The 72089-nt window shown below is 31.9% G+C and overlaps 1 protein-coding gene, 2 long non-coding RNA genes and 1 pseudogene across 3 annotated transcripts in view; 3 read left to right on the plus strand and 1 right to left on the minus strand.

Annotated features, from left to right (window-relative positions):
- The window catches only part of LOC129289979 (uncharacterized), a 12923-nt gene extending 2415 nt beyond the window's left edge, over positions 1–10508 (plus strand). The window contains 9 exon segments of the mRNA XM_054926715.1: positions 153–281; positions 910–1747; positions 1749–1843; positions 2267–2385; positions 8212–8411; positions 8530–8774; positions 8876–9004; positions 9117–10073; positions 10177–10508. Of these exon segments, the coding sequence (XP_054782690.1) occupies positions 153–281; positions 910–1747; positions 1749–1843; positions 2267–2385; positions 8212–8411; positions 8530–8774; positions 8876–9004; positions 9117–10073; positions 10177–10307 (2843 nt within the window). The 3' untranslated portion in view covers positions 10308–10508.
- A 2977-nt stretch (positions 10509–13485) lies between these two features.
- Positions 13486–15698, plus strand: LOC129290191 (uncharacterized). The gene is made up of 2 exons (XR_008588280.1): positions 13486–13749; positions 13893–15698. It is a non-coding gene; the product is annotated as an uncharacterized LOC129290191 (long non-coding RNA).
- A 19069-nt stretch (positions 15699–34767) lies between these two features.
- Positions 34768–54461, plus strand: LOC129313363 (uncharacterized; annotated as a pseudogene).
- LOC129290184 (uncharacterized) lies at positions 41624–44445 on the minus strand. Its single transcript, XR_008588272.1, has 3 exons — positions 43776–44445; positions 43007–43072; positions 41624–42077 (listed from the first exon to the last, which is right to left on the minus strand). It is a non-coding gene; the product is annotated as an uncharacterized LOC129290184 (long non-coding RNA).
- Positions 54462–72089: the final 17628 nt, after the last annotated feature.

Consider the following 72089-nt stretch of genomic DNA (forward strand, 5'->3'; position numbering starts at 1 on the left):
AATTACACCTTGAAATACTAGAAATGTACATTTTTGGACCTCTAACCCTTAAAAAAATGCATTATATTTATAAACAAAAGGAGTGTATTGATGATTCAGGAGGTATTTTTATAAGAAAAGTGCTGACTATTAAGTGTGAGTTGTGAATGTAGGGGAATGGTGGAAGAGTGATATTTCTGAGGTTTACAATGAATTTCTATCAAATGGGCAAGATCCCAATAATTCGGATGCTTATACTATCAATGGCAAGCCTGGAGATCTTTATCCTTGTTCCAAGTCTGGTAAGAAAAGTATAATACATATATTAGATTTTATAGTTTTTGTGTGTGTAGTATATTTCCTTAGAATTATGTGGAACAACGAAAAATACTTATGGTGCATATGGATTAATAGAGATTTAGATTTGAATTTGAATCAAATTCCTCACTTGGATATACAAAAATTTATGAAATTCCATTTCTTCTTATATATAATTTACTTGTAAATTTTAAATTCTCCCTACATCCTACTCATTTAAAATTCTAGCTACTTCAAATATCTTGTTCTCTTCATATTGTTACTATTGATACTGTTATGATTCTTATATCTTTTCTTATCTTTTGTGGATTAAAAAATAGAGATAAACTTATCGTTCTCAAATTTTCATTTTCATTTCAAATCCCAACTCATCTATCTTCATTTGAAGTTTTTAAAACTAGCCAAACGAAGGATTTTAAATATATGGATTTTATATGTGAGATCTGAAATATAAGATTTCAAGTCTAAAATCCCAATTCATCAAATGCATCAGTCCAAATGCTACCTCTTAAAAAGTTTTCTTCATCATCCATTCATTCTATGAGACAAATAGTATGTTTTTCAAAATATATATAATGGAATCACACATTTGAATGTATTCAATGTATACAGGAACTTTCAAGCTCATGGTAGAGTATGGCAAAACCTATCTTCTCCGAATAGTCAATGCTGCTGTTGAAAACAATCAATTCTTCGCCATTGCAAATCACAAAATCACAGTGGTAGGAACAGATGGAAGCTACACAAAACCAGTGACAGTAGATTACCTCACAATCTATCCGGGCCAAACCATGGACGTCTTACTCGAAGCGAACCAGCCATTAGATCGCTATTACATGGCTTCTTCACCTTATTCCAGTGCCTCTGGTGTTTCATTTGATTCCACCATGACCACTGCTATTCTTCAGTACAAGGGAAAAAGCCATATTCCATCTTCATTACCTTCACTTTCCTTACGTTTCCTTCCAGCCTCCAATGACACCAATGCCTCCATCAACCTCATAAGCCAACTCAGAAGTTTAGCAGATCAAAACCACCCTATTGATGTGCCATTAGAGATAAGTACAAGTTTTTTCTTCACGGAATCTGTTAATTCTTTGCCATGTTTGACTTGTGAAAACGCGACACGTCTCTCTTCCAGCATGAACAATATAAGCTTCAAGTTGCCTTCAAGCAGTAATATTTTGCAGGCTTACTACAACAACATTACTGGTGTTTATGAGGAAAATTTCCCAGATGTGCCTCCATTGTTTTTCAATTTTACTGCTGAAAATTTACCTACGTTCTTGGAGACTCCAAGTGTGGCTACAGAAGTGAAGGTTCTTGAGTATAACTCTACAGTGGAAATTGTTCTTCAAGGGACTAACTTGAGAGCTGGGACAGAACACCCCATGCATCTCCATGGACATAGTTTCTATGTGGTCGGATGGGGATTTGGGAACTTTAACAAATTCAAACTATAATCTTGCGGATCCTCCTTATCAAAATACCATAGCTATTCCCAAAAATGGTTGGCTCACCATAAGATTCAGGGCCAACAACCCGGGTATGTATATGTTGCATTCTTAAATTTAATGCCTTAATTTTCTAGTGGTTTATTTTTTTGGTAGATTATACACATTTCTCTTTAATATTGTTGAAATTATTTGGATCATTTTTTAATTTTTCTAATTTTCATAGGCCTCCCTTTTTATTTTCAAAAATCATACAAAGCTATCCTGAAAATGAGGACATTACACAGGTGTACCTGAGTTTCTTTCAAATAATTGTATCAAATTTGTCACATCTATTGAGGAAAAAAAAATTGAGTACCACTAAAAAGAGAAAGAAATAGATGATAGTTCTATGTAATATTGGTAAAATTAATATATATATATATATATATATTTTGATAGCATAAGATAGATCTCTTATAATTATAATAAAATTCAAGAAAAATTATATAATTTACTCTAATTTTTTTTGGCAGGTGTATGGTATATGCATTGCCATTTAGAACGTCATGTGACATGGGGAATGGCTATGACTTTCATTGTGAAGAATGGTAAAAATTCACATGAGCAGATGTTACCGCCACCATTAGACATGCCAAAATGCTATTAAAACAAGCACCACCAATTTTTGTTTCTATCCCCAAAGTTTGCATTTTTCTTATTGTGTATTTGTTTGTTGTAATATTTTTTTTTCTTGATTAGTTTTTCAATAAAAAGGTAATTATTTAATCGTTGGGAATAGGAATGAAAGCGAAAGAAATATATTTGATGAACAACTGCTATGTTATGGTCGAAATGTCAATGATAAGGATAAACTGGTGTTTTTTGCCAATCAGTTACAGTAACGCTATTCAAATTGTCTTTGGTGTGTTTTTTGTTTTTTTACCATTTGACTCTGTATTTGACAATTTTGGATTTCATCATTTATTAATTATTGTTATTATTATCATAAGCCTTGATCCATAATCAAAATGTTGTCTTAATTTGGGGTGGGAATCACGCCGGGAATCACGTAAAGTTATGATGCATCTATCGTAAAGTCTTCGATAATAATTTGTAATCCGTTCTGAAAAACCGTGGGTATTTTACACCTAATAGAAACAAAAAGTTAACTTTCAAGGAATTGACTTTTTTTATGTTATTTGAACACTATGAACTTGTTCTTATCCAAAGAAACTTCCACATTGATCGAATACTTCTTCAACTTTGCTTTGTCATACATAAGTTCTAATTGCAATTCGACCTTTTCCAGCACCAACCGCACATCGAAAGGAATAATAAGCTATAGGCTAAAATAATACTTCTTTCATCCTAATTTATAAGATACTTTGGATGAAAATTCAATGTTTCTAAGCATAAGATATTTTGAGAAAATAACGTTCTATTAATAATATTTTCTTAATATCATCCTTCCTATTATATTCTCTTTCTAATATTCTTTCCCAAATAGAGTATTCAATAAAGAGACATTTTTAGATGTTTATATTTTTGTCATAAAAAAATAATATCATAAAGTGTATTTGATGAGCTTTATTAATTTGTGTGATTTTAACTAAAAATATCTTATAAATTGGGGTGAAAGGAGTACTCTAATTTAATTATATTTGTCATTTAATATTATTGTTCACTACTTATTCATTATAGTTTTAAACCAAGCAAGGCAATAATTGGAGAGATCAATAATCAGACCATGATTGAATCGTGGTTGAACTAGTTAGGATTAACTTGAGATATTATTTTTAATTTTATATCTTATATATCATTATACGTGACAATTTGTAAAATATTATTTGAAGATTAAAGTTATAAAATGAAAATAAATAATTTTTTTATTTTTGAAATATCATTTTATTAATATATAATAGGGAAAATTTAAAAAATATCATTAGTTGTTTATGATAATTTTTTTAAAAAATATGATAGGGTTTGTTGAGAAATGGAATTGGATAGCTAGAAGCAAAGAAGTTACTATAGATCTTAATAATCATTCTAAATTTGCAGTTGGCAAGATCTTATCATTATTTCTCTCCACTCCTTATTCATTATATAAGAAAACAACAAAATATTAGACACTTTTAAGAGGCTTGCAAAATCTGAAGTAAAAAAAAATAAAGTTTTTTTTTTGAAAAATGTAGATAAATAAATAGTAGTATAAAAATTTGCAAAAATTAAAAATCTATATTTACATTAAAAAAATAGTTGAAGAAAAAAGGGAGGGGGGGGATAAAGAAGGCCTGATCTAGATACCATTTCAATCCCTATCAAAGGTTGGATAAGGTGTGTCTTTTCTATAAAAGCCACACAAGAAATGTAGATTGTATGTAGAACTGTCAATTAAGGCCAGCTTGACCCTAAAGAGTCAGCCCTTGAAGGGCCAGGGTTTAAGCGGGTTGGCCTTAATAAGCCCAATTATATTTCAGGGCTCCTTTTTATAAAGCCCGACCTTAGCCCTTAGGGTCTCAGTCTTATTTTTTTTACTTTTTTAATTTAAAATTATAAAAATATATCTATATCAATTCTAAAAAATTTATTATACATAAAATTAAGTTTAAGAAAATAAATTTAAATCAATTTACACCACAACAAATAAAGAAAATTTAAACATTCAAGTCTAATATAAAAATTAATACTAATAAAAATTATACTTGGCTAACATTATTAGCTAAATCTTAATGAATGAATGAAGGACGGATGAATGAGTCTAATATGTTCATTTCTTTTAGTTATATATTTAACCTTCTATTTTTCATATTATAATTTAAAAAAAATAAAAGGGCTTAAAAGGGCCGATACTAGCGTTAAAGGGCCAACTCTTTTATTTTTAGGCTTAAAGAGGGCAAGCCTTTTAAGGCTAAATTATTATTTTTCCTTCCAAAGTAGAGGTCCAACTCTAGTTATTTTCAGGCTTAAAAGGGCCAGCCCGACAGCTCTAATCATACGTGTAGCGTGCGTGGGTGGGGAACCTTTTTATTTGTTTATCATCTTTTTCCCTTAGATTTTCCTAATCATAATCTTTTTATTAAATATATTATTAAAACATATTCATCTAATGCAGAAATATTAAGAAAAAATAACAATAAAATCCCTTTGAAATATATAAATGATAATTTAGTTTCTCGAAATGCCATAATTCGACTGAAGTCCCTAAGAACTTTTTTATCGTTAATGAATTTATATAAATTATCAAATTGCCCTTGTTGAAAATAAATGATTCGCAAGTTTTTTTTAAATATTTACAATTTTCATTCTTATATTCATAATAATGCAACAGCAGATAAGGAATTTAACATACAAAGTTGTGATTTGCCGTTCCATTATTGCAAATATAAGAAGAAAATTTGTGAATATTTAAAAAGAACTTGTGAATCATTTATTTTCAACAAGGGCAATTTGATAATTTATGTAAATTCATTAATAACAGAAAAGTCCCTAAAGACTTCGGAGAATTATGACATTTCGTGGGACCAAATTATCATTTATATATTTTAGAGGGATTTTATTGTTATTTTCTCAAATATTAATGGTTTTGATTTATAGGTGGTGGAGAGAAAATAATGATAAAAAAAATGGAGAGGTTTCTCTGCTTGCAGTAGAGTGTTGAACTGCATAGGTAAAATTACAGTTTTTTTGCAAGTTTGATTAATGGTTATGCTTTTTTATTTCAAGTATACATTTCTATTTTTTTAAAAAAATTAATCTATAGTTCTTTTGATTGGATCGAACATGTCTAGTTTTGGCCAATTTTACCGATATTTGACCAGTTTTCTCGGTGTTTAGTTGTAAGGATTATAATGGATTAGACCACGAACTAGGGAATAATCGACATGCTTCGGTTTTTAATAAATTGGTGTTGTTCGTAAATAATTTTATTGTGTTTATTTCTCACTTCACTTAATTAATTAACTTTAATCGATATTTATCACACACATACATACTGTTATATATGAATAGATTATTTAGCTGATCAACACTTAGGTCTTGAAAGAATATTCAATATAATATAGCTTTAACGACCAAGTATTTAGTTCATGGCAAATTAAAGCCGCAAAACACAAAGGCAACCAAAAATATTGAATATTATTATATTCTTGCGCGTAATCATGCATTCACGCTGATCTCAAAACCTCTCAAACTACACACAAACCGCTCTCATTTAAGCATTTTTATTTTGAAAACATCCTAGCCTACAAATAAAATATCATTTAAAATATTGATTTTATCATTGAAAATGCAACTCATTAAAAAAAAATTCAGAAATATAATTTCTATTTTGAACCTAACAATTGCGTTAAACCAGTAAGTATTCAATTTATTGTAGGCTTCGTTGAAATATGACGGTTCCATTTTTATTATAAACATTTAATATAAATGTTTGTCTTCAAGATAAGTAGTATAACCAAGGTTGTTAAACTTGCAAGTTTAGGTAAACTCGTGACAGAAATGTAAACTCGTATCGCAAACTCAGATTATAAACTCGTAAGAATTTACTTCTATTAACAAATAACCATTAAAATATGACTATAATTTAATTTAACTATTTTAAAAATATAAATCATTAAAATTAAACTCATCTTCATTAATAAATTATCTACAAGACATAAAAATTTTAAAATGGGAGAACTTATTTTTGGTATTTGTATTCCTTTTTTATTAATATTAGTTTCTTCATTACAATTTTTTCTTTGAATCAGGTCCTATAACTTTTATAAATTGAATTCTTCATAGTATATACTTTACTCGCTCAATTAAAAAAAAAAATTGACGAGCTTAATTAATAAGTTTAATCAAGTTTGTATCTAGTTTGAGTTTATGAATTAATTAACATAATTTTGTAAGTTAGAAACGTAAAAAATGATAAACTCGAAGATAAACTCACAAGTTTAATCGAGTTTGTATTTAGTCTGAGTTTATGAACGAATTGATACGATTTTATAAGCTAAAAACATAAAAACATTAAACTTTTGAGTTAACTTTAGAGTTTGACAATTATGGGTGTAACTTTGTATGTGTGCGTTGCTATTGAAGGTTTATGAATAACTTGACACTTTAATTAATTATATATAATAAATATTATATTAATATTGATCATTAAAACATTATTTTGGAATTTCTCGTACAGATGAACCTATAAAAATAAGGCGAAAATAAAAGGTGGCAAGTGACATATACCTCTGGTAATCAACACATAATACACTTGATTAAAGCGAAAGATGAACAATTATAATTAATATATGACCTTTACTTTTAATTATTAAATTTAACTTACGAATCGATAATTCTAAACTAATTGGTATATTTGTACCCAAAATTCTTAATTCAAATTGGAATGTGTAGCGAGATAAGTTTAATGATTGAAAAGAATCTTAGCTGTTGCTATCTTTGAAATATCAAAGAAATCAATGACCTTTTTTTTTAAGGAAAAAAAAAGTTGACCGTATCGCAATTTCAAGGCTTTGGTATATTTATTTAGCCTTTGACTCTCTACATGTGTTGGTTTTGGATTTTCATAATTTATTATGTGAGTATATATATTCTCACAAACTTTTTTCTTCTCTACAGCTGATGCAAAAAAAAAAAAAAAACGGTGTGTTAACGAAGAAATGAATGAATTTAGCAGCTGGCTTCCCATCATCAGCCCATAAAGGAAGAAACATTCAAAATAATTGACCAGCTTTTTATATTTGAAGCCAAACCATGAACTTCTTCTTATCCATTAAGAAATATCCACCCTACGCGTGCTTCTTCAACTTTTTGTCTCGTAATCCATAAGTATATTGCTGTTTCCGACAACCTGAAACAAAAAACTATTTGATACAGCAGCTAGTTTCTGATGACCAAGTAACATGTTTGTCAGAAAGAATATTTTGATAACGACCTGGCAACATATAATATAATTCAAAGACTTGGACAAAATAATAAAGGCGAAAAGAACAAGCCACACAAATTGAAAAAGTAGTCTTACGCGTAATCATGTTCATGCCAAAGCCTTTCGCAAAACTATATATATATACCAGCATGTATGGCCACCATCTTCAAACATCTCAATCATTCGCAGAACAATATATCCACTTATATCAAGCCTTTCTTCAAGAAACAAATATATATCAAGTTTTTCTCTTCAATCTCCCAACACAAGCATTGATCAGCCGGACGAGAACAATTTCTGGAAGCAACAAACAGCATCAGAAAAATTACTGATCTGTGGAGACCAACTCTTCAAGATTTTCCATGAAAATCTCAGTAATATTCATCTTACAAATATTAGGAGTTTTGTTCCTCAACAACCTCCTCGTTTCTCATGCACTAAGGCATTATACTTTTGAGGTATGTTTCATTACGGTAGTAATTCAGTTTAACTATATATTTTGAAATATTTCTAACTCTCAAAAACATAATGAGATTATATAGACATACAATATGTACATGTTATAACTTGCATCACATGACCCTTGCGTTTGATTCAATGCAGGTCAAAGAAGCATCGTACACAAGACTGTGTAGCTCCAAGAACATATTGACAGTAAATGGGCAATTTCCAGGACCACCCTTGTACGTCACCAAAGGTGAAACCATAATTGTTGATGTCTACAACCGAGCCAACGAGAGCATCACCATCCACTGGTACGTTAATCAGAAACAAACCAACGAATCCCACATTTTTTTAATTCTCTATCAGTTAACGTAAAGCTAAGCTTCAAGTAATTTGTTTAAAAATATTTAATTTATCAATCTTTCACAGGCATGGAGTGAACCAACCAAGATATCCATGGTCAGATGGTCCCGAATTTATCACTCAATGTCCCATAAAACCAGGTCACAAGTTTAGTCAGAGGGTCATATTCTCAGAAGAGGAAGGCACTCTGTGGTGGCATGCTCACAGTGACTATTCTCGAGCCACAGTTCATGGCGCTATTGTCATCAAACCTAAGCCAGGAACTACCTATCCATTCCCAAAACCGCACGCAGAAGTTCCCATTATATTAGGTATTTATTTGAGAACTGGACTTTAGACTCATGTATTCGCTCTCAAGTTTTTCAAGACATACATGTGATGTTAATTATATACGTGACTTGTAAAAATGCAGGAGAATGGTGGAAACAAGATATTGTTCAGGTTTACAATGACTTTCGCAGAAGTGGAGGAGACCCCGTGTTGTCTGATGCTTACACCATTAATGGCCAACCTGGTGATCTTTACCCATGCTCAAATTCAGGTAAATATTATATATAATTGCTCGTTGATTAACTTTATATCTATGTGTTGATTCTCTTCTAATGCCAGTTACAGTTTTTAATATAATAATTATTACTTTCTATTCATGTCAGAAACATTCAAGCTGAACGTTCGACATGGCAAAACCTACCTCCTTCGAATTGTCAATGCTGCACTGGAACAAGTCCTATTCTTTGGCATTGCAAACCATAAACTGACAGTGGTGGGGACAGATGGAAGCTACATCAAGCCAGTGAAAGTAGATTACATCACTATCTCACCTGGTCAAACTATGGATGTCTTGCTTGAAGCAAACCAACCAATAGGTCGCTACTACATGGCTGCTAAGGCTTATTCCAGTTCTGCTAGTGTCCCATTTAACCCCTCAAGCACCACTGCGATCCTTCAATACAAACGAAGCAGATACATTTCCACTTCACCAGTCCCTTCCATGCCTTTGCTTCCAAACTCAAACGACACTGTTGCCTCCACCAAGCACTTGAGCCAATTTAGAAGCTTAGCAGACAAGATTCACCCCATTGATGTGCCATTAGAAATAAGCACCGAGCTTTTCTACACAGTCTCCGTCAACACATTGCCATGTCACAACGGTACAACGTGTGTTGGCCCAAATCTAGATCGTCTCGCCGCTAGTATGAACAATATAAGCTTCAAATTACCTCCTGGGGCTAACATTTTGCAGGCCTACTATAACAACGCTAGTGGTGTTTACGGAGACAAGTTTCCGGACACACCGCCATTGAAGTTTGATTTTACTGGCAATGACCTGCCCCAATTCTTGTGGACTCCATCGGTGGACACGGAGGTGAAGGTGCTAGAGTTTGGATCCACGGTGGAGCTTGTTCTTCAGGGAACTAATGTGCTTGCCGGAACAGAACATCCTATTCACTTGCATGGACACAGTTTCTATGTGGTGGGTTGGGGATTTGGGAACTTTGACAAAGACAAGGATCCTTTGAATTACAATCTTGTTGATCCTCCCTATCAAAACACTGTGACCATACCCAAAAATGGCTGGGTCACCGTAAGATTCACCGCTAAAAATCCAGGTATAAATATTTTACGTACATTCACTCCACAAGAAATATTTGAAGTCCTAAAGATTATATTTTTAGATCTTATACATTGATTCAATTTGGTCTGGATATGCAGGTGTATGGTTCATGCATTGTCATTTAGAGCGTCATGTGACGTGGGGAATGGCTATGACTTTCATCGTGAAGAATGGTAACAATCCTGACGAGCAGATGCTACCCCCACCACTGGACATGCCCAAATGTTGATTTCAATTTCCCAAGGATAAAGACCATGGAAATTGGTTTAACATATTCTTGTATTCTTTTTATTTTTTCATAAAATTCTTGTATTCTTTTAATTCTTAATGTCTTCATTCATTCTTTGGTTGATCTTTATTAATTGTGTACTTTTCAAAGTCTTGTATGATGCTTGTCTTTTTTAAATACTTTGAAATAAAATCATTGTTTTGATTTTCTTTTGGTTAAAAAAGAAAGCAGAATGTACAATTTTTCTTTCGTCATGTGCTTAATTTGCAAATGGTTTATATAAATTGAATTACAAGAATTGTTACAACTATTAGATACGGCAACACCAAAAAAGAAATGAATTAGGTGTTAGTCAAATTTTTTGATACTTTACACTTTTTTTTTCTCAATAAAACAAAGTACAGGAGTAAGTTTGACCAAATTCAAGCTCTAAATTTCATTTGCAAATATGCTAATCAAATTTTTACAAGCTTAATATGTATAAAAATGATTAAAATCAATATTTTAAATTGAAGTTTGACTAAGAACTTGTAAATATTTCGAATTCAAATTTTAACATAAAACTAGAGCATAAACTATAATAGCTGAAAATATAAAGATTTGAGGGAAGAGATAATACAAATTATGATTTATCTTAGTTCAGCTCTACCACTTGAGCACATATCTAGTCCCCATGCAAAGCATTTGAGATTTCTCCATCATCTTTCATAGTTTGAATCATGCACTTGTGAGCTACTGCAATTGTCAAACCCTGAAAATGAAGGCCGATCAGTATGGGATAAATTTTAAAGAATAAAAATAATAATATAAAGAATAAATTTTAAATTGTAATAACGGGTTTAAAAAAATTAAGGAAATAGAAGATATTGTTGTAATAACTTAAAAAATAATAAAATAAAATAAAATAAATAGTGAATAATAACGAATTTTTTTAATTGTATTTTTTATATAAATTCTAGAGTAACTATAATGAGGTGAAAGGGGGGTTTAATGGAATGGGTGTTGGGATTACATTTACGCGGTCCGATGTTCAAACCATCTTAGCGCAAAGAGGCGATTTTCTTTTGCTGAAGCCTTGATAAATTTACCAAAATGTCCCTTTAATAATAAAATAACGATCAGATTTTTCCCATGGCCTTTCATTTTGTGATTCACCGCCAATAGAGAGATCGGGAAGCTTCTCCCCTGTTCCTTCTTCGTTTTCAGCCGTCGCCAGTACTGGGAAGTCCAGAGTGTAGTTTGAGTCGCGAGTTCTCCGTGGTGCACCATCGATCGTTTTCCCATCCCTTGCTGCGACGTCGTCCGGTGTGCTTGTGGACCTGGAATTTCAGTTCTCTCCACTCTGTTTCCAGTCTGAGTCCCTGTCTTTTCACACATCGTCGGCGTGCTGATGGGGGTGCTTCATATTTTCTGCTCCTTCTCCTCCTTCACGGTTGCTGAGTTACACCTTCTTCTTCCTCTCTTTGCTTCTGTCAATGTGATTCAGGTGACGAGTTTGGAACCCTTCTTCTTGACTGATCTGCTCGTGTTTGTATGAATTAATAATCAAATCATAATTCTTCTCGTGCTGTGTTGTCCATGGGTGTGGGGATGGGGAACTGGAATCTAGTTGAAAAAAAAAAAAATTGTTGTACTGAAAAAGGTTGCTGTTGGTCCCTTCATTTTCTTTCTATGTTGCTGTAATAACTGAAAATCTCCCTTCCCCTGTTTAGCATGAGTTCAAATTCTCCTTCCCTTCTCTATCTCTGGTTGGTAATATGAGGTATAGAAGTTTAAATTCCCTTCCGTTTTGCTGTTCTGTGCGTGTGTTTGGCAAATTAGAGCCGTAAAACATCAAAACACAAAAGCAACACAAAAATTGAATACCATTGTTTTTTAACGCGTAACTATGATGATCTCAAAGCCTCGCAAGCTACACACACGCCGCTCTCATTTTCATTTTGAAAATGTCCTTGCCTACAACTAAAATATTATTAAAATATTGATTTTATTATTGGCAACGTAAGTCATTAAAAAAATTTTCTGAAATATAATTTATATTTTGAACTTAACAATTGCGTTAAAATAGTAATTATTCTATTTATTATGTAGGCTTCATTGAAATATGATGTTTGTCTTCAAGTGTAACTTTGTATATGCGTGTTAATATACATTCAAGGTTGGTTGATGGATAGCTTGATTCTTACTTATAATAAATTTTATATTTTGCATGGATTATATTGAAAGATTATTTTAAGGTTTGTCGTACTGATGAATCTACAAGAATGAGGCGAAAAATATCAGTTACAAGTGACGTATATCTCTGGTAATCAACACATAACAATATAATATCATTGACTTGACAAAAGCGAACGACGAACAATTATATACGTGCATGGTAACATTGGACCTTCGCTTTAATATTATTAAATTTATCTCACTAATCTATAATAATTCTATGATAATTGGAAGTTCAAATTTCTCAAGATAAGTTCAATGATTGAAAAGAATATTGGCTGTTGCTGTCTTTGAAATATCAAAGAAATAAGTAGTCGGTTTTTAATTAAAAAAATAGTTGACCGTATCGCAATTTCAAATTGGCTTTAGTATATTTATTTATTTAGCCTTTGACTTTATATGTTAGTGGGTTTTGGATTTTCAACATTTATTATGTAAGTATAGATATTCTTAATTACAAACTTTTTTCTGTTATGCAGCTGATGCCAAAGAAAAAAGGTGAGTGCTCACCAAGAAATGAATGAATTTTGCAGCAGGCTTCCCATCATCAGCCCATAAATGAAGAAACATTCAAGGGGATTGACCAGCTTTTTATATTTAAAGCCAAACCGTGAACTTGTTCTTATCCATTAAGAAACATCCACACTACGTATGCTTCTTCAACTTTGTCTCGTAATCCATAAGTATATTGCAATTTCCACAATAAGCTAACCTGAACCAACAAACTATTTGATACAGCAGCTAGTTTCTGATGACCGACTAACGTGTTTGTCAAAAACAATATTTCGATAACGACCTGGCAACACATAATATAATTCAAAGACTTGGACAAAATAAGAAGCCGCACAAATTGAAAAGTAGTCTTACGCGTAATCATGTTCATGTCAAGGCCTCTCGCAAAACTATATATACCAGCATGTATGGCCACCATCTTCAAACATCTCAATCATTCGCAGAACAATATATCCACTTATATCAAGCCTTTCTTCAAGAAACAAATATATATCAAGTTTTTCTCTTCAATCTCCCAACGCAAGCATTGATCAGCAGGACGAGAGCAATTTCTTGAAGCAACAAACAGCGTCAGAAAAATTACTGATCTGTGGAGACCAACTCTTCAAGAGTTTTCATGAAAATCTCAGTAATATTCATCTTACAAATATTTGGAATTTTGTTCCTCAGCAACCTCCTCGTTTCTTATGCACTGAGGCATTATACTTTTGAGGTATGTTTCATTATGATAATAATTCAGTTTAACTATATATTTTGAAATACTTCTAACTCTCAAAAACATAATGAGATCATATAGACATATAATATCTACATGTTAACTTGCATGTCATGACCCTTGTGTTTCATTCAATGCAGGTCAAAGAAGCATCATACACAACACTTTGTAGATCCAAGATCATATTGACAGTAAATGGACAATTTCCGGGACCAACCTTGTACGTGACCAAAGGCGAAACAATAATTGTTGATGTCTATAACCGAGCGAACGAGAGCATCACCATCCACTGATACGTTGATCAAAAATAAACCAACGAATCCCACATTTTTAATTTAATTCTCTATCAATTAACGTAAAGCTAAGCTTCAAGTAATTTGTTTAAAAGTTGATTTTAAAATTTAATTTATCAATATATCACAGGCATGGAGTGAACCAACCAAGATATCCATGATCAGACGGTCCCGAATTTATCACTCAATGTCCCATAAAACCAGGTCATAAGTTTAGTCAGAGGGTCATATTCTCTGAAGAGGAAGGCACTCTTTGGCGGCATGCTCACAGTGACTATTCTCGAGCCACAGTTCATGGCGCTGTTGTCATCAAACCTAGGCCAGGAACTACCTATCCAATCTCAAAACCGCATGCAGAATTTCCCATTATATTAGGTATTTATTTGAGAACTAGATTTAAAATTCATCTATTCGCTCTCAATTTTTTGAAGACATACATATGATGTTAATTATATATGTGACTAGTGGTAATGGTTTAGTAGGAGGAGTAGGAAGCACAGGTATAGATAATGGCTTTGGTAGACTACTCGATGCACTGGTGCTTAGAGTAGGAATCAAATTGGGTTTGTTGCTTGTACTTCCCTTAGTTGACCATGGTGGTACTCCTTGCATACTATTGCTCATCTTTCCCTTGCTTCCCTACGGCTGTTGCTCAGTTTTATTATGGAATAGCTTGGTGTAACTCACCTCCTTCGGAAGGGTCTCAGGGGACCTTGCTATCACTTCCCAACGTAACTCAGGTTTTAACCCACCCACATAATAGTCAAGCAAAGCATCATCGGATATGCCCTCAGTACGATTGGCCAGAGTCATGAATTATTGATGATAAACATCTAGAGATGCTTCTTAAGTCTGCCTAAACAACCGGACCTGAGGCGGTTCAAATTGAGTAGGGCCAAAATGCTCTCCAATGGCTCTAGTTAAACTCCTCTAAGTGATGATGAGATTGGTTTTGAGCATCATCTGTAGCCATAGAACAGCTACCCCATCCATGTGTACGGAAGCCATGATGATACGTTGAGATAGCGTCGTAGGATAGAATGCGAAATATTGCTTAGCATGAAAAATCCACCCATGTGGGTCAGTACTATCGAATCTCAGGAAGTCAATTTTTACCTAACACTGCGAGTTCTGGTTGAGCGTGCCGCCACTGTCATAACCCCCAGGTTGAAACACCTTAGTCGACTCACTCTCTCGATACATCTTCTCAACCATGCGGAGTAAAGAATCAACTCTTAATTCAAATTTGTCAACCCGAACATTTGATTTGCTAACCAGAACATCTAACACGGTCTCCATCTTTGTCAATCTGGGATCTGGATTCCTTATGAAATCCCTAATGCAGTCTCTAGACGTTCTATCCAAGAATTGCTAGCATCTTCGAACTTGTCGGCAAATTCTCTAACGCTCTGCAAATCATCTTGAAGTGTCCTCCCATCGTTGGTGAATTCCTTCAAACGTGCGTTTTCATTCATGTTCAAGTCTAAATGAAAGTGCCTTTTGATGCGTTTTAAAAAAATAGTTTTAAAAGAATGTACTTGATACGTTTTAAAAAAATAGTTTACATTGAAAATTAATAAATTAAATTTATGTTTGATGGCAAAAATGTACAAAATAATTTGAAAAATGAGAATTTTTATTTTCCCAACTGAAGATTAATGTTATTATTATTTCTCTAAAAGCACGAAGAAGGACCGATACAAACTTTAATGGTCCGACAGAAAATAATAGACATTTAAATTTGGATTATAATTGTTACTCACTCCTTCCCATCAAAATATGCCATTTTTCTCATAGATTTTTTTCCCCCTTGCATTCACACGAATCTAAAATAGGAAATTATTCCCACAAAAATTTAATGCTAGCAGATTTTCTACCAATTACTCTGGAAGTAGGTTCTGTAAGAATAAATTTTAAAGACATGTGCATTGAATTTTTTAGATTTAAAAGAATGGAATGAAACAAAATAATAAGAAATAAAAAAGAAATTTATAGTCTGGTCCATATTTATTAGAGAATGAAAAGGAATATAAATATTAGAACCTAATATGTAATATTGCAATTTTTTATTAAAAATGCTGCCAAAAAATTTAAAAATAGGATTAAATGACAATTTGAACTATAAACTAAAGGCCCAAAAGTGGTTTGAATCATGAACTAATATTTGACATATTTTTAACCCTAAACAATTAAATTTAGAATAACCTCACTCTCACCATTAATTCCAAATTAACGTCGATCACTTTAGGTGTCACGCCCTATAAATAGAGTGTGACTAACACAGGGATGTGAACCATATCATGCATCCCTTAAGTTTTAAATTAAAAATCTTTTCATTTTAAAACATAATTTAATTTGTATTGAAAATTATAACATACTTAATGAAAATTATGGTAATAAAAGCTTCAAAATTTTTGTAGAAATTTCAGCAAAACTTTTCCTGTAAATAGGATTTCTTAAAAATTTTATAATACAATATTTTACAAAAAAATATAGTATCAATTAGGAGTTTAACTCCTTTCAGCCAGCAGACAACATATATCAAAATAGAAACTTAGCTATAAGTTACGTGGAGCATCTAACTTTATTTTCAAAATAAGATACATCAGTTCAAATATTTACATTAAAAAAAATAATGCTAGGCAAAATTCTACCCAGATCGGTTGTATGCCCTTCAGATGTCAGTAGTAGGATCAGTGTCAACTAATGAATCTGAGACCAAAATAAATTTCTAGTGAATGGTATCGCAACAACAAATAGTTATGTAGGAAAGAAAAGTTTAAAATGATTATGTGTGCTGAATATGACAATTTTTGCAAAAAAAAAATCAATAAATTTCAGCATATGAAAAGGGCTCTATGTAACTTTAAATAAAATCTTGATTCATTAAAGTATCATATCAAATGTTATTATTATTTAATTTCAATAAAGCAAATAACTACATCAAATAATTATAAATATGTCACTAATCATAAAATCAATCAAAAGTAAATTCATCAAATAATTAAAAACTCATAATTATAGGGACTCATTAGAACAAGTAACAAACATGGATATATAGTCCTTGAGGGTAAATAACCAAACGTGGCTTATGCCAAGAAGATAAATGTGGACACATAGTTTATGATGGTAAGTAACTAAACACAACCTAAGTTATAAAACAAATGTGGACACACGATTCACGAGGGTAATACTAACCAAACGTAGCTCGGAGCCACGAAATCAAATACAGGTTTTAGACCTATGAACAACAAAAGTGAAAATAGAGCTCACAAAATTCAAACTAGCTAGTCATTAGCCAAGGTGCCAAGAGCTAATGAAACTATCATTAGCAACCAGTGTTTGTATAAAGTCTTTTTCAAACTCAATTTCAAACACGCGAGAAAATATTCACCATTAGAATAAAATTTTTATTTTCAATATCGAACTCACATGAATCATTTTTTTTTCATAGCAATTCAATAATTTTCAAAATGAAGTCCCAAAATTAGAATTGAAACTTGTATTGACTGATTAAATATGGTAAAATAATTTCACAAAATAAAGTAATTTAATAACAAAATATCTAATAATCACATTGTTATTGTAAAAAGAATTTGCATAAAAATGTAATATTTTAATAAAATAAATTTTTATTGAAATATTAGTTGGGACGCTATCCACGTATATGAAATTCCCCAAAATTCAAGGATTCACCTTTCCGTATCAATTAAATTTCTTCCCCCTGCAAATACCTTATAAATTAAATTAAAATTTTTAAACAAACTTTCAATAAGTTCAATAATTTCTTCCAACACCACTATCAAAAGTATCAACTATGAGCAAGACTTTATCACAAGACTTTATAATAAATTTAAAATTTTATGAGCAAGACTTTATATATAGAAATTCTTCAAACACTGTAGCTCAATACTTCATTAAAATACCATCTCTCTTAATCTTTTTATCAAAGTATCAACTATGCATCATTTTCAACCTACTTATAAGAGCTTTTAGTATTCCAATCCTTTATCACAAACTTCATCCACAACCATTTATTTCTCAAAATTTAAATAGTTTGATACTAATTTTATACTCAAATTTCTTTTGAAATCCTCAGCTTAACTTCATAGAACAATAGAACTCAATTTGATATATTATTGACAAGGATCAATGAATTTTCAAAATCAAGTTCAATTCTTATATATAACAAACGTTTTAACAAATATCTTATAAACACTAATTTCCAAGTATCTCATGTAAGCTCCTATCTTCTAATTTTATTCTAACAATTGCTTCAACATCAACCATTTCAAACAAATTAATTTAACTCAACCATAAATATATATATCATTATCAAGCTTTGAAGATAAATTTCCAGCTTAATATTTGAGTTGTCCCTTCCCTGTAACAGCATGGCAACAACAGAGCATGCACTAACATTATGTAATTTCACGCACACACAAACAAATGACACCCTCTCGCACAGCAACAGCAGACCACACTCACAAGCACAACAGAATCGAGAAGAAGAGACCCAAATCTCCTACCTCTGTTCGGTGAAGTTAGGGCAGAGAAGAAATTGAAGCAACAACTGAACAAAAGAGGAAGAATTCAAGAGCAGAATCGTTCAGCTTCAGCAACTTAACTCTTCACTCAAACCAACAGCACACAAAGAAACGGACCCACGGCCAACACCTCAACATGGTAGTTCACGGTGAGCTTAAAAATGGGAGGAATAGAGAGATCTTAGCTGATACACAGTAGCAATCAACGAGCTCCAGCACCTGTCAATGGGGAACGGACGGAGCAGCGACAGTATGACCCACTGGCGATGGTTGAAAGTAGAAGGAAAGAAGGAAAGAAAAAAAAAATTGGAGCCTGTCTCTCTCTGGACCAATTTGGAACAATCGAAAAAGAGAAGGAAATGTTTATCAGCTTTGAAGGGGGCAATGTCGTAATTTTGGAAAACAAAAGCAGAAAATAAGACTCAGTCCTTTTTTGCCTCATTCAAGTTCAAACTTTGAACCAAATAAATAAATAGGTCATTTGTGCAACTTCCAATATACCAACACTCTTTCTTGTTATAATTATTCTAAATATTAATAAAATATTCCTTAAAACAAATTATTATATACAAATATTTATTTTATTTATCAAGACTTTTACATTAGGCATTGTAGGGCCGTCATTTTTTTTGCTTTTACTTTCTCTAGTCCCTATGTCTCTATCTTTGCCCTCTCCTCCCTCTTCCTTCTCAATCTCTCTCGTTGAGGAGGAGGGAGGAGAAGGCACAGAGAGAGAGAGAGGAGGAGGGAGGAGAAGGTGCAGAGAGAGAGAGAGACATGAGGTAGAGAAGGTAAAAGTAGAAAATGATGGGTCTCACAATGCATAGTGATGGATGTCAATTTAGAATTATTGGTGGGGTGAGATTGCCTCAAGTTTAATTATTTAGGATTCAAAATGTATTAAATACAAGTTCAGGATTGCTAACTGTAATTGAATTAAGCCCACTCTCTAATTGTCAGAGGTTACTTGGCCAATGTTTTCGCTCCACACTTTCAGACCATGAATCCTCCCTTCTCAAATTAGAGGGAAATGTTATTTCTCTAAGGGCACAAAAGATACCAGTACAAACAATAATACAAAGATCTATGTACTTTTATAAGTTCATTATCAAAACAAAATTATAATGACTAAGGGAAAAATTAATAAATAAAAAATTTTGGTTAGATAATTTACATGCATTTTGATTAATTTTGGAATGGTTTTATCAAGAATGAGTTGATGGCTTAGTGGAAATGAATATGGGTGTTCATATTTAGGCCTTGAGTTCAAGTCTCCTAGAGCTTAAAGATGGGTTTTATTTTTGTTTCAGCCTAAGTGAAATTGCTACAATGCTTTTCACTTAACCCATTAGATTTTTTTTCCTCCTTCCCTGATCTGATTTTACATTTTGGTCCATTGAGAGAGCAAGAAAAGTTTCATGCCTAGAAACCTTGAACCCACCATTTCGCCTCCTCCGTTAACAGCTTGTCGCAGACATGGCTGTTCAATTTTGCAATGCTAGTGGCTTGACTCGCGAGTTCTTCCTCTCCCTTGCCTTGCCATTGATTCCTCTTTTCTTCCTCTGTCTGTGCAATTATTTTGGGTGCGTGAGAATCTTCTTCCTTCCTTGGTTGTGCGTTGCGTCGCCGAAGCTCCTTTTCCTCTTCTATTCTTGCTATGGTATGGGTTGCATTGGGTCTCCTTCTCTCTATTTCTACTTGCCGACCGAAGGTGAGCTGTCATATTTGAAAATGTTGAGAGGGGGGCTTGAGCAAGCTAGAATTTAAGCTCAAGTGAACATTTCCATTAAGTAATTTTGATATAGTTGTTTTGGGTTATTGTAAATAGAGAAGCATGAGAATTTGGTTTTTCCTTTCAAGTTAAAATTGTTTATGTGCGCTGAAATGTTGAATTTGAGAAGCTTGATTAATCTAAATATATATATCGGGAAAAATTTTAGAAAGGTAATTGAGGAGGAGGAGGCTTGCTATTTGTTTGAACTTTGATGCATACAAGATGTTCAATAAAAAGCTTGAAAGGAAGAATTTTGGTGAATGGTGGGAAATAAATGTGATGATATTATTATTGATCAGTGATTAAAAAACCAAATTGGATCAGACTTGATGGTCGGACCGATCTGACTACTGACCGGTCCAGATTTATCCAACCATCAACCAATCTAGATTTTAGCTCAGTTGGCATGTAAAAACTATTTTAGGGGTTGAACTGTTTAGGACCGGTGGTCAGACCAGGAATGAGAATCAAGCCGAAAACCAGATCTAGTTTTCAAAAACCAAATGATTAAAAAAATATTTTTATTTTTTTATAATTTTTTTAGGGAAATAACTAATTTTTTTAATCATTTGATGTTATGTTGTATTATGTAACTTGTTAAGTCATGATAAATTTAAAATATTTGATTTTATTTTTAAGTTAAGTAATAAATTCATAATTATTTCTTATATTTAGATTATTATATACATATATTTTTTTAATTTAATTATTACTTTATCAATTTGACCATTGGTCCAATTAGGTTGAATTATGTAAACTGTGAACCGCTGACCTTTCTAGCTCAATATTCGATTTGGTTCCAAAAACATTGTTAGTGATAATTAAATTTGTTATGGAAGGCGCTTGTTCTCCATAAGGAAAGTTGGAATCAGAAATAGAGATCTTTGAAAAGAGTATTTCCATTGATAATTCAAGCATCAAATTGCTATTTATGTATTGGTCTCAAGAATATCTAGAGAATGTGTGATGCAATGCTTAGGAAAGGTTGAAGTTAAGATTTATTTGCACTACTTCTTTGAATTATTTTGGACAGAAGATCTTGAGTAATAAAATTTATAAAGAAAATAACAAATGGCATTACTTGGGCTTTGGGATTTAATGACCAAACATTGTTGCAAGAAGACCAGTTAGGAATAAGTTGTTTATTTGGAAATCTATCAGGTAAGTAGATAACGTTCCAACTAATTTACTAGTGAAATTATTTTTTTATTAAAATGATATTTATTTATGTTTTTATTAAAATTTACTCGTACATTTTTTTTCCCTGATTTACTTCAAAAATGTTGCCACAGTTCCTGTTTCTATATCTATTCGATTTTCCGAAGATAAGCGTTGTGTAGCTTCATTCATCTTAATCTTTTGAATTCTTCAATTTCATGTTATATGAAATATTTTAAGTAATTGTGTTAGATTGAATTATTTTTCATTTCAATTATGTGTATATAATTCCTTAAGATTGTTCACATGCATTCATTTAATTTCACTGAAAAATTAATTTGGTCTCAGAAATATTAGTTGATGCTGAACCTCCTCTAACTACTAGGGTTTATTACTGAGTTGGGTGGAGATTTATTTTAAAAATATATCTTTTTGATGAAATTCTAAATTTATGTATTGTGCTTTGAAAATGTGCTTAGGTGCTTTACATAGGCTATATAGTTAGGGCCTTATTTTTGTTGTACATTATGTTTGCTAGTTGGAAGGGCCAAAGCTGCTGGTGGTTCTGATTTTCATTAAAAATTTATGGTGTAAAATTTTTGAAAAGTCCTAACTTACAGGGCAGATAGTGTCGGAATTTTTTACAAAAATATTAAGGCTTTTGTTTGAATGGATAATATTGAAAATATCCTACATTTCAATACAAATATAATCATTATTTGAAAATAGAACATTTTTTTTGAATTAAAGCTTAAGGAATGTGTGTTCTGGTGCATATCCTGTGTCAGTTATGCTTTTTTCATGATGTGACAAAAACTGCATGATCAAGCCCAATCCTTTATTTGTGATTAATTACTGGTTTGAGAAAAATTAATTGAAATTTAAATTGTGTCAAAATTGTTGATATTGCCTCATTCCCAACAAAATTTGCTAGTTTTATCACATATATTTTTTTTCACAACTATCTCAAATAGGACAAGTTGTAATACTTTTTCCGACTTGAATAGTTTTTTATTGCAGCTTCATTGTTTAAATGTACATACAATGTTTTTTAAATCATGTACATTGAATTGTTGAGATGTAAAATAATGGAATGAGACAAAATGATAGGAAATGAAAAAAAATTATTGTTCTTGTCCACATATATTGGAGAATGAAAGAGAATATAAATATTAGAAACCTAATATTAAAGATTTAAATTTATTTATCAGAAATTTTTGTCAAACATTAAAAAAAAATTATTGAGCATATGCCATTCCAAACTACTCATATATTTCCTTATACGTTGACATTCACTAACACAAAGCATAAAGAAAGGGAAAGAAATTACATTCATAGTATATAATAATTAGATACATGGTATGATTGAAAATTTAAATTAGCTCTCTTATTTAATTAATATTAAATATTAAATATTATCCTCAAATGACGTAACCTTAAACTTCATCTCTCTCTTTCTCACCCACTATAAATATTAAATATTATCCTCAAATGACGTAACCTTAAACTTATCATCTCTCTCTTTCTCACCCCACGCTACATATATACAAGTCGTTGATCAAATGTTCTTAAGAGAAGAAAAATTAAATCAATTGTATGTGATGCAAACGTTTTGTCTCCTTTTTCTTTCTATGCTTTTGTGAGAACATTAGCTCCTTTGCTTCTGTTCGTGTCTTGTGGCTCTCGATGTCTCTCTTCTCACTAAATGTGTTTATAGTGATCTCAGTGGAAGATCTATCATCTCTTAGACTTATGGAGAGACAGTGTATCATTTAGGTTTGGATTTTCTGAGTTACATTTGGAGATGTGTTTGCGTCAAAGTCATCAACTATTGCAGTTTTGTTTACATTCGACATAAAATGCTTTATGGTTGGTGAGCTGATGGTGCAGATTTGATTGTAGAAGCCAGTGATCATGGTGGTGATGGCTAGGGTCTAGAAGATTCCTTAATCAGATTGTGGTGGTTTTCATTTTGCCCTTTGCCTTGAGGTTTTTGGGTCCTATTTGGTTTTCAGCCTTGGTTTTTTCCTGATTTGGTTAGGTACGGTTTTTTTCTGGTTTCGATCTAAATCTTTAAATTTGTGTTTTATTTGTATTTTCTCTTGTATTCCATTTGGTTTGATTTAAAAAAAAATCAATTGATTACGTTTATATTTTCTTTCTTTTATGTAGTTACGCATGGCGTCAAACAAAGCTTATGATGACGATGAAGACAAGAGGATAAAAGTATCATTGATTATTTGCCTATCAGATCAACGATATACCAAAGGTATATTAATGAGTGTTTTTGGATGGCAAAATACTTTGGCAAGAAAATTAGGCATTCTTTTTAAGTGTTTGTTATATCAAGTTCTCTAATAAAAATACCACTAAATAGATATCTTTACAACCAAATATTCTTTCGCTTACACCAAAAAAACAAATGCATTTTTTTGGCCAAAACAAATCAAATTTTTTTAATAAGTAGAATATTATTATCATCACTAAAATAGATTGACCCAATTAAAAAAAATAAAACTTAAAAAATAAATGAACATAAAATTTGATCCTCAACTAACCTCATCCTATGTCCTTCTAGAATCTTGCGATTGCAACCTTGTGATGCTCCTTTTCTTTAGATGTTGAATAATTCCTGCCCAATTCTGGCCAGTCTAGAGAGGAGAAATCAAGTGCTATGAGTATTTCGCATGCTGGATGTACAATTATACCTCGAGAGCTGGTAATGCTATAACCAATATAGCTCATGATTTTAGCTTCAAAAATTAAGTTTTACGGAGAGGTTGAAATGATCGAGATGAAGCTGGACAGGACCAGAAAGATCTTGAAATAAAGCTTGAGGACGTGAAAGAGACCATATAATAAAGACTTGATGGTGATTCTGCCTCTATAAATCCGAAGCGTGAGACGTTGAAGGTTGAGTTTCAAGAACTGCTAATGCTCCCTGGTGATATAGGCACATTGATGCTTTCTTTGATGTGTTTCTATATTCGGATCTTCTCATGTAGCATAAGATTTATATAATAAAAGGGATTAGACACAAATAATCAGTTAGTTATAGAAAGGCAACAAATCTTGTGTCGATTTCTCTATTCACGTTACTGTCATGTCACATGAATGTATCAGAATTTTGTCTCTTGAACAAGGCTGAGCATAAGTTTAGAATGAGTAAAAAAGAAAAGCTGAGGAGAGAGCTTTTTCGGGGCAGACCTTTGGAGTTGTTACAAGATATCACAGGTTCGTGATCAATGAGAAAATTTTGTAGGGTGGTTATGAAATGTGCATCATAATATTATTAGAAATAAATAGTTCTTGTTGTAAATGTAATTGATTGTACTCTTCAATTTGATTGATTAATTGCAATGGGTTCGTCCCACGGACAGAATTTGTGACTAGCTTTTGAGAGACTGTAGATTTTGATTTAGAACTTGAGTTTGGAATATGTACTTTGATTTTTTTATGACAAATATATGAACAGATATATATATATATATATATTTGGCGTACGTATTCTATTTTCACCCACAAAAAGTGATGGTGAGAAAATGATTATTTCAAACAATATGTAATAAAAAATATGACAAATATTTCAAACAATATTTGGCGTACGTATTCTATTTTCACCCACAAAATATTTTATTTTTCAGATATCATTTACTATCTTTAATACGTTATGCACAAAATTATTTACATTGTAAATTAATAAATTAAATATATGTTTCATGGTAAAAGCGTACAAAATAATACGACAAATGAGTACACTTATTTTACCAATTCGAGATAAATGCTATTTCTTAAAGAGCACAAACGGTCCGATTCAAACTTTAATGTTAAGATTCGCCTACTTTTACAAACCGTTTGTCAAAACAAAATCTAGGATATAATCCTTTTTGGGAAGATTTAATGGTTTGACAAAATTAATTGGCATCTAAATTTGTGTTATAATTGTTGATATTGTCTCCTTCCCATAAAAAATTGCCAGTTTTCTAATAGTTTTTTCCCCCTTTCACATGAATCTCAAATCCGATGAGTTGCAAGAATTTTTTCCCCATATATTTAATCTTAGTTGATTTTCTACCAATTTCTCTCGAAGTCAGTTCTATAAGAACAATTTTTTTAAAAACAGGTGCATTTAATTGTTTGGATTTAAATGAATGGAATTTGACAAAATAATAGGGAATGAAAAAAATAATTGCTCCAATCCTTATTTTTTAGAGAATGAGGGGGAATATGAATATAAGAACATAATATGACATATTTAAATTTATTTATAGAAGTTTTTTTTCAAACATTTAAAAATATCGTCTTTGATCATGTGTCATTCGCTAACTACTTATATATAAATTCCATAGACTTTGACATCGATTAATAATAAACATAAGAAAAGCATAAAAAAATTAGATACATTGTATAATTGAAATCTCAATGGGCTCTCTTCTTTAATTAAATGTAATATTCTTCAAAGGACCTAACCCTAAACTTATCATCTATCTCTCATACATACACGTCGCGACAAGTCATGAAACATTCTAGAGTGCAAAAGGTCCAGTCCCCCCATTCCCCCCCTCCTTTTATTGAGATTCCTTGTTCTTTAGATTGTGTGTTGTGGCTTGCGGCTCTTAAGGACTCTTTTCTCCCTGTGTGTATTGATCAAGTACTAAAAACTAAAACCAAATAGTCATTGAATTGATCAAGAGTGGGTCAAGAATTAGTAGTTCAACTGGGGATCAACCCGGAGTCAGACCAGTTTTAATTAAAATAGTATAATTTAATTTATATACATAAAAATATATCATATTTGAATATGGAAAAAATGAACATTTAAATAAAAAATCACTAGTTCTGTTGAAATAACTCACAAAAATTTAATAAAAAGAGAAAAATCTTATACATGTTAGCACAATCCCAAAAAAATTCAACAAACCTGATAAAATCCTAATAAAAAGTTAAATAATTTAGTCCAAAACTTCAAAATAACCTAAAAAATTTAATATAAAGAAAAATTGTTAACATAATCTTATTATAACTGCTAAATTTATTAAATATATTGTTAAAGATTACTTTGCAGTCTATTTTTCACAATCTAAGCTACTAAATTTATTAAATATATTATTAAAATATTATTAAAACGGATCATTGACTTGGCAAATGAAAAGAAAATAACAAATTATAATAAAAACAAAATAAAGCTCTACCCATGTGATGATGGCAGTAAATGGTACTGGTTTTTCGCAGAGTTAATGGGAGGCATACAGAAAACTTAGGAGAGTAAGAGAGAGGGTGAGAGTAGACCAGAAGCCAAGAAACGTAGATAAAGATGAGCAACGTAGACAGAGACGCAGGGTGAGGTTTCACAAAAGCAATACCAGTAACTAGAGACAGAAAATCGACGTCGACTGCGAGGTTTCAAACAAAGAGATCCAGAGAAGAAATAAACTTCGATGGCAAGAGGCAGAGATGAGAGATCAATTTGGGCCGTCTACTCTTTCTAGAGATCAATTTCCGTATTCAGGCACATGAGTTTCATTTTTTAAAATTCTTCTTAAAAGCCAACAATGTCGTTCTGTGTTTCTGGTAGCCAAAAAAAAAAAAAGTGTAACCCAGCCAACCCACTCAAACTATTGGGTTAGCTAGGTTGTCTAGGGTTTACCTCCGGTTGGATAGGTTACATCAGGTTAGCTCCAGACCAGTTTTAAGAGGAAAATTGGATCAAGAAAGAGTCTAGTTCACCAGTTGAATTGGCCAATTCGATCAAATTTTCCATTTAATGGGTTGATGGTTAAAAATGTTATTCCTAACACAATTAATCAAGAAGCACTAAAAATACAATTAACTCTAATATGATTATAAATATGGGTCAAAAAGATATATGCCTATCTTGATGACAAATTAGAAAAAAATTCTAATTACACACACATTACCTATATTATGGTCCAATTAAGATTCCCATCTTCCAAGAAAAATTAGGTGCATTGTATACAAAATATAGATACATTTTATATATTAAAAACTTAAATGAGATCTCTTCTTTAATTAAATATAATTTTCCTCAAAATACCTAACCCTAAACTTATCATGTCTCCTTCAGGCCAAAAAAAGTAAAACTTATCATCCCCCACTCTCTCTCACATGCACGCCGCACACAAGTCAATCAAAAGTTCTAGAGCAAAAAGGTCAAGTCCCCTTTTATTTTCTCTCCTTTTTGAGATTCTTTGGTCCTTTGCTTGCCTTTGTGGCTTCCGGCTCTGGACGGTGCTATTCTCATTGTGTGTCGATGGTGATGTTGATGGAGGATCTATCATCATCTATTAAACTTATGAAGTGATAGTTGATCATTCTTATTCGAATTTCCATAGTTACAATCGAGGTATGTTTGCATCAAGCTAGTCAATTACTGCAGTTTTATTTAAATCTTGTACAAAATGCTTTACGGTTCGTAGGTACTGGTTCACATTTAATTCCAGAAGTTAGTGGTGAGGTAATTATGGTGGTCATGGTAAGCTCTAGAAGCTTCCTTCACCAGATTTGGTGGTGTCATTTTGCCCTTCGCCTTGAGTTTTTCTGGGTCTTGGTTTTTGGAGAAAGGTTTTTATTGATTGAATTAGGTCGGGTTTTTCTAGTTTGGGTTTTAAATCTTTATTATTATTATTTTTTACTTTCTCTTGTATTCTATTTGGTTTGATTTAACAAAAGTCATTTGAATGTGTTGGTGGTTGCTTTCTTTTGTGCAGTTTACCCTGAAGTCAAACGAGGCTACAGATAATGATGAAGATCATGAGGATAAAAGTATTTTTGAGTGTTACAGCATGTTGATCTTTTCTCATCAAATCAGCGACATACCAAAGGTATATTGATGAGTGTTTTGCTAGTAAAATTTGTTAGCAAGAAACCTTGCCATTGATCTCGAGTTTGTTATCAGGTTCTCTTACATGAATACCAACTAATAGATACTTTTACGCCTAAAAATTGGGTCTTCCAAAGTTATTTTCACACGCACTGAACACTATAATTTTTTATTTATTCATTGTCCAACTTTGCCCCTTATACTTTCAGTGTTTTAGTTGGTTTATTTGTTAATTGAATATCATTGTTGGATTGGTCATGAAAACAATTCGAAGATTGTAGTCGTTGCAATAGAGCTTGATCATAAGTAATAATCAAAATTGTTGATTTAGCTTAAATAGTTTGAATGCAAAGTTTAATCAGTAGCCATCTAGAAGAATTTCTCATTCTAATATCCAACTTTAGTAATCCAGAGGGACTCAATAGTAATTGGTGCGTGCCCAATTGATACTCTTTTTAAAATAAGTTTGTGTATTTTTTATGCTTAGCTTGTTAAAATTTTTATAACAATGATTATTGTCTCATAAACTGGTTAAAAATATAGTAATTATCCCTAGAGTTTTATTTTTCTCCACTATCATGATTGTTGTTTATTTGTTTCTTGTACATTGATATTGTTTTTTTGTATCCATGAGCTCCTCACTCAACATTAATTTTGTAGGCAACCTATGCAGCACTAAAACATTATTTTATTTACTTTCTACAATGGTTAGAATTACAGCCCATGTAATAGGTTTTCTGCATAATTTTATCGAGCATTTTGATTGTTTGGAATTCGAAGTTTAATTAATGTGTTCTTCTATAATACTTCTATTAAGTTCTTTAAGCTAACTCAGTATCATTTTCATGCAATACATTATTTTACAGAACATATATGCTATCATGATGACTTCATGGAATGTGACATATACGTTTGGCCACCTCTTAAATAGAAGTGAAACTGCATCTTCTTCAGGTATTGTGGCTGCATCTTTCTTTTGTGTCAATCTACCACGGCAATTTTAAAATACTATATTTTTCTTCCCAGATTTTATCCCTATTATATTAGCTTTAGTTAAAAGTCTAATTTTCACTTGCATCTATAATCAAGAAGGGGTAAAGCAAGAAGTACTCGTTCTATCTAGCTGCCATTATTTCTCCACCAATCACTTCATATGATCTCCGCGAATTTATCTTTGATGTTACCAATTTCTCTCCCAACAGTGTTGGTGTGTCGTCTAGCAGCATTGAAGCATCACACCCTTTCACAAATTAAGGTATTCGTTAGTTCATCAAATTATTTATTTTTCATAATTTCATACCCTTTTGAAAGATTTTATTTAACAATTTTCATTAAATTACCATTGGCATAATGTAGGAGAAAAAGGAAAACCAAAGATATCGTTGCCCTGGAGTCATGTTGTAGAACAGAGAAATAGAAGGAGAGAACGCAAGAGATATGGGGACATGATGGAGCAACTATGAATCAAATCAACGATATACCAAAAGTATGTATATTGAAAAGTATATTTTTAATTCTTAATTTATTTTGATATATTGTTACTCACATTTTGGCACATTCTTCAAACTAATTAATGTTACATAACTCATTTTACCAATATGCAAACAGATCTTGATACGATATTTTAAAATTGTTGGTGCAGTTTGAAGATAGATCACTAGTGATATTTGAATGCTTTATACAACTTTTCATGCATATGCAACATTGAACATCATCCTTTTTTTTTTGGTTGTGTGCGTGTGTGTGTGTGAAAAGTTTAGGTGATAAGTTGGGTCCTTGGAGTTCACTAGGGATAGAACATGTCTTTAGGCTTAAAGAATGTTTACAAGGTATTTATAGATCACCCACACTAAAAGATGCTCACATTAGCAGCTGTGAAATTTGAATCCACAACCTTATAAGTTACGGGCCAAATCGTTACTAACTTGACTAACTTTTTTTATTAGACATCATCCTTTCAATCAATCCATCATTTATTAATGGATTATGATTAATTACTTGAAGTCATGCTTGTCGACCATGAAATTAGATCAAAGAATATAGTTATTTCAACAATGAATTGTGATAAAGATTGGTCACAACTATTGCTATTATGTAAGTATTTTGAATTGAAAGCTTAATCAATGGACATCACAAGGAACTTGTCAAGCTGTACTCTCCTACTTTAATAATCCCAAGTCAGACAACATCAACAATTCTTTACTAAATTTAACAGTTCTCGAAAATAATTATTTGATGATTCTTGTTTCTTGTAGGCTTGCATTGTTTGTGCTTTGGCAATTAAAGTGAAGGAACCCAAATTCATATGATAATAGAGCAATCCTATAGGAGCAAGTTATATGCTACTCCCTCAAATGCATACACATGTTAGTATAGGTTATAATGGAGCTATCCTATAGGAGTGACGGTGGAACTACATGCACTTGTCATAAGACGAAATTAATTTTAATTAATTAGGCTCAATAAACTCGTACCTTTCCATGGCTTGTTTCATCATAAATATACGTTGTACTCTGGGCCGGTCATTTGTGTTTGGTATAAATTCATGCATCTATAGTAGATCTCTCACATGTTATAGCCTTATTTTCTTTTGGGTGAACTACATGTTGTGGTCTCTTTCTCATGGATCAACCACCTAATCGTATTTACACAGGATGAATGAAAGAGGAGAAAAATTGTAGGATGATAATGTTCAGGAAGATTGATGAATGCATAAGTCTTGAAGTGTGAAAAAGTTCATGTTGGAGAGAATAAAATCAAGACGAACGGATGCTTCATTGATTATTAATCACAGCCCATCAATCTTTGCTGTTACTTGGAAGAATAATTGTTTCCGTAGACTTTTCCAATGGATAAAATTATAGTTGCTTGGGCCGGGTTTGATGACAATAGTGCCATAAACTAGGGCTGGAGAATGGTCTCTGTAAGTAGGTTTTTCATTCCACACAAGAGCACAGATCATAACAAGTAATGGAGCGTAAATAAAGTATTGTTCCCATAGAAATTTATTTGTAAAAGAATGATCAACCAAAGACTAGGTAGATTCAATTAAGTAAAGCAAAATACAATTACATGAAATTTGATTTTGAAAATTATATTGAAATTGAAACATAAAAAAAGAAATTGATTTAAGACTTCAAGTACAAATTCAGATATAAGATTATTTATCCTCTTGCATCTCATAACACTAAAATAACCTCCTCTCATAAATGCTTTTAATAAAAATAAGTGTTAATTAAGAGTTCTAAAAAATAATCGAACAAGTTCTCTCAAATCATGGACATTAGTTGAACTAATTATTGCCCAATCTCTTATTATAATTAATAAAACCTAATTTAAGCACCAATCTTGTTGTGGTTATGCAAGGTTAGTAAGTATATCTCTATTTAATTAACAAAATCATCTATTCATCATGCAAATTTCAAGTTCTTGCATAATTTTTACTCAAGTATTACACTCAAGTTAGCCCTATCAAGCATCACTCAAGTGAACAAATCAAATAAATAGTGGTCAAACACTTAGAAGCATTAAGAAAAGAGTCAAATAAGCACTTATATATATATATATATATCTCATCAATCACAAAAACAGAGGAGAAAATAAATATTAATTAATACAAGGTTTCAAAATAATTGCAGAGCAAAGAGTTAGCTACTCATAATCAACAAGAAGCTACAAAAACAACAAAATGTTTACAGCCATATCAAATTACAAGAGGAAAATTGGAGAAGAATGAAAGAACAAGAAATGGAGCTTCAAATGGCTTCAAAATTTTAACTTTTGGACTTAACTCATCCAAAGACAAAACCTAGCATAACCAAGCTTCCAAAATGTCTTCAATTGTGTAGAATGCATTCTAAGTTGAGCCAATGACATATATACACCAAGCCCTAACATTTTCAACTAAGAAAAATGCAATGTTTTACTGTTAGCGGTGAAAGTTGTGAATAAAGTCACAACTTTGGGCTATCTTGCACACTTCTCCCATGTAGCATGATTAATCACATTTGCACCTTATTTCTTCATCCTAACACCTTCCAAAAACATCAACAAAGGTTTTGAAATGTTTCTGACCAAATTCTAAACAATAATAACATAGATTAATTAAGCCCAAAAAAGTATCAAATTAAAGTCTAATGTGCAAACCAAAGCAAGATACACGTTTCCTAATTTAGGCAATTAAAATACATACAATTGTGCCAAAACTATATTAAAATCAAAGAAGAATGTGCTCAAATGATATGAAATTCTAGATGCTAAGAGTACGCCACCATGGAAGGTCATCTTCATAAATAAATAAATAAAAGGCCTTTTGGCTAAATTTGTATGTGGTCTAGCTTCATGGGATTGAATAATATATTCAGGCCCATCTGAGCATGGATATCTTGGTTTGTTCACTCGATTCCAGCAAACTAATGATTTCGAATGTTATAGTTATGATTTTAGCAAATTAAACTTAGCTTAATAATATCCTAGAGTGATGCGAAAAAGTATTATATTTTCACCCACAAAAGTGGCGAGAAAATAATTATTTCAAACAAAATGCAAAACAAAATATCATTTATAAACTCAAAATCTTAAATATTCCCTCCATTTCTATTTATAAGAGAAACTATTACTTTTAGCTTATTTTTTATATAAGTAAAATTACATTTTTCAATAACCATTTATAATGAACTTTCTAAATTACCCCCTCATAATTTTATCATTCATAGTCATAAGAAATAATTAATGAAGGGTATTGTAGTCCAATTTTTTATTTTCAGACACAATTAATATAGTTAATCAATTTTCTTAAATTGTATGATACAGTTTTTTCTCTTATAAATAGAAACAAAGAGAGTATATAAAATGTTTTGTTTGTTAGTTATCATTTATTATATTACATACATTTTGTATCAAATTATTTTATTTTGGGAATTAATAACTTAATAGATTTAATACATATATTTTTCCTCTCTCATGGTATCCTAGGTTTTTGACTTAGACTTATTCAGTCAACAACTTGCGGATACCTCTTTGGAGGGAATACCTCCAACTAAGAATTTAATCGGTACTTGATGATAATAAAAATGCAAATAAAAGTACAAATGAGAATACTTGTTTTGCTCATTCAAGAGAAATATCTTTTTTTCTAAAAGCAAGAAATATGGTAATACAAACTCTAGTAATATTAAGATTTATATTCTTTTTTTTATTGGTTACCCACAAGTATTCTTCTATTAGAAACAATTCTGTTTGAGACACGATCTGACACTAAATATAAGCACCTCTTCTAGTACAGTTCTTTAAAAAACCCATCATGAGAACAACTCAATCCGTTATTGTGAAGAATTAATGGTTCAATAAAAATTAATTGACAGTTAAATTTTTGCTATAATCATTGAATTCTCCTCCGATCAAAATTTGCCAATTTTCTTGATAATGCTTTTTTACACGATTCTCAAACAGGACAAGTTGCAAGACTTTTTTTCCCAAATGTGCATGGAATTTCTGCCAATTTCTCATGAATTAGGTTCCCTATTAATAATTTTCAATTAGAGTTTTCATTATTTTAATGTACATTCAATGTTTTTTCTTTTAAGATGTACATTGGATTTTTTAGGTATGTAAAAGAAAATGGAATGAAACAACATAATAGGACATGAAGAAAAAAGAGAGAGAGATTTATTGTTCTTGTCCACACACACACACATAAGAGGATGAAAGAGTATAAATACTATAGAAACCTAATAAGAAAGATTTAAATTTATTTATCAGAATTTTTTGTGAAACATTAAAAAAATATTTCTTGACCATATGCTATTCCATAACTACTCATAACTTCGTATATATACGTTGACATTCATTAATACTCAATATAAGGGAAGTGTAAAACATCAGATACATTGTATATCATAATTAGAAACATAATATTGCTAAAAATTTAAATTAGCTTTTTTTTTTTGGTTCTTTTTACAATTCAAGTTAGCTCTTTTCTTTAAATAAGTATTAGTATCTTCAAAAGACCTACCTAAAACTTATCAACTCTCTTACACACACCCTTGGCATCATCTTCACCGACCCTTGGCATCCTCCTTTTCAGATCTAACGCTTCATCGTTTCGGCTTCTCTCTCCCACTTTCAGACCTGAGAGATTCGACTCTAGAGAAAAGCGGAAACAAGAGATCTGACATCGTCTCCCTCGAAGGCATCCCTAAGATCGTCTCCAACGACGAGTCCTTCCTCCTCAGCCTCGTCTGCGCCGAGTTTCACGACAACCTCAGAATCCTATAGACTCTGGAGTGATTCGAGCCCAATGCCCCATCTTTGAACTAGATCCCCTTTGCTGCCGGCGTGGCTGTACTTCGCCTACTCTGTCACAGCGCTTGGCAAGCATCGAAGGGTTGCAATGCATGAGTGATGAGTTTGAGAGTGAACTGGATTGATCCTTTTCAACTGAATGAGTTCACCGGAAAACCCTTCAACAGCAGTAGGTTCTTTTGGTATTCTTCGATTTTTTTCCCTTCTCATTTGATATGTTTTAGAGTCGAGGTTTAATGGTTTTGCATTTGCTCCACTGGATTCTCATTGTCAATGATTTTGGATACTTGTATCAAAATTTGTCATCATTTTTTCTGTGATGTGCCTGATTTAACTTCATCTTGTATAATAAATATTACTACAGATTGGGTTCCCGAGGAGGATTGGGTTCTGGTTTCTGTACATTTGTTGTTGTTGTTGTTGTTGTTTTTTTTTTTTTTTTGGTTTCAGATTGGTTTCTTGTTTTCTAATTCTGGCTCCTTGATGAGGAGTAGTTCGTGTTTCAGATTGGGTTCATAAATATAAATCTTTAAATTTCTGTTTGATTTAACTAGATTCAATTGACTCAGTTAGTATTTGATTTCTTTTGCGTAGGTAACCATGAAGTCAAACAAAGCTTATGATAATGATGAAGATCAAGAGGATAAAAGCATCATTGAGTATTATTGCATGTTGATTTTTGCCTATCAAATCAACGTTATACCAAAGGCATATTAATGAGTGTTTTGGCTGGAAAAATGCCATGGCAAGAAACTTAGGCATATGTTTTTAAGTTTTGGTTTCCAGGTTCTCTAATATAATACCAGCAAATGGATAATTTTTTACACCTAAAAATGGGATCTTCCAAAGCTATTTTCACATGCACCAAATACTATAACTATTTAATAATCTATCATTTTTGTCCCTTATCATGTCAGTTAGTTCATTTCTTAATTGAATATGATTATTTCATTGGCCATGGGAACAAATCAAAGAATGTAGGCATTGCAACAATGGTGGATTATAAATAATAACCAAAACTATTGATTTTGCTTGAATATTTTGAATGGAAAGTTTAATCAGTAGACATCTAGAATAATTTCTCAAGCCAATATCATACTTTTGGAATCTAAAAATACTCAATAGTAATTGGTGCCCGATTTTCATATTCTTTTGAAATAAGTTTGGTTTTGTTGTTTGTGCTTATCTTATTGATAAAAAAAAATTAACAGCTGACAAATGTCTTGGAAATTTAGGGGTACAAAAATGCAAGGAAGGATCAAGACCAAGCTGAAAAAGAAAAGAAAAATCTTGAAATAAAACTTGAGGAAGTCAAAGAAACCATAAAAAGACTTGATGGTGACTCTGACTTGATAGTTTCAAGAACCGGCTAATATTCCTTGGTGATATAGTGCATTGATGCTTCCTTCATGTGTTTCTATATTCGGTTATTCTCATTCAGTATAAGAGCTATGTAATTAGAGAGATTGGACACAAATAAACAGTTAGCCACAGAAAAGCAACAAATCTCATGTTGATCTTGTTGTTCACATGACTATCAAGTCACATGAAGGTATCCGAATTTTGTCTCTGGAGAAAGGTTGAGCTTAAGTTCAGAATTGAATAAGCAAAAAATGTTGTGGAGAGATTGTTTATGGGGGTGGACCCTTGGAGTTTCTCTCTATTTCAAGTGCAGCTCTAGCGTTAATTACTTGGTAGCGTAAGTACGCGATCAGTGAGAAAATTTTGTAGGGAAATGAGTATCAAATATTATCATAGCTTGATAGATCTTATTGTAAATGAAATTGGTTTTATTCTTTAATTAGCTAGTTTTGTGGATTAATTGTAAATGGGTTCCTCCCTCAGATAGAATTTGTGACAAGTTTTTGAAAGACTGTAGATTTTGATTCAGTGTTTGAGTCTCAGGTAGGGTCTAGTTGGTACACAATTATGAGACCAACTTGATTTTTCTTGACAAATATATGTATATATGTTTGCCACAAGTATATATTACCACAAAAATGGTGGGTAGAAAATGATTATTTCAAACAAAATGTAATACAAAATATCATTTATGCAGACAAAATCTTGAGTAGATATACGATTTTATTTGTCAGATATAATTTACTATATTTGATACACATTTCACGCAAAATCATTTATTTTATGTAAATTAATAAGTTAAATATGTGTTTGATGCTAAAATGTACAAAATAATTCAAAAATTGAGAATATTTTATCAATTGGAGAGAAATGTTATTTCTCTAAGAGCACAAAAGACCCGATACAAATTTTAATATTATATCTACCTACTTTTATAAAACTTTTATCAAAACAAAAACTACAATCCTTTTTTGTGAAGATTTAATGGGTTACAAAAAAAGTAATTGATATTTAAATTTATATTTGATATTGTGTACCAATAAACAATCCAGCAAGTATTCGTAGATGATTGATTTAGTTGTAAACAGATTTTGAACAGGGAAAATATTTGATGATTGCTTTAGGAGCATCATTAAATAGAGTTTCATCTTATTGACATACAACCATTCGCGGCCCTAATTTTGCACATGTGCCAGATATGAAAGTAGAATTTATTTTTCCAAGGTTCATAACACGAAAGCTACTGCTAGCTTCAGGCCAAAAAAAAAAAAAAGGAAAGCTATTGCTAGCCAAACAATATTTACAATAAAAATTAATTGAATGTGACCTAAATGAAGGTATTTTATTTCAGAGAAATACAACTTCAGTCCCCGACAAGCAATAAACTTTGACTTCATAAACACACGTTTTATTGATAAATATAGGGTGAAACATTAATACAGCCATTTTTGTGAAAATTTAAAGTCTGAAACAAATAAATATTGTTGCAATAAAACTAAATCCGAATATATTAAACAAATTACTCTCAATTTTTTTTGGCTATTTATTTTGTTTAATAGCACAATCAATTTTAATCATTATTGTTAACTGAACTTGATTGATTAGTCTGTTCGATTGGTGACAACCCATCTAAACCAAACATATATGCATGGTTAGACCTAAAATGCTTGCGAAGCTGATTTAGTTAAAAATTGATAAAAAAAAAAACCAAGAAAATCGATGGATTAAGCAACATTACGTAAAATCGATTAATTTGTAACTTTTTCTTTGCGAATGAAAGCATTTCAGTTAAAAAATGAGTTATATTGTTTAAAAATTATTAATAATACGATTTGTTAAATTTTTATACTATCTATTGATTGATTAAATATAGTTATTCAATTACTAATAATTTTATTACACCTTGCAAATAATTTGAATATCGTATTAATTATCAATTTAAAGACTGATCCAATTTTAAAAATATTGATTTTAATTAATAAGTGGATATGTTTGTTATTGTTTTATAAAAGGTCTCATTTCTATTGGTTGAATATGAGAAAATGAAAAAGGTCACGAAAAGGCTTTCGCTTTCTCCACTTCCATGAAGCTTCCTTCACTATAAAGATCGTGACAAAGTGAAAAACGTGTCTTTATCTTCAATTGGATAATGACAATTACAGTTAGAGACTATACATTTATGAAATCTTAAAAAACACCAAAGTCCTTGATGATTATGATTTTTTTTTCATGTAATTTTCCCACCGTTCATTTCATTATTTTTTCCTCTACTTTATATCATTTCAATATTCATCTTTAATATTTTCAACTCTCATCTAATCAATTTTTTTAGTATTCAATCTCGATTTTTTTTTCTAATGTTTATCTTAGCTTTAATGTTTACAACAATTATCATTAATTTTTTTTTAAGTTCTAAAAATATTGAACATGAGTATTAAAAAAAAAATTTGGTCCGCCTTTAAAATTTCCAAAATTCATGGTCCTTAACTATAAAATATTCTTTTAAAAAATTCTCAAATATCACTTTCCCTTTGAAGATTGGTGAACAAGAGGAGGACAAGAAAGAATACACAATTCCGACGCAAGTCTCACTATAAATACATGCATCACATCTTGTATTTTCATCAAAGTGAAAAATCTCATAGGCACTCATAATAAATATTAAATATTGATCATGCATTCATATTCATATAATGGGTCCATATTTCTGAGAAAATTTGCCAGTATGAAAACTGCAGTGATCTTAGTGCTTCTGCTCATCAATGTTCTCTTCGTTTGTGAAGCTTTAAGGCGTCATACTTTTGTGGTATACTTTCTTCCCACTCTTCGCTAATTTTTTTTTAGAAAACATTATTGGTCCCTGAAATTCTAACAAATTTTGGTATAGGTTCTACTATTATTTATTTATTTTTTGGTTGTTTCAGGTTCCTCTGTTTATCCCGTTTGCAATATTAATGTTTCTATTTTTGAATATCTCCCAAAAAATATGATGAGATGATACTAACAATGTTAAATATGCTAACATGTAACTAACGCTGTTAATCCCTATGTTGAGGTGATCAATTAACAGGAAACAGAATAAGGTGATCAAATATATAATGTTTACTTATTACATAATATAAATAATAGATATAAAAGCATTAATTGATATAGAATAATATGAATGTATTCTGTTATTAGTGGAGAAGTAAATAATATTATATAATCTTTTTGTTTTGAGGAAAGAAAAGATATAACTGTATGATTAATGAATTGAATTGAAGATAAAAAAACGCAGCCTACACAAGACTGTGCAGCAGGAAGAACATATTAACTGTGAATGATCAATTTCCAGGGCCTACCTTGTACGTTACGAAAGGGGAAACTATCATTGTTGATGTCTATAACAGAGCCAACTACAATATTACCATTCACTGGTAAAACCTTTCCTTCCTGTAATTATTCTACAAATTTAGGCACAATGATCAGTTTATTTATTTATTTATTTATTTATTTATTATGAGTAAAGTGATCTGGAAATGCAGTATAGCAGATCATATAGCGAAGCAGGCTCTGAATAGCTATCCTGGTTTTTTTCGTTTTAATTTCCCATCTCCCGAGATGGAGACTTTATTGCTAGCGGATTGTAATAATCTTGCCCAAGTTTAATGGGGCTTCGTCTAGGTTATCAAAAAACGAGATATGGGCATCCAAAATAAGGACAAGAAATCCTTTAGGTAGTGTTTGTATTAGTATATTTAGACTAGAAATTTTAATTTAAAATATCACATTTTAAATCTATGTATTTAAAATTCTCTGTTTGGGCTCAATTTAAATAACAAAGGTTATTATTATTAGGTAGTGTTTGGAAGATGTATTAGGAGGTTTGGAATAACAAATGAATTAAGATAAAATTTGGATTTGGGTTGGAATAAAATCCAAATCCACAAATCTTTAAGTATCCAAATAGGGAACTTGATCCCAATCTAAATCAATATGTGTCCAAACATAGCATTAGTGAATTGGTTTAAGAATTTGCCACACTCATTCCATGATTTACTAGCATCAAGACAAGAATTTGTAAATGAAATTCAGTAATTTATGTAAAGGAAAAATCTCTCAAAGTATATATTATCACTTCCCGTAGTTTGCTACTCTCATAGCCTTATTTGCAACCTTCAAAACATGAATTTATAAGTAAGATTTGTTAATTTGTAAAGTAAAATGATTTTCAAGTAATAATATATTTGACAAGTTTTATGTTTACAAATTCCAAATCTCAGTTGCAAATTGTTTGTTCTGATAGCTGCAAATCATGAAATATGAGTGAGTTTAGACTAATTCACTAAATCACCTTTGATCCTTATTTCAAATGTTCAAATCTTTTGGTTCTTATTTAAGTTTACACAATCTGTTGGTGTTTCAATGTCATTCCTCCGTTATTAAACTATAAGGAATTAATTATAAATTAATCTTTAAACTGTGATTAAATAATGATCATCATATCATATAAAAAATTTAAGTGTAAACGTAATCAAAGAAGGATAATTATATTTTCCCTATATATAAAATTTCAGGACATGTATGCATGTATATCTAGATTAATGCTTTGTGAAAAATAAAAATGAAACTAAATTAATGCAGGCATGGAGTAAGCCAACCAAGATATCCATGGTCTGATGGTCCTGACTTTATTACTCAGGGTCCCATTCAACCAGGTGGAAAGTTTAGCCAAAAAGCCATATCTTCAGAAGAAGGCACTTTATGGTGGCATGCTCATAGTGACTATTCTCGAGACACAGTTCATGGAGCCATCATTGTTAAACCTCAGCCAGGAACTACTTATCCTTTTCCAACGCCATATGCAGAAGTTCCCATTATAATAGGTACATATAAAAAAAACATATATTGTAGAGCTAGATCTCTCTCTAGACCCATATATTCCTTGTGGTTTGTGAACAATAATGGGCTTCCAACAAGTTTTAGTATATATTTTTCTCTTAAAAAAATATAAGATATTTTTAATCAAATTTTGCTTCTCAATGTACTAATTAAATGTCTTCCAACTAACATTATCTTTTCACATTTATCCTTATTTAATAGGGTTGCTAAATATAAAATGATTTATTTATCAATGGCATTTTTTATAAAAACACATTAATTACACCTTAAAATACTAGAAATGTATATTTTTGACATCGAACCCTTAAAAAAATATCTTATATTTATAAACGAAAGGAGTGTATTGATGATTCAGGAGGTATTTTTATAAGAAAAGTGCTGACTATTAAGTGTGAGTTGTGAATGTAGGAGAATGGTGGACGAGTGATATTGCTGAGGTTTACAATGAATTTCTATCAAATGGGCAAGATCCCAATAATTCGGATGCTTATACTATCAATGGCCAGCCTGGAGATCTTTATCCTTGTTCCAAGTCTGGTGAGAAAAGTATAACAAATATATTAGATTTTATAGTTTGTGTGTGTAGTATATTTCCTTAGAATTATGTGGAACAACACAAAATACTTATGGTGCATATGGATTAATATAGATTTAGATTTGAATTTGAATCAAATTCCTCATTTAGATATACAAAAATGTATGAAATTGTCACGCCTCGAAAATAGAGGGTGACTGGCACGGGTGCGAACTACATCATGCATTCCCGTAAGCCTTAAAATAAAAATTCCTTCCATTTTAAAAATAATCAAATTATATAGAAATTCTAACACTTTTAATATTGATTGTCATAACCAGACTTCAACATTTTTTTTTTAAATTTTGATAGCACCTCCTCTGTAAATACGATCTTCTGAAAATTCTAAAACAAAATTTTCTTGAAAATAGTATCAATCAGGAGCTTAGCTCCTTCCAGCCAACAACAGCATGTAAATCAAAATAAAATCCTAACAACAATCTATGTGGAGCAGCTAATCTTTCTTTTAAATTAAAATACATACGACTTAAAGATTTATATCAAAAAGTGACAGTACCAAACAAAATTTCCACCCAATGTAGCTATATTGCCCTTCAGAGGTCGTTGGTAGGATCAGCGTTAGCTAACAAATCTGAGACCAAAAATAAGTTTTCCAGTGAATAACGTCCCAACAATAATTAATTGGTCATGAATAAACAAGAAAGTTCAAAATAATTATACAATTAAAGAGACAACTTCTTTCATGGAAATTCAATAAACTTCAGAATAAAATACCTCTATAAGCTTTTAAATAAAATCTTAAACCATTGAACTGTCATAACAAATGTTAATATCATCTAATTTCAAGAAAGCACAAAATGAAATAAATATTTTGTAATTAATTTATTAAATAAAAACCAATAGAATATATAAAATCACTAAATAATCCAATTCACAATTTTAGGGACTTATCAGAACAATAAACAAACGTGGACACACAATCCACGAGGGTAAATAACCAAACGCGGCTCATGCCACGAAGACAAACGTGGACACACAGTCCACGAAGGTATATAACTAAACGCAGCTGAAGCCACGAAACAAACGTGAGTACGATGCTCACGAATAACCATCCCTCCATTCCACGTGCGTTGGCCATCGCACGGGGCTAGCACCTCCTATACACACCTTGCTAGCTAGGTGTACCATGGCGCGCCAAGGGCTAACGGAACTGCCGTTAGCAACCAGTGTTCTATATAAAGTCCCTTTGTAAAAACCATTTTCAAACATGCGAGAAATTGATCACCATTCAATCAAATTTTCCTTTCCAATGTCAAACTCGCATGAATCGTTTTCCCGTAACAATTCAATAATTTCCAAATTGAAATCCCATAATTAGAATTCAAACTTGCATTTAACTAAAATGATCAATCCTGGTAAAATAATTTCACAAAATAAGTAATTTAATCAACAAAATATCTCATAATCACATTGTTGTCGTAAAAAGAATTTGCATGAAAAATGTAATATTTGAATAAAAGAGATTTTAATGAAATATCAGTTGGGACGCTATCCACTTACCTGAAATTTTGGGAATTTACAAATTCACCTCTAACCGTCGTTCCAATTTCTCCTCCTCCAAATACCCTGTAAATTAAAATAAAATTCTCTGTTTTTTTTTTCCTTCTAACTTTCTATAAATCCAATTATTTCCTCCTAACATTACTACTATAAAAATTTAGCTATGGAAAATTTAAAATTTAAACTTTTACACTTAATAATCCCTTTGGCTCATTATTCGAATAAAATATCATCTCCCCTTAATCCTTTGTCAAAGTACCAACCATATATTATTTCCAACCCACTCATAAGAGTTTCTAGTATTCTCATCTTTTATCACAAAACTTATCCACAACCATGTATCTCCTAAAAGTTCAAATAGTTGATACTAATTTCATACTCAAATTTTCTTTAAAATCTTCAAATCAAATTCATGAGCAATAATACTTAAATTTTTTTTTTTTTTCAAGCTCAAACTAACTCCTTCCTCTTTGATTCTATCTCCCACAATTCTTTAACAGATATAAGTAAACATCTGGCTTCCTAATTTTTTTCTCTTTATTGGACCAATCAGTCTTAACTTAAGGAAATTAAATCACCAATTCCCACATTCCCATAGCAAGACTAAACCAGAAATTCATTTTCAATTTACACTCTTTCCTTTTCTCCCAGTTACGTTAGTAGCAGCAGCCAACAGGACAGAACACAATTGCAGCATTACTCTACCTTTTCATCCATTCACACGCAGCGAGATTTTCTAAAGAAAAAAAAAAGGAGATTATCTTATTACCTTAGACAGACCAACAGCACACGAACAAGAAAGGAGGAGGCACTTCGAACAGTGAAGACGGAAGGACTGTCACAGTTAATGAAGAACGGATGAGCATACCGATGATAATAAAATGAACAAGAAGCAAAATAAATCTCAGCTCACCCAAGCCTTTGCACACAACGAAGCAACAAGGAAAAAGAAAGAGATTCAGCATACTTGAAACAATGACAGAGACAGAGGAACGACTGTGAGACAGGGGAAGAATTCGCAGCAGTGGCAGAAGAACAGCGATAAGCCACCGATGATAGCGACCCACACGAACAGCGACGTAGCCAGTGGTTGAGAAGGAGGGTGCGGAGATCGATGAGAGGCAGTGCAAGGGTTTGGTGCGGACTCTTAACTCTGCCTCTGCTCTAGAAGACTCGAAGAAGACAAGAATAAAAGAGAGAGAGAGAAAAAAAAATCTGATCAGGATGAGGATAATTTGGTAATTTCCTACAGTGGCAGAAAAAAAAAAATAAAACTCCCTATGGCCTTGTTCAGATTCGAACTTGGGACCTGATGGTTGATGTATATGCATTCTTCCACTACACCAATACTCCATATTGTCATATTTGTTCTAAGAATTAATATAATCAGTATTAAAATACAAACTTATATACTTAATTTTACTTAAAATTTATGGGTTATCACAGAAATTCCATTTCTTCTTATATATAATTTATTTGTAAATTTTAAATTCTCTCTACATCCTACTCATTTAAAATTCTAGCTACTTCAAATATCTTGTTTTCTTCATATTGTCACTATTGATACTGTTATGATTTTTATATCTTTTCTTATCTTTTGTGGATTAAAGAATAGAGATAAACTTATCATTCTCAATTTTTCATTTTCATTTCAAATCCCAACTCATCTATCTTCATTTGAAGTTTTTAAAACTAGCCAAACAAAGGATTTTAAATGTCTGGATTTTACATGTGAGATTTGAAATATGAGATTTCAAGTCTAAAATCCAAATTCTTCAAATCCATCAGTCCAAATGCTATCTCTTAAAAGTTTTCTTCATCATCCATTCATTCTATGAGACAAATAGTATGTTTTTCCAAATATATATAGTGGAATCACATATTTGAATGTATTCAATGTATAGAGGAACTTTCAAGCTCATGGTAGAGTATGGCAAAACCTATCTTCTCCAAATAGTCAATGCTGCTGTTGAAAACAATCAATTCATCGCCGTTGCAACTCACAAACTCACAGTGGTCGGAACAGATGGGAGCTACACAAAACCATGGACGTCTTACTCGAAGCGAACGGGCCATCAGATCGCTATTACATGGCTTCTTCACCTTATTCCAGTGCCTCTGGTGTTTCATTTGATTCACCATGACCACTTCTATTCTTCAGTACAAGGGAAAAAACCATATTCCATCATTATCTTCACCTTCCTTACCTTCCCTTCCAGCCTCCAATGACACCAATGCCTCCATCAACCTCATAAGCCAACTCAGAAGTTTAGCAGATCAAAACCACCCTATTGATGTGCCATTAGAGATAAGTACAAGTTTGTTCTTCACGGAATCTGTTAATTCTTTGCCATGCTTGACTTGTGACAACGCGACACGTCTTTCTTCCAGCATGAACAATATAAGCTTAAAGTTGCCTTCAAACAGTAACATTTTGCAGGCTTACTACAACAACATTACTGGTGTTTATGAGGAAAATTTCCCAGATGTGCCTCCATTGTTTTTCAATTTCACTGCTGAAAATTTACCTAGGTTCTTGGAGACTCCAAGTGTGGCTACAGAAGTGAAGGTTCTTGAGTATAACTCCACAGTGGAAATTGTTCTTCAAGGGACTAACTTGAGAGCTGGGACAGAACACCCCATGCATCTCCATGGACATAGTTTCTATGTGGTCGGATGGGGATTTGGGAACTTTAACAAAGACAAGGATCCTTCAGACTATAATCTTGTTGATCCTCCCTATCAAAATACTATAGCTATTCCCAAAAAATGATTGGGTCACCATAAGATTCAGGGCCAACAACCCGGGTATGGATATGTTGCATTCTTAAATTTAATGCCTTAATTTTCTAGTGGTTTATTTTTTTTTTTGGTAGATTGCACACATTTCGCCTTAATATTGTTGAAATTATTTTGATCATTTTTTAATTTTTCTAATTTTCATAGGCCTCCCTTTTTATTTTCAAAAATCATACAAAGCTATCCTGAAAATGAAGACATTACACAGGTGTACCTGAGTTTCTTTCAAATAATTGTATCAAATTTGTCACATCTATTGAGAAAAAAATTGAGTACCACTAAAAAGAGAAGGAAATAGATGATAGTTCTTGTAATATTGGTAAAATTAATACATATATATATTGATTTTGATAGCATAAGATAGATCTCTTATTATTATAACAAAATTCATGAAAAATTATATAATTTACTCTATTTTTTTTTTTTTGCAGGTGTATGGTATATGCATGGCCATTTAGAACGTCATGTGACATGGGGAATGGCTATTATGACTTTCATTGTGAAGAATGGTAAAAATTCACATGAGCAGATGTTACCACCACCATTAGACATGCCAAAATGCTATTAAGACAAGCACCACCAATTTTTGTTTCTATCCCCAAAGTTTGTATTTTTCTTATTGTGTAATTGTTTTGTTGTGATTTTTTTTTTCTTGTTTAGTTTTTCAATAAAAAGGTAGTTATTTAATCTTTGAGAATAGGAATGAAAACGAAAGAAATATATTTGATGAACAACTGTTATGTTATTGTTGAAATGTCAATGAGAAGAATAAACTGGTGTTTTTTGCCATTCAGTTACAGTAACGCTGTTCAAATTGTCTTTGGTGTCTTTTTTTTAAAAAAAAAACATTTGACTCTGTATTTGACAATTCTGGGCTTTCATCATTTGTTAATTATTGTTATTATTATCATCATCAAAATGTTTTGTCATTATTTGGGGTGGGAATCACGTGAAGTTATAATGCATCTGTCGTAAAGCCTTCGATAATAATTTGTAATCCGTTCTGAAAAACTGTGGGAATTTTACACCTAATAGGGGGAAAAAAAAAGTTAACTTTCAAAGAATTGACTTTTTTTATGTTATTGGAATACTATGAACTTGTTCTTATCGAAAGAAACTTCCACAACGATCGAATACTTCTTCAACTTTGCTTTGTCATACATAAGTTTTAATTGCAATTCGACCTTCTCCAGCACCAGCCGCACATCGAAGTGAATAATAAGCTAAAGGCTAGAATAATACTTCCTCCATCCTAATTTATAAGATACTTTAGATGAAAATTCAATGTTTATAAATATAAGATATTTTGACAAAATAACGTTTTATTAATAAAAATTTTTTTATTATCCTTCCTATTATATTCTCTTTCTAATATTCTTTTCCAAATAGAGTATGCAATAAAGAGACATTTTTAGAAATTTATATTTTTGTCTTAAAAAATAATATTATAAAATGTATTTGATGAACTTTATTCATTTGTGTAATTTTATCTAAAAATATCTTATAAATTGGGGTGAAAAGAGTACTCCAATTTAATTATATTTGTCATTTAATATTATTGTTCACTACTTATTCATTATAGTTTTAAACCAAGCAAGGCACTAATTTGAGAGATCAATAATCAGGCCATGATTGAATCGTGGTTAAACCAGCTAGGATTAACTTGAGATATTATTTTTAATTTTATATCTTATATTATTATACGTGACAATTTGTAAACTATTATTTGAAGATTAAAGTTATAAAATGAAAAGAAATAATTTTTTTACTTGTGAAATATCATTTTATTAGTATATAATAATATTAACATGGAAAATTTAAAAATTATCATTAGCTGTTGATGATAATTTTTTTTTAAATATGATAGGGTTTGTAGATAAATGGAATTGGATAGCTAGAAGCAAAGAAGTTATTATAGATCTTAATAATCATTCTAAATTTGCAGTTGGTAAGATCTTATCATTATTTTCTCTCCACTACTTATTCATTGTATAAGAAAACAACAAAATATTAGACTTCTAAGAGGCTTGCAAAATCTAAAGTAAAAAAAAAATAATTTTTTTTGAAAAATATAGATAAATAAATAGGAGTATAAAAATTTGTAAATATTAAAAATCTATATTTACATTAAAAAAATAGTTGAAAAAGAAGGGAGGGAAGTAATAAAGAAGGCTTAATCTAGATACCATCTCAATATCCATCAAAAGGTGAATAAGGTGTGTCTTTTCTATAAAAGGCACGCAAGGAAGGTAGATTGTACATAGAGTTATCAATTAGGGTTAGCCTAACTCTTAAAAGGTTAAGGTTTAAACGGACTGGCTCTAATAAGCCTTATTATATTTTAGAGATCCCTTTTTTAAGGCTTGACTCTAGTCCTTAGGGCCTCGACCCTTTTTTTTTTTGCTTTTTTCAATTTAAAATTCTAAAAAATATATTTATAATCCTAAAAAAGTTATTATACAAAAAATTAAGTTTAAGAAAATAAATTTAAATCAATTTACATGACAACAAATAAAAAAAACTTAAATATTCAAGTCTAATATCAAATAGTAATATCAAAATTAATACCAATAAAAATTACATTTAGCTAACATTATTAGCTAAATCTTAATGAATGAATAAAAGAAGGATGAATGAGTCTAATATGTTCATTTCTTTTAATTATATATTTAATCTTCTATTTTTTATATTATAATTTAAAAAAATAATAAAAGAACTTAAAAGAGGTGGTCCTAGCCCTAAAGGGCTAGCCTTTTTATTTTTGAGCTTAAAAAAGGCAGGCCTTTTAAGCCTGAATTACCATTTTTTTTCTAAAATAGAGGCTCGGTTCTAGTTATTTTCAGGCTTAAAAGGGTTGGCCCGATGGGCTCAGCTCTAATTGACAGCTCTAATCACATGTGTAGCGTGCGTGGGTGGGGAACCTTTTTATTTGTTTATCATCTTTTTCCCTTAGATTTTCCTAATCATAATCATTTATTAAATCTATTATTAAAACATATTCATAATATTAAGGGAAAATGATAATAAAATCCCTCTAAAATATATAAATGATAATTTAGTCTCTTGAAATGTCATAATTCTCCTGAAGTCCCTAAAAACTTTTTTGTTATTAATGAATTTATGTAAATTACCAAATTACCTTTGTTGAAAATAAATAATTCACAAGCTTTGTTTAAATATTCACAAGTTTCATTCTTATATTCATAACAATGCAACAGCAAATAAGAAATTTAACATGCGAAGTTGTAATTTGCTATTGCATTATTGCAAATATAAAAAGGAAAGTTGTGAATATTTAAACAAAACTTATAAATTATTTATTTTTAACAAGGATAATTTGGTAGTTTATATAAATTCATTAATGATAAAAAAAGGCCCTAAGGATTTTGGAAAATTATGACATTTTGAGGGACCAAATTGTTATTTATATATTTCAAAAGGATTTTATTGTCATTTTCTCAAATATCAATGGTTTTGATTTATAGGTGGTGGAGAGAAAATAATGATAAAAAAATGGAGAGGTTTCTCTGCCTGCAGTAGGGTGTTGAACTGCATAGGTAAAAATTACAGTTCTTTTGCAAGTTTGATTAATGGTTATGCTTTTTAATTTCAAGTATACATTTCTATTTTTTTTAAAAAAATTAATCTACAGTTTTTTTGACTGGATCAAACATGTCTAGTTTTGGCCAATTTTACCGATATTTGACCAGTTTTCTCGGTGTTTAGTTATAAGGATTATAACAGATTAGATCACGAACTAGGGACTAATCGATATGATTTGGTTTTTAATAAATTGGTGTTGTTCGTAAATAATTTTATTGTGTTTATTTCTCACTTCACTTAATTAATCAACTTTAATCTATATTTTTCACACACATACATACTGTTATACATGAAAAGATTATTTAGCTCATCAACATTGAGTTAGGACTTGAAAGAATATTCAATATAATAGCTTTAACGACCAAGTATTTAGTTCATGGCAAATTAAAGCCGCAAAACACAAAAGCAACCAAAAATACTGAATATTATTATATTCTTACGCGTAATCATGCATTCATGCTGATCTCAAAATCTCGCAAACTACACACAAACCGCTCTCATTTAAGCATTTTGATTTTGAAAACATCCTTGTATACAAATAAAATATCATTTAAAATGTTGATTTTATCATTGAAAATGCAACTCATTAAAAAAATTTCTGAAATATAATTTCTATTTTGAACCTAACAATTGCGTTAAACCAGTAAGCATTCAATTTATTGTAGGCTTTGTTGAAATATGAAGGTTTCATTTTTATTATAAACATTTAATATAAGTGTTTGTTGTCAAGATAAGTAGTACAACCAATGTTGTTAAACTCATAAGTTTAAGTAAATTCATAAGTTTAAATAAACTCGTGATAGGAATGTAAACTCGTATTGTAAACTCAGATTGTAAACTAGTAAGAATTTTCCTCTATTAACAAAAAGCCAATAAAATATGACTATAATTAAATTTAAATATCTTAAAAATATAAATCATTGAAATTAAACCCATCTTCATTGATAAATTATTTGCAAGACAAAAAATTTTAAAATAGGAGAACTTATTTTTGGTATTTTTTTTATTAATATTAGTTTTTTCATTTTAATTTTTTCTTTAAATCAGGTCCTATAACTTTTATGAACTAAATTCTTCATAGTTTATACTTAACTCGGTCAACTAAAAAAAAATTGATGAACTTAATTAACACATTTAACCAAACTTGTATCTAGTCTGAGTTTATAAATTAATTGACATGATTGTGTAAGTTAAAAAATAAAAATAATAAACCAAAGATAAACTCATGAGTTTAATCAAATTTGTATCCAATCAGAGTTTATGAGTAAATTAACACGATTTTATAAACTGAAAATATAAAAACGTTAAACTCTTAGAGTTAAATTGAGAGTTTGACAACTATGAGTATAACTTTGTATGTATGCTTTGCTATTGAAGGTTTATGAATAACTTGACACTTTAAATAATTATATATAATAAATATTATATTAATATTGATCATATTAAAAGATTATTTTGGAATTTCTCGTATAGATGTAACTAAAAAAATAAGGCGAAAATAAAAGGCGGCAAGTGACATATATCTCTGGTAATCAACACATAATACACTTGACTAAAGCTGAAAGATGAACAATTATAATTAATATATGACCTTTACTTTTAATATTATTAAATTTAACTAACGAATCGATAATTCTATACTAGTTGGTGTATTTGTACTCAAAATTCTTAATTCCAATTGGAATGTGTAGCGAGATAAGTTTAATGATTGAAAAGAATCTTAGCTGTTGCTATCTTTGAAATGTCAAAGAAATCAATGACCTTTTTTTCAAGGAAAAAAAGTTGAACGTATCGCAATTTCAAGGCTTTAGTATATTTATTTAGCCTTTGACTTTCTACATTTGTTGGTTTTGGATTTTCATAACTTATTATGTGAATATATATATTGTTACAAACTTTTTTCTGCTCTACAGCTGATGCAAAAACAAAAAAAAAAAAATAATAATAATAAACCGGTTAGTGTTAACGAAGAAATGAATGAATTTAGCAGCTGGCTTCCCATCATCAGCCCATAAAGGAAGAAACATTCAAAATAATTGACCAGCTTTTTACATTTGAAGCCAAACCTTGAACTTGTTCTTATCCATTAAGAAACATCCACATCCTATGCGTGCTTCTTCAACTTTTTGTCTCGTAATCCATAAGTATATTGCTATTTCCTATAACCTGAAACAAAAAACTCTTTGATACAGCAGCTAGTTTCTGATGACCAAGTAACATGTTTGTCAGAAAGAATATTTTGACAACGACCTGGCAACATATAATATAATTCAAAGACTTGGACAAAATAATAAAGGCCAAAAGAACAAGCCACACAAATTGAAAAAGTAGTCTTACGCGTAATCATGTTCATGCCAAAGCCTCTCGCAAAACTATATATATATCTGCATGTGTGGCCACCATCTTCAAACATCTCAATCTCGCATTTCTTCAAGAAAAATATATATATCAAGTTTTTCTCTTCAATCTCCCAACACAAGCATTGATCGGCCGGACGAGAGCAATTTCTGGAAGCAACAAACAGCATCAGAAAAATTAGTGATCGATGGAGACCAACTCTTCAAGATTTTCCATGAAAATCTCAGTAATATTCATCTTACAAATATTAGGAGTTTTGCTCCTCAACAACCTCCTCGTTTCTCATGCACTAAGGCATTATACTTTTGAGGTATGTTTCATTATGGTAGTAATTCAGTTTAACTATATATTTTGAAATACTTCAACTCTCAAAAACATAATGAGATTATATAGACATATAATATATACATGTTCTAACTTGCATCACATGACCCTTGTGGTTGATTCAATGCAGGTCAAAGAAGCATCGTACACAAGACTGTGTAGCTCCAAGAACATATTGACAGTAAATGGGCAATTTCCAGGACCACCCTTGTACGTCACCAAAGGTGAAACCATAATTGTTGATGTCTACAACCGAGCCAACGAGAGCATCACCATTCACTGGTACGTTAATCAGAAATAAACCAACGAATCCCACATTTTTTTAATTCTCTATCAGTTAACGTAAAGCTAAGCTTCAAGTAATTTGTTTCAAAATTAATTTTAAAATTTAATTTATCAATCTTTCACAGGCATGGAGTGAACCAACCAAGATATCCATGGTCAGACGGCCCCGAATTTATCACTCAGTGTCCCATAAAACCAGGTCGCAAGTTTAGCCAGAAGGTCATATTCTCTGAAGAGGAAGGCACCCTGTGGTGGCATGCTCACAGTGACTATTCTCGAGCCACGGTTCATGGCGCTATTGTCATCAAGCCTAAGCCAGGAACTACCTATCCATTCTCAAAACCGCACGCAGAAGTTCCCATTATATTAGGTATTTATTTGAGAACTAGAATTTAGACTCATGCATTCGCTCTCAAGTTTTTCAAGAGATACATGTGATGTTAATTATCTATGTGACTTGTAAAAATGCAGGAGAATGGTGGAAACAAGATATTGTTCAGGTTTACAATGACTTTCGTAGAAGTGGAGGAGACCCCGTGTTGTCTGATGCTTACACCATTAATGGCCAACCTGGTGATCTTTACCCATGCTCAAATTCAGGTAAATATTATATATGATTGCCCGTTGATTAACTTTATATCTATGTGTTGATTCTCTTCTGATGCCAGCTATTGTTTGTAATATAATAATTCTTATTTCTATTCATGTCAGAAACATTCAAGCTGAACGTTCGACATGGCAAAACCTACCTCCTTCGAATTGTCAATGCTGCACTGGAACAAGTCCTATTCTTTGGCATTGCAAACCATAAACTGACAGTGGTAGGGACAGATGGAAGCTACATCAAGCCAGTGAAAGTAGATTACATCACTATCTCACCTGGTCAAACTATGGATGTCTTGCTTGAAGCAAACCAACCAATAGGTCGCTACTACATGGCTGCTAAGGCTTATTCCAGTTCTGCTAGTGTCCCATTTAACCCCTCAAGCACCACTGCGATCCTTCAATACAAACGAAGCAGATACATTTCCACTTCACCAGTCCCTCCCATGCCTTTGTTTCCAAACTCAAACGACACTGTTGCCTCCACCAAGCACTTGAGCCAATTTAGAAGCTTAGCAGACAAGAATCACCCCATTGATGTGCCATTAGAAATAAGCACCGAGCTTTTCTACACAGTCTCCGTCAACACGTTACCATGTCACAACGGTACAACGTGTGTTGGCCCAAATCTAGATCGTCTCGCCGCTAGTATGAACAATATAAGCTTCAAATTACCTCCTGGGGCTAACATTTTGCAGGCCTACTATAACAACGCTAGTGGTGTTTACGGAGACAAGTTTCCGGACACACCGCCATTTAAGTTTGATTTTACTGGCAATGACCTGCCCCAATTCTTGTGGACTCCATCGGTGGACACGGAGGTGAAGGTGCTAGAGTTTGGATCCACGGTGGAGCTTGTTCTTCAGGGAACTAATGTGCTTGCCGGAACAGAACATCCTATTCACTTGCACGGACACAGTTTCTATGTGGTGGGTTGGGGAGTTGGGAACTTTGACAAAGACAAGGATCCTTTGAATTACAATCTTGTTGATCCTCCCTATCAAAACACTGTGACCATACCCAAAAATGGCTGGGTCACCGTAAGATTCACCGCTAAAAATCCTGGTATAAATATTTTACATACATTCACTCCACAAGAAATATTTGAAGTCCTAAAGATTATATTTTTAGATCTTATACATTGATTCAATTTGGTCTGGATATGCAGGTGTATGGTTCATGCATTGTCATTTAGAGCGTCATGTGACGTGGGGAATGGCTATGACTTTCATCGTGAAGAATGGTAACAATCCTGACGAGCAGATGCTACCCCCACCACTGGACATGCCCAAATGTTGATTTCAATTTCCCAAGGATAAAGACCATGGAAATTCGTTTAACATATTCTTGTATTCTTTTTTTTTTTTATAAAATTCTTGTATTCTTTTAATTCTTAATCTCTTCATTCATTCTTTGGTTGATCTTTATTAATTGTGTACTTTTCAAAGTCTTGTATGATGCTTGTCTTTTTTAAATACTTTGAAATAAAATCATTGTTTTGATTTTCTTTTGGTTAAAAAAGAAAGTAGAATGTACAATTTTTCTTTCGTCATGTGCTTGATTTGCAAATGGTTTATATAAATTGAATTACAAGAATTGTTACAACTATTAGATACGGCAACACCAAAAAAAAAATGAATTAGGTGTTAGTCAAATTTTTTGATACTTTAACTTTTTTTTTTCCCAATAAAACAAAGTATAGGAGTAAGTTTGACCAAATTCAAGCTCTAAATTTCATTTGCAAATATGCTAATTAATTTTTTACAAGCTTAATATGTATAAAAATGATTAAAATCAATATTTCTAAATTGAAGTTTGACTAAGAACTTGTAAATATTTCGAATTCAAATTTTAACATAAAACTAGAGCATAAACTATAATAGCTGAAAATATAAAGAGTTGAGGGAAGAGATAATACAAATTATGATTTATCTTACTTCAACTCTACTACTTGAGCATGTTTAATCCCCAAGCAAAGCATTTGAGATTTCTCCATCATCTTTCATAGTTTGAATCATGCACTTGTGAGCTACTACAGTTGTCAAACCTTGAAAATGAAGGCCGACCAATATGGGATAAATTTTAAAGAATAAAAATAATAATATAAAGAATAAATTTTAAATTGTAATAACGGGTTTAAAAAAAATTAAAGAAATAGAAGATATTGTTGTAATAACTTAAAAAAATAATAAAATAAAATAAATAAAAATAAATAGTGAATAATAACGTATTTTTTTAATTGTATTTTTTATATAAATTCTAGAGTAACTATAATAGGTGCAAGGGGGGTTTAATGAAAGGGGTGTCAGGATTACATCTACGCGGTCCGATGTTCAAACCATCTTAGCGCAAAGAGGCGATTTTGTTTTGCTGAAGCCTTGATAAATTACCAAGATGTCCCTTTTAATGATAAAATAACGATCAGATTTTTCCCATGGCCTTTCATTTTGTGATTCACCGCCAATAGAGAGATCGGGAAGCTTCTCCCCTGTTCCTTCTTTGTTTTCAGCCGTCGCCAGTACTGGGAAGTCCAGAGTGCAGTTTGAGTCGCGAGTTCTCCGGGGTGCACCGTCGATCGTTTTCCCCATCCCTTGCTGCGACGTCGTCCGGTGTGCTTGTGGACCTGGAATTTCAGTTCTCTCCACTCTGTTTCCAGTCTGAGTCCCTCTCTTTTACACATCGTCGGCGTGCTGATGGGGGTGCTTCATATTTTCTGCTCCTTCTCCTCCTTCACGGTTGCTGAGTTACACCTTCTTCCTCTCTTTGCTTCTGTCAATGTGATTCAGGTGACGAGTTTGGAACCCTTCTTCTTGACTGATCTGCTCGTGTTTGTATGAATTAATAATCAAATCATAATTCTTCTCGTGCTGTGTTGTCCATGGGTGTGGGGATGGGGAACTGGAATCTAGTTGGAAAAAAAAAAAATTGTTGTACTGAAAAAGGTTGCTGTTGGTCCCTTCATTTTCTTTCTATGTTGCTGCGATAACTGAAAATCTCCCTTCCCCTGTTTAGCATGAGTTCAAATTCTCCTTCCCTTCTCTATCTCTGGTTGGTAATATGAGGTATAGAAGTTTAAATTCCCTTCCGTTTTGCTGTTCTGTGCGTGTGTTTGGCAAATTAGAGCCGTAAAACATCAAAACACAAAAGCAACACAAAAATTGAATACCATTGTTTTTTACGCGCAACTATGATGATCTCAAAACCTCGCAAGCTACACACACGCCGCTCTCATTTTCATTTTGAAAATGTCCTTGCCTACAACTAAAATATTATTAAAATATTGATTTTATTATTGGCAACGTAAGTCATTAAAAAAATTTTCTGAAATATAATTTATATTTTGAACCTAACAATTGCGTTAAAATAGTAATTATTCTATTTATTATGTAGGCTTCGTTGAAATATGATGTTTGTCTTCAAGTGTAACTTTGTATATGCGTGTTAATATACATTCAAGGTTGGTTGATGGATAGCTTGATTCTTACTTATAATAAATTTTATATTTTGCATGGATTATATTGAAAGATTATTTTAAGGTTGTCGTACTGATGAAACTACAAGAATGAGGCGAAAAATATCAGGTACAAGTGACGTATATCTCTGGTAATCAACACATAACAATATAATATCATTGACTTGACAAAAGCGAACGACGAACAATTATATACGTGCATGGTAACATTGGACCTTCGCTTTAATATTATTAAATTTATCTCACAATCTATAATAATTCTATGATAATTGGAAGTTCAAATTTCTCAAGATAAGTTCAATGATTGAAAAGAATATTGGCTGTTGCTGTCTTTGAAATATCAAAGAAATAAGTAGTCGGTTTTTTAATTAAAAAAATAGTTGACCGTATCGCAATTTCAAATTGGCTTTAGTATATTTATTTATTTAGCCTTTGACTTTATATATTAGTGGGTTTTGGATTTTCAACATTTATTATGTAAGTATAGATATTCTTAATTACAAACTTTTTTCTGTTATGCAGCTGATGCCATAGAAAAAAGGTGAGTGCTCACCAAGAAATGAATGAATTTGCAGCAGGCTTCCCATCATCAGCCCATAAATGAAGAAACATTCAAGGGGATTGACCAGCTTTTTATATTTAAAGCCAAACCATGAACTTGTTCTTATCCATTAAGAAACATCCACACTACGTATGCTTCTTCAACTTTGTCTCGTAATCCATAAGTATATTGCAATTTCCACAATAAGCTAACCTGAACCAACAAACTATTTGATACAGCAGCTAGTTTCTGATGACCGACAACGTGTTTGTCAAAAAGAATATTTCGATAACGACCTGGCAACACATAATATAATTCAAAGACTTGGACAAAATAAGAAGCCGCACAAATTGAAAAGTAGTCTTACGCGTAATCATGTTCATGTCAAGGACTCTCGCAAAACTATATATACCAGCATGTATGGCCACCATCTTCAAACATCTCAATCATTCGCAGAACAATATATCCACTTATATCAAGCCTTTCTTCAAGAAACAAATATATATCAAGTTTTTCTCTTCAATCTCCCAACCCAAGCATTGATCAGCAGGACGAGAGCAATTTCTTGAAGCAACAAACAGCATCAGAAAAATTACTGATCTGTGGAGACCAACTCTTCAAGAGATTTCATGAAAATCTCAGTAATATTCATCTCACAAATATTTGGAGTTTTGTTCCTCAGCAACCTCCTCGTTTCTCATGCACTGAGGCCATTATACTTTTGAGGTATGTTTCATTATGATAATAATTCAGTTTAACTATATATTTTGAAATACTTCTAACTCTCAAAAACATAATGAGATCATATAGACATATAATATCTACATGTTAACTTGCATGTCATGACCCTTGTGTTTCATTCAATGCAGGTCAAAGAAGCATCGTACACAACACTTTGTAGATCCAAGATCATATTGACAGTAAATGGACAATTTCCAGGACCAACCTTGTACGTGACCAAATGCGAAACAATAATTGTTGATGTCTATAACCGAGCGAACGAGAGCATCACCATCCACTGTACGTTGATCAAAAATAAACCAACGAATCCCACATTTTTTTTTTAATTCTCTATCAATTAACGTAAAGCTAAGCTTCAAGTAATTTGTTTAAAAGTGATTTTAAAATTTAATTTATCAATATATCACAGGCATGGAGTGAACCAACCAAGATATCCATGATCAGACGGTCCCGAATTTATCACTCAATGTCCCATAAAACCAGGTCATAAGTTTAGTCAGAGGGTCATATTCTCTGAAGAGGAAGGCACTCTTTGGCGGCATGCTCACAGTGACTATTCTCGAGCCACAGTTCATGGCGCTATTGTCATCAAACCTAGGCCAGGAACTACCTATCCAATCTCAAAACCGCATGCAGAATTTCCCATTATATTAAGTATTTATTTGAGAACTAGATTTAAAATTCATCTATTCGCTCTCAATTTTTTGAAGGCATACATATGATGTTAATTATATGTGACTAGTGGTAATGGTTTAGTAGGAGGAGTAGGAAGCACAGGTATAGATAATGGCTTTGGTAGACTACTCGATGCACTGGTGCTTAGAGTAGGAATCAAATTGGGTTTGTTGCTTGTACTTCCCTTAGTTGACCATGGTGGTACTCCTTGCATACTATTGCTCATCTTTCCCTTGCTTCCCTACGGCTTTTGCTCAGTTTTATCATGGAATAGCTTGGTGTAACTCACCTCCTTCGGAAGGGTCTCAGGGGACCTTGCTATCACATCCCAACGTAACTCAGGTTTTAACCCACCCACATAATAGTCAAGCAAAGCATCATCAGATATGCCCTCAGTACGATTGGCCAGAGTCATGAATTGTTGATGATAAACATCTACAGATGCTTCCTAAGTCTGCTTCAACAACTGGACCTGAGGCGGTTCAAATTGAGTAGGGCCAAAATGCTCTTCAATGGCTCTAGTTAAACTCCCCTAAGTGATTATGAGATTGGTTTTGAGCATCATCTGTAGCCATAGAACAGCTACCCCATCCATGTGTACGGAAGCCATGATGATACGTTGAGATAGCGTCGTAGGATAGAATGCGAAATGTTGCTTAGCATGAAAAATCCACCCATGTGGGTCAGTACTATCAAAACTCAGGATGTCAATTTTTACCTAACATTGCGAGTTCAGGTTGAACGTGCCGCCACTGTCATAACCCCCAGGTTGAAACACCTTAGTCGACTCACTCTCGATACATCTTCTCAATCATGCGGAGTAAAGAATCAACTCTTAATTCAAATTTGTCAACCCGAACATTTGATTTGCTAACCAGAGCATCTAACACGGTCTCCATCTTTGTCAATCTGGGATCTGGATTCCTTATGAAATCCCCTAATGCAGTCTCTAGACGTTCTATCCAAGAATTGCTAGCATCTTCGAACTTGTCGGTAAATTCTCTAACGCTCTGCAAATCATCTTGAAGTGTCCTCCCATCGTTGGTGAATTCCTTCAAACGTGTGTTTTCATCCATGTTCAAGTCTAAATGAAAGTGCCTTTTGATGCGTTTTAAAAAAAATAGTTTTAAAAATGTATTTGATACGTTTTAAAAAAATAGTTTATATTGAAAATTAATAAATTAAATTTATGTTTGATGGCAAAAATGTACAAAATAATTTGAAAAATGAGAATTTTTATTTTCCCAACTGAAGATAAATGTTATTATTATTTCTCTAAAAGCACGAAGAAGGACCGATACAAACTTTAATGGTTCGACAAAAATAATAGACATTTAAATTTGGATTATGATTGTTATTCTCTCCTTCCCATCAAAATATGCCATTTTTCTCATACATTTTTTCCCCCTTGCATTCACACGAATCTAAAATAGGACAAGTTGCCAGAATTATTCCCACAAAAATCTAATGTTAGCAGATTTCTACCAATTACTCTGGAAGTAGGTTCTGTAAGAATAAATTTTAAAGACATGTGCATTGAATTTTTTAGATTTAAAAGAATGGAATGAAACAAAATAATAAGAAATAAAAAAAAATTTATAGTCTGGTCCATATTTATTAGAGAATGAAAAGGAATATGAATATTAGAACCTAATATGTAATATTGCAATTTTTTATTAAAAGTGCTGCCAAAAAATTAAAAAATAGGATTCAATGGCAATTTGAACTATAAACTAAAGGCCTAGAAGTGGTTTGAACCATGATCTAATATTTGACATATTTTTAATCCTAAACAATTAAATTTAGAATAACTTCACTCCCACCATTAATTCCAAATTAACATCGATCACTTTAGATGTCACACCCTATAAATAGAGTGTGACTGACACGGGGATGTGAACCATAGCATGTATCCCTTAAGTCTTAAATTGAAACATCTTTTCATTTTAAAAAATAATTGAATTTGCACTAAAATTATAACATACTTAATAAAAATTATGGTAATTAAAGCTTCAAAATTTTTGTAAAAATTCAGCAAAACTTTTTCTGTAAATAGGATCTCTCAAAATTTTTATAATACAATATTTTACAAAAAAAATAGTATCAATTAGGAGTTTAGCTCCTTTTAGCCAACAGACAACATCTATAAAAATAGAAACTCAGCTATAAGTTACGTGGAGCATCTAACCTTACTTTCAAAATAAATACATGAGTTTAAATATTTACATAAAAAGAAAATAATGCTTGGCAAAATTCTACCCAGATCGGTTGTATGCCCTTTAGAGGTCAATAGTAGGATCAGTGTCAACTAATGAATCTGAAACCAAAATAAATTTTTAATGAATAACATCCCAACAATAAATAATTAAATATGTAGGAAAGAAAAGTTTAAAATAATTATGTGTGCTGAAAATGACAATTTTTGCAAAAAAAAAAAAATCAATAAATTTCAGCATATGAAAAGGGCTCTATGTAACTTTAAATAAAATCTTGATTCATTAAAGTATCATATGAAACGTCATTATTATTTAATCTCAATAAAGCAAATAACTACGTCAAATAATTATAAATATCTCACTAATCATAAAATCAATCAAAAGTAAATTCATCAAATAATTAAAAACTTATAATTATAGGGACTTATTAGAACAAGTAGCAAACATGGATATGTAATTATTGAGGGTAAATAACCAAATGTAGCTTATGCCAAGAAGACAAATGTGAACACATAGTTTATGAGGGTAAGTAATCAAACGCAGCTTGAGTTATGAAACAAACGTGGACACACAGTTTACGAGGGTAATACTAACTAAATATAGCTCGGAGCCATGAAATCAAATGCAGGTTTTAGACCTATGAACAACAAATGTGAGAACAGAACTCACGGAATTCAAACTAGCTAATCATTAGCCAAGGTACCAAGGGCTAATGAAACTACCATTAGCAACCAGTGATCTGTATATTCTTTTTCAAACTCAATTTCAAACATGTGAGAAAATATTCACTATTAGAATAAAATTTTTATTTTCAATATTAAACTCGCATGAATCAATTTTTTTTCATAGCAGTTCAATAATTTTCAAAACGAAGTCCCAAAATTAGAATTGAAACTTGTATTGACTGATTAACTGAAATGATCAAATATGGTAAAATAATTTCACGAAATAAAGTAATTTAATAAACAAAATATCTAATAATCACATTGTTGTTGTAAAAAAATTTGCATAAAAATGTAATATTTTAATAAAGTAAATTTTTATTAAAACATTAGTTGGGACGCTATCCACGTACATGAAATTCTCAAAATTCAAGGATTCACCTTTCCATATCAATTAAATTTCTCCCCCTCCAAATACCTTATAAATTAAATTAAAATTTTTAAACAAACTTTCAATAAGTTCAATAATTTTCTTCCAACACCACTATCAAAATTTAATTATAATAAATTTAAAATTTTACAAGCGTGACTTTATATATAGAAATTCTTCAAATGCTGTAGCTTAACACTTCATTAATATACCATCTCTCTTAATCTTTTTGTCAAAGCACCAACCATGCATCATTTTCAACCCACTTATAAGAGCTTTTAGTATTCCAATCCTTTATCACAAACTTCATCCACAACCATCTATTTTCCAAAAATTTAAATAGTTTGATGCTAATTTTATACTCAAATTTCTTTTGAAATCCTCAGCTTAACTTCATAGAACAATAGTACTCAATTTGATATATCATTGACAAGGATCAATGAATTTTTCAAAATCAAGTTCAATTCTTATACATAACAAGCATTTTAATAAATATCTTATAAATACTAATCTCCAAGTATCCCATCTAAGCTCCTCTCTTCCAATTTTATTCTAACAATTGCTTCAACATTAACCATTTCAAACAAATTAATTTAACTCAACCATAAATATATATATCATTATCAAGCTTTTAAGATAAATTTCCAGCTTAATATTTGAGTTGTCCCTTCCCTATAACAGCATGGCAACAACAGAGCATGCACTAACATTATGTAATTTCACGCGCACACACAACAATGATAGCAACAGCAGACCACACTCACAAGCACAACAGAATCGAGAAGAAGAGACCCAAATCTCCTACCTCTGTTTGGTGAAGTTAGGGGTAGAGAAGAAATTGAAGCAACAACTGAACAAGAGAGGAAGAATTCAAGAGCAGAATCGTTCAGCTTCGGCAACTTAACTCTTCACTCAAACCAACAGCACACAAAGAAACAGACCCACGGCCAATACTTCACGGTGAGCTTAAAAATGGGCGGAATAGAGAGATCTTAGCTGATGCACAATAGCAATCAATGAGCTCCAGCACCTGTCAATGGGGAACGGACGGAGCAGCGGCAGTATGACCCACTGGCGATGGTTGAAAGTAGAAGGAAAGAAGGTAGATATCAAAGGAGCATGGAAGAAGGAAAGAAAAAAAAATTAGAGCCTGTCTCTCTCTGGACCAATTTGGAACAATCGAAAAAGAGAAGGAAAAGTTTATCAGCTTTGAAGGGGGCAATGTCGTAATTTTAGAAAACAAAAGCAGAAAATAAGGCTCCATCCTTTTTTTCCTCATTCAAGTTCAAACTTTGAACTAAATAAATAGGTCATTTGTGCAACTTCCAATATACCAACACTCTTTTTTGTTATAATTATTCTAAATATTAATAAAATATTCCTTAAAACAAATTATTATATACAAATATTTATTTTATTTATCAGGACTTTTACATTAGGCATAGTGGGGCCGTCATTTTTTGCTTTTACTTTCTCTGGTCCCTATGTCTCTGTTTTTGCCCTCTCCTCCCTCCTCCTTCTCAATCTCTCTCCTTGAGAAGGAGGGAGGAGAAGGTGCAGAGAGAGAGAGAGAGAGAGACATAAGGTAGAGAAGGTAAAAGTAGAAAATGATGGGTCCTACAATGCATAGTGATAGATGTTAATTTAGAATTATTGGTGGGATGAGATTGCTTCAACTTTAATTATTTAGGATTCAAAATGTATTAAATACAAGTTCAGGATTGCCAATTGTAATCAGATTAAGCCCACTCTCTAATTGTAAGAGGTTACTTGGCCAAAGTTTTCATCCACACTTTCGCACCATGAATCCTCCCTTCTCAAATTAGAGGGAAATGTTATTTCTCTAGGGGCACAAAAGATACCAGTTCAAACAATAATACAAAGATCTATGTGCTTTTATAAGTTTATTATCAAAACAAAACTATAATGACTAAGGAAAAAATTAATAAATAAAAAAATTTTGGTTAGATAATTTACATGCATTTTGATTAATTTTGGAATGGTTTTATCAAGAATGAGTTGATGGCTTAGTGGAAATGAATATGGGTGTTCATATTTAGGCCTTGAGTTCAAGTCTCCTAGAGCTTAAAGATGGGTTTAATTTTTGTTTCAGCCTAAGTGAAATTGCTGTAATGCTTTTCACTTAACCCATTAGATTTTTTTTTCCTCCTTCCCTGATCTGATTTTACATTTTGGTCCATTGAGAGAGCAAGAAAAGTTTCATGCCTAAAAGCTTTAAACCCACCGTTTCGCCTCCTCCGTTCACAGCTTGTTGCAGGTATGGCTGTTCAATTCTACAATGCTAGTGGCTTGACTAGCGAGTTCTTCCTCTCCCCTGCCTTGCCATTGATTCCTCATTTCTTCCTCTATCTGTGCAACTATTTTGGGTGCGTGAGAATCTTCAACCTTCCTTGGTTGTGCATTGCGTCGATGAAGCTCCTTCTTCCTCTTCTATTCTTGCTATGGTATGGGTTGCATTGGGTCTCCTTCTCCCTATTTCTGCTTGCCGATCGGAGGTGAGGTGCTTCAAATTTTCTCCTCTCTTTTTGCATTGGATCTATGTGTATGTGTGTGTTTGGATGACTTAGAATTTTTATTTCCTTTACTTGTTCAGTTGTCATACTCGAAAATGTTGAAGGGAGGCTTAAGCAAGCTAGAATTTAAGCTCAAGTGAACATTTCCATTAAGTAATTTTGATATAGTTGTTTTGGGTTATTGTCAATGGAGAAGCATGTGAATTTGGTTTCTCCTTTGAAGTTAAAATTGTTTATGTGCACTGAAATGTGGAATTGGAGAAGCTTGGTTAATCTAAATATTAATATATCGGGGAAAATTTTAGAAAGGTAATTGAGAAGGAACAGGCTTGGTATTTGTTTGAACTTTGATGCATACAAGATGTTCAATAAAATGCTTGAAAGGAAGAATTTTGGTGAATGGTGGGAAATAAAGGTGATGATATTATAATTGATTAATGATTAAAAAACCAAATCGGACCGGACATTATGGTCAGAGCGATCTGACTATTGACCGGTCTAGATTTATCCAACCATCAACCAATCTAGATTTCAGCTTAGTCGGCATGTAAAAACCATTTGGGGGTTGAACTATTTAGGACCGATGGTCAGACTATGAATGAGAATCAAGCTGAGAACCAGATCTAGTTTTCAAAAACCAAATTGTTAAAAAAAATATTTTTTATTTTTTATAAATTTTTTTGGGAAAATGACTAATTTTTTTAATCGTTTGATGTTATGTTGTATCATGTAACTTTTTAAGTCATGATAAATTTAAAATATTTAGTTTTATTTTTAAGTTAAGTAAAAAATTCATAATTATTTCTTATATTTAAATTATTATATACATATATAACTTTTTTAATTTAATTATTACTTTACCGGTTTGACCATTGGTCCAATTAGGTTGAACTATGCGAACTGTGAACCGCTGACCTTCTAGCTCAATATTCGGTCTGGTTCCAAAAACATTGTTAGTGATAATTAAATTTGTTATGGAAGGCACTTGTTCTCCATAAGGAAAGTTGAAATCAGAAATAGAGATTTTTGAAAAGAGTATTTACATTGATAATTCAAGTACCAAATTGCTATTTATGTATTGGTCTCAAGAATATCTAGAGAATGTGTGATGCAATGCTTAGGAAAGGTTGAAGTTAAGATTTATTTGCGCTACTTCTTTCAATTATTTTGGACAGAAGATCTTGAGTAATAAAATTTATAAAAGAAAATAACAATGGCGTTGCTTGGGCTTTGGGATTTAATGACCAAACATTGTTGCAAGAAGACCAGTTAGGAATAAGTTGTTTATTTGAAAATCTATCAAGTAAGTGGATAGCATTCCAACTAATTTACTAGTGAAATTATTTTTTATTAAAATGATATTTATTTATGTTTTTATTAAAATTTACTCGTACATTTTTTTTTCCTGATTTACTTCAAAAATGTTGCCACAGTTCCTATTTCTATATCTATTCAATTTTCTGAAGATAAGCGTTATGTAGCTTCATTCATCTTAGTCTATTGAATTCTTCAATTTGATGTTATATGAAATATTTTAAGTGATTGTGTTAGATTGAATTATTTTTCATTTCAATTATGTGTATATAATTCCTTAAGATTGTTCACATGCATTCATTTAATTTCACTGAAAAATTAATTGGTCTCAGAAATATTAGTTGATGCTGAACCTCCTCTAACCATTGGGGTTTATTGCTGAGTTGGGTGGAGATTTATTTTGGAAATATCTCTTTTTGATGTAATTCTAAAATTTATGTATTATGCTTTGAAAATGTGCCTAGGTGCTTTACATAGGCTATATAGTTAGGGCCTTATTTTTGTTGTACATTATGTTTGCTAGTTGGAAGGGGCAAAGCTACTGGTGGTTCTAGTTTTCATTAAAAATTTGTGGTGTAAAATTTTTGAAAAGACCTAACTTACAGGGCAGATAGTACCGGAATTTTTACAAAAATATTAAGGCTTTTGTTTGAATGGATAATATTGAAAATATCCTACATTTCAATACAAATATAATCACTATTTGAAAATAGAACATTTTTTGAATTAAGGCTTAAGGAATGTGTGTTCTGGTGCATATCCTATGTCAGTTATGCTTTTTCATGGCATGACAAAAACTACATGATCAAGCCCAATCCTTTATTTGTGATTATTTACTGGTTTGAGAAAATTAATTGAAATTAAATTGTGTCATAATTGTTGATATTGCCTCATTCCCAACAAAATTTGCTAGTTTTATAAGATATATTTTTTTTCACAACTATCTCAAATAGGACAAGTGTAATAATTTTTCCCACTTGAATAGTTTTTTATTGCAGCTTCATTGTTTAAATGTACATACAATGTTTTTTAAATCATGTACATTGAATTGTTGAGATGTAAAATAATGGAATGAGACAAAATGATAGGAAATGAAAAAAAAATTATTGTTCTCGTCCACATATATTGGAGAATGAAAGAGAATATAAATATTAGAAACCTAATATTAAAGATTTAAATTTATTTATCAGAAAATTTTGTCAAACGTTTAAAAAAATTCTTGAGCATATGCCATTCCAAACTACTCATATATTTCCTTATACGTTGACATTCACTAACACAAAGCATAAAGAAAGGAAAAAAATTACATTCATAGTATATCATAATTAGATACATGGTATGATTGAAAATTTAAATTAGCTCTCTTATTTAATTAAATATCAAATATTAAATATTATCCTCAAATGACGTAACCTTAAACTTATCATCTCTCTCTTTCTCACGCACACTACATATATACAAGTCGTTGATCAAATGTTCTTAAGAGAAGAAGAATTAAATCAATTGTATGTGATGCAAACGGCTTAGTCTCCTTTTTCTTTCTATGCTTTTGTGAGAACATTAGCTCCTTTGCTTATGTTCGTGTCTTGTGGCTCTCGATGTCTCTCTTCTCACTAAATGTGTTTATAGTGATCTCAGTGGAAGATCTATCATCTCTTAGACTTATGGAGAGACAGTGTATCATTTAGATTTGGATTTTCTGAGTTACATTTGGAGATATGTTTGCGTCAAAGTCATCAACTATTGCAGTTTTGTTTACATTCGACATAACATGCTTTATGGTTGGTGAGCTGATGGTGCAGATTTGATTGTAGAAGCCAGTGATCATGGTGATGATGGCTCGGGTCTAGAAGATTCCTTAATCAGATTGTGGTGGTTTTCATTTTGCCCTTTGCCTTGAGGTTTTTGGGTCCTATTTGGTTTTCAGCCTTGGGTTTTTCCTGATTTGGTTAGGTACGGTTTTTTCTGGTTTCGGTCTAAATCTTTAAATTCGTGTTTTATTTGTTTTTTCTCTTGTATTCTATTTGGTTTGATTAAAAAAAATCAATTGATTACGTTTGCATTTTCTTTCTTTTATGTAGTTACGCATGACGTCAAACAAAGCTTATGATGACGATGAAGATCAAGAGGATAAAAGTATCATTGATTATTTGCCTATCAGATCAACGATATACCAAAGGTATATTAATGAGTGTTTTTGGATGGTAAAATACTTTAGCAAGAAAATTAGGCATTCTTTTTAAGTGTTTGTTATATCAAGTTCTCTAATAAAAATACTACTAAATAGATATCTTTGCAACCAAATATTCTTTCGCTTACACCCAAAAAACAAATGCATTTTTTTGGCCAAAACAAATCAAATTTTTTAATAAGTATAATATTATTATCATCACTAAAAATAGATTGACCCAATGAAAACAAAATAAAACTTAAAAAATAAATGAACATAAAATTTGATCCTCAACTAACCTCATCCTATGTCCTCCTAGAATCTTGCGATTGCAACCTTGTGATGTCCCTTTTCTTTAGATGTTGAATAATTCCTGCTCAATTCTGGCCAGTCTAAAGAGGAGAAATCAAGTGCTATGAGTATTTCGCATGCTGGATATACAATTATACCTCGAGAGCTGGTAATGCTATAACCAATATAGCTCATGATTTTTGCTTCAAAAATTAAGTTTTACAGAGAGGTTGAAATGATCGAGATGAAGCTGGACAGGACCAGAAAGATCTTGAAATAAAGCTTGAGGGCATGAAAGAGACCATATAATAAAGACTTGATGGTGATTCTGCCTCTCTAAATCCGAACCATGAGACATTGAAGGTTGAGTTTCAAGAATCAAGATTTAATTAAAGAGAAAAATCTGTAAGTGAGTAAATGTTCTGAGAGATTAATTTCTCAGATACATGAATATTCATATATATATAGACACTTCAGTTTACATAGCATCCAATAAATAACTGCCAGCGCATACAACAGAAATAACAACATTAACAGAATTAGTTTTTAGATCTGATATATAAACTAATCACGTGCTGTCAATTACATTAGAGCGAGACCCCTTCTCTTTGACTGACTTCTTCATTTTCTTGGGCTTGACCGTGGGCTTAGAATTGTATTCTTTAGCTATTCTATCATCTCCCCTCAAACAAGAGGGTGGGACAACCAGACCGAGTTTGTCACGAAGAGAGAGAAAATGAGTAGAGCCAAGAGGCTTCGTCAAAAAATCTGCTAGCTGATTTGAAAAAGGAACATAACGAACAGCAACGTTACCAGCCAAAACATGATCACGTATGAAGTGAGTGTCTATTTCGATGTGTTTAGTACGAGCATGAAACATAGGATTAGACACAAGTGATGCAGCACTGGTGTTATCACACCAAATAACTGACGGACGTGTACAAGAAAAATGAAGCTCATTCAATAGAGAGTGAATCCATAATAACTCAGCAAAAGTGTTTGCAAGGGAATGATATTCAGACTCTGTACTTGAATGAGCAACAGCCTGTTGCTTCTTAGATGACCAAGAAACCAAGGAGTCGCCAAAGTATACAAGATATGCACTAGTAGAACGGCGATCATCTGAACAAGAGGCCCAATCTGCATCAGAAAATGCCATAAGAGAAAGAGGAGAGGCACATTTCAAATGAATACCATAATGAACTGTGCCTTTGAGATAACGAAATACATGTTTGAGAGCTTTCCAGTGATGTTCAGTAGGAGCTTGCATGAACTGACTAAGCTTATTCACAGAAAAACTAAGATCAGGTTGAGTATAACAGAGATACTGAAGTACACCAACAGCTCTACGATAATCAAAAGGAGTACTTAACAAAGTACTACTTGTAGCCGAAAGACTAGAAGTAGCACTTGTTGGAGTGGAAGAAGGATTCGTATGCAACATGTCAAATTGCTGTAACAGATCAGTAGTGTATTTGCTTTGAGTGAGATAAAAGCCAAAAGCATCACGATAAACTTCAAACCCGAGCAAAGATGAATAATGGTGAGAGACAAATTAGGATACACTATCAACATGATCCCCAGTAACTAAGATATCATCAATGTACACAAGGATAAGAATGATCTGAGTCTTGATAGTAAAAATGAATAGAGATGAGTCACTACAACTACAGCAGAAACCCCACTGAAGTAATGTAGACTTAAGACAACCATACCAGGCACGAGGCTTGTTTCAAGCCATAAAGAGCTTCACCAATCTACACACATGAGTCAGACGAGTAGAGTTAACAAAGCCATCAGGCTAAGACATATATATAGTTTCAGTAAGCAACCCATGAAGAAACACATTGTTTATGTCAAGCTGACGAACTGGCCATTTGAAAGAAGCGGCTAGTGTAAGAACTATTCTAATGGTAGAAGGTTTCACAATTGGGCTAAATGTTTCACCAAAATCAACTCCAGGCTCCTGATGAAAACCCTTTGCAACTAACTGAGCTTTATCTATAAGAAGAGAACCCTTTAACACTAACCACAGTATAATGAGGCTTGAATGGGACAAGATCCTATGTATTATTTCTAATCAAAGCATCATACTCCTTATGCATTGCAGCTTTCCAACATGGGCATTGAAGGGCTTCCTTCACAGTATGAGGTTCAACATTATCAGAAGCAATAGCAACACCCACAAAAGGATGTTTAGGTTTAACAATACCATTCTTTGAACGGGTAACCATCGGATGAGTAGATGGAATTGATAATACTAATGAACATGAGAAGGAATTGGTGAAGGAAGATTAGAAGAAGGGAAGTCTAAAACTATGGTCGAAGAATCATCATGAGAAGAAGAAACTGAAGTTGCAGTGGTAGAAGATGGATGATCAAACTCAGATAGCTCAAACCATTCAGAAGCAGAGCCAAGAGACTGAACAACAAGTTGTTGAGAAATAGCAGCTAAATCTTTGCTTAAAAATGGAAATTCATTTTCATTAAAGAAATGACGAGAGACATAAACTCAATCTTGAGAGTTCAAACATTTAAACCCTTTATGACTGCCACTGTGACCAATAAAAATACAATGCTTACTACGAAACTGAAGCTTGTGTTTATTATATGGACGAGATAGGGGTAACATATACAACCAAAAACTTTCAGATTGCCATAGTTAGGAGACTTGTGCCATAGAACTTTATATGGAGACTGATTGTGAAGCATAGATGTGGGCAAACGATTTTTATGATATGAACAGATGCAACAAAAGCATCCCACCAAAAGCATAAAGGCATATGAGCCTAAGCAAGTAAGAACAAACCAATCTCAACCACATGACGATGTTTACGTTCTGCCCTGCCATTTTGAGCAGAAGTATAGGGTAAGAATTTTGAATAATAATACCAGACTCAGAACACAGAGACAAAAAGATTGATATTCACCATCATTGTCACAGTGAAACGTCTTAATCTTTTTGTCAAATTGAGTTTCAACCATACTTTTAAAATGCTTGAATGTTGCCAATGCATCACTTTTTGCCTTAAGTGGATATAGCCACATATAAAACTAAAATCATCAATAAAGCTAATATAATAGTGAAAACAGAGCTTGAAACATTGGTGTAGGACCCCATAAGTCTGAATGAACTAGTTCAAGTGGGATACTAGCTCGAGAATCAGAAAGTGAAAAAGGTAGTGCATGAGACTTGCCAAGTTGATAGGCAGAACAAAAATCAACATTCTCATTAACTTTGGAAACAATATTACATTGTCTTAATACATCTGTAAGAATTTTAGTAGAATAGTGGCCAAGACGTTTATGCCATGTCTGTGAACCAGTGAGGAACACTCGAGCATCCCCTTTAGCCAGAAGAGAAGTAGGTGTGGAGACAAATGTTGGTTTTTGGTGAGCTCGATACAGACCACCTTCATGTAGCTTCCCTATTAAGAGCACTGTGTTTGTGGCTTTGTCCTTAACACAACAAGCAGTTGCATCAAATATTATTAATACATCATTATCATAAGCCAAACGATGTACACTCATTAAAATTTTCTAAATTTTAGGTACCACAAGAACACTATTCAACATCAACGGATTAGAACCATGAGCAAAAAACTGAGCAGTAGTTAATTCTGAATAGGTAACTTATGTTTACCTCCTACTTCAAGAGTACCTGATCCATGTGTTGCAACAGCAGAGGAACTATCAACATCATTTGTAACGTGATGCGTAGCACACTATCAAAATACCACGCTGATCAGTCACTACTTCGGGTGAAGCAAAATATGCCGCAGGTTCATGATTCTGTTGAGAATCTGGCTTGGTATAGCTTCTGTCAAACCTGTAGAAACAATCAATAGCATATGACTAGTCTGAAACAATTGACAAACTAGTTTATGATTTCTTCCTGTTCGTCCTCACCGCAACCACGATATGCTCTGTTATTACAACCTCGAGGAGGACCCCAGTTTGGTGCACGTGAAACAGAGTCAGATTGAACAGAAAGGTTAGCAAAGGTTTGTCCCAAGATTAGATGCCTAGGAATGATGTACTTGATCAAGTCTAGATTCATATGTC

This window comes from Prosopis cineraria, unplaced genomic scaffold, assembly GCF_029017545.1.
Source record: "Prosopis cineraria cultivar Desert tree isolate PC_DT_omini unplaced genomic scaffold, ASM2901754v1 PC1, whole genome shotgun sequence".
Taxonomy (NCBI): domain Eukaryota; kingdom Viridiplantae; phylum Streptophyta; class Magnoliopsida; order Fabales; family Fabaceae; genus Prosopis; species Prosopis cineraria.